Source organism: Lampetra planeri, chromosome 36 (assembly GCF_965212315.1).
Source record: "Lampetra planeri chromosome 36, kcLamPlan1.2.h2, whole genome shotgun sequence".
NCBI lineage: Eukaryota > Metazoa > Chordata > Hyperoartia > Petromyzontiformes > Petromyzontidae > Lampetra > Lampetra planeri.
Genome location: NC_136142.1, coordinates 10467590 through 10538645, shown reverse-complemented (window position 1 = coordinate 10538645; position 71056 = coordinate 10467590). Strand labels below are relative to the sequence as shown.

General features: G+C 53.7%; 3 protein-coding genes across 9 annotated transcripts; 2 read left to right on the top strand and 1 right to left on the bottom strand.

The window, feature by feature from the left end:
* Positions 1-2777: 2777 nt before the first annotated feature.
* LOC144730628 (uncharacterized) lies at positions 2778-12548 on the top strand. The gene is made up of 3 exons (XM_078611276.1): positions 2778-3415; positions 6579-6887; positions 12523-12548. The coding sequence occupies exons 1-3, from the start codon at positions 3319-3321 to the stop codon at positions 12546-12548; spliced, it is 432 nt and encodes a 143-aa protein (XP_078467402.1). The 5' UTR covers positions 2778-3318.
* A 5865-nt stretch (positions 12549-18413) lies between these two features.
* Positions 18414-32980, bottom strand: LOC144730800 (uncharacterized). Its single transcript, XM_078611561.1, has 2 exons — positions 32114-32980; positions 18414-28018 (listed from the first exon to the last, which is right to left on the bottom strand). The coding sequence occupies exon 2, from the start codon at positions 23672-23674 to the stop codon at positions 21968-21970; it is 1707 nt and encodes a 568-aa protein (XP_078467687.1). The 5' UTR covers positions 23675-28018; positions 32114-32980; the 3' UTR covers positions 18414-21967.
* LOC144730799 (uncharacterized) lies at positions 31935-63036 on the top strand. Of its 7 annotated transcripts, none has more exons than XM_078611555.1 (12): positions 31935-32187; positions 33183-34592; positions 35687-35872; positions 37761-38518; positions 51554-51599; positions 52457-52782; positions 54739-54834; positions 56795-56949; positions 57449-57585; positions 58304-58468; positions 59425-59513; positions 60044-63036. In XM_078611555.1, the coding sequence occupies exons 2-12, from the start codon at positions 33590-33592 to the stop codon at positions 60572-60574; spliced, it is 3492 nt and encodes a 1163-aa protein (XP_078467681.1). In that variant the 5' UTR covers positions 31935-32187; positions 33183-33589; the 3' UTR covers positions 60575-63036. The 7 variants fall into 7 exon arrangements, with proteins under 7 accessions (XP_078467681.1, XP_078467683.1, XP_078467682.1 ...); XM_078611557.1 differs by having other exon boundaries at positions 31935-32336; positions 37761-38377; XM_078611556.1 differs by having other exon boundaries at positions 31935-32336; positions 54742-54834.
* Positions 63037-71056: the final 8020 nt, after the last annotated feature.

Here is a 71056-nt window from a genome sequence, read left to right as displayed (position 1 = left end):
TGAAGGACTGAAATCCTGCAGCGCCCGCAAGGTCCCCCTGCTCAAGAAAGCACGTATACATGCCCGTCTAAAGTTTGCTAATGAACATCTGAATGATTCAGAGGAAAACTGGGTGAAAGTGTTATGGTCAGATGAGACCAAAATGGAGCTCTTTGGCATCAACTCAACTCGCCGTGTTTGGAGGAGGAGGAATGCTGCCTATGACCCCAAGAACACCATCTCCACCGTCAAACATGGAGGTGGAAACATTATGCTTTGGGGGTGTTTTTTCTGCCAAGGGGACAGGACAACTTCACCGCATCAAAGGGACGATGGACGGGGCCATGTACCGTCAAATCTTGGGTGAGAACCTCCTTCCCTCAGCCAGGGCATTGAAAATGGGTCGTGGATGGGTATTCCAGCATGACAATGACCCAAAACACACGGCCAAGGCAACAAAGGAGTGGCTCAAGAAGAAGCACATTAAGGTCCTGGAGTGGCCTAGCCAGTCTCCAGACCTTAATCCCATAGAAAATATGTGAAGGGAGCTGAAGGTTCGAGTTGCCAAACGTCAGCCTCGAAACCTTAATAACTTGGAGAAGATCTGCAAAGAGGAGTGGGACAAAATCCCTCCTGAGATGTGTGTAACTCTGGTGGCCAACTACAAGAAACGTCTGACCTCTGTGATTGCCAACAAGGGTTTTGCCACCAAGTACTAAGTCATGATTTGCAGAGGGGTCAAATACTTATTTCCCTCATTAAAATGCAAATCAATTTATAACATTTTTGTCATGCGTTTTCTAGATTTTGTTGTTGTTATTCTGTCTCTCACTGTTAAAATAAACCTCCCATTAAAATTATAGACTGATCATTTATTTGTCAGTGGGCAAACGTACAAAATCAGCAGGGGATCAAATACTTTTTCCCCTCACTGTATACGTCTCTGTATGTACGTGTGCGTGTGTATGTTTATGACGCGTGTGTGTGTTTGTATACGTGTCTGTATGTACGTGTGCGTGTGTTTTTATGCGTGTCTGTATGTACGTGTGTGTGTGTATGTTTATGATGCGCGTGTGTGTGTCGAGACGGCGTGGAGTGGTGCGTGGTTTGTATATCAAATGGCGATGTTTGATTATGTAAAGTGGCGGCTCAAGTTTGAGTTCTTACTAGGAGCGCTCCCTCCTCCTCCTCCTGTCTCTTGCTTTGGCAGAGAAGAGCAAACAACACTTAGGATGCCTAATTAATTGGCCCGGATCAATTTAATTGATTAAAACTCAGACTCGCCCACTCACTCATTCACTAATGCACTCACGAACATTCCATTCAACCACGAACTCATTCACCACACTAATTCATTCATACACTCACTCATCCATACACTCTCTCGCTCACACTCACCAAACTCATTCATACACTCACACATATTCACCAAACTCATTCGTACACTCACTCGTGCATTCATTCACTCATTCACTCACGAGGGGGTGGATGGCCAGCACCACGGCCGACCGCCTTTGTCTCCCCATTTTAAGACACACCACACACACACCACACACACCCCACACACACATACCCACCACACACCACACCCCATACACACACCACACACCACACACACACACACCACACCCCACACACACACACCCAACACACACACACCCCACACACACACACACCCCACACACACACCCACCACACACACCCACCACACACACCCACCACACACACCCACCACACACACCCACCACACACACCACACACACACACCACACACACACACCACACACTACACAGACCCACCACACAGACACACCACACACACACCACATACACACACCACACAGACACACCACAGACACACCACACACACCACACCACACACACCACACACACACACCACACAGACACACCACACAGACACACCACACCCCACACACCACACACACACCACACACACACCCCACACACACCCCACCACACACATACTCACTACACACCCACTACACACACACACACCACACACACCACACACACACACCACACACACACACACCACACACACTACACACACCACACACACCACACACACACACTACACAGACCCACCAATACAGACACACCACACACAGCACACACAGCACATACACACACGAACATTGCCTGTTGATGATGATGATGACGAGGTGGGTGATGTTGATGTGAGTGATGCGGTGAGTAGTGATTTGGAGATATGGGTTGGCTGGCTGATCGTGTTACGGGCTGGGTTTATTATTATTATTATGATGATGGAGTTGTTCCTGGGTAGATGATGTTGATGATGATGATGTGGCTATTAACGTTCGTGATGGCGATGAGGTAGGTAGGTGATTGTTTTTGATAGGGTGGTGTTGTTGATGATGAGAGGATGACGAGGTGGGTGAAGATATTTATTATGCTGTTGGGTAGATGATGATGATATTGATGATGGGGTTGGTGATGGTGGTGACTATGATGTTATTGGGTGGATGTTGATATTGTCCATGGGGTAGATGAGAGTGGTGATGGGGTCGGTATATATTGTTGTGATGTGGGTGACGATACTGGTGATGGGGGTGCATGCTATTAGTGATCGTGTGGATGATGCTGATGGCTATGGAAAGGGTGGCAATGATGGGCTCGGTATGGGATGCTGGCCATTGGGGATGGTGGCTGTGGGGGGAGGGGGATGATGGGGGTGGTTAGTCCTCTGTGTGATGTCATCGCACACCCCTCCCTCTCCCTCGATATAAACCCGAACTCGCCTCCCGGACGCCACTCAACTGCGGGTTGGTGTAACAGGAGACGGTTCAGAACAGTCGAGAACGAGTTCGGAACGAAGTGCAGGGGGTGGGTGAGTGCGGAACAGATACAGCGTTGCTGCAAACACAAAAACGGTCAGGATTGCAGAGCGAGTTCAGAACAAATCACATTTTTGTTCACAACGAATGCGGGTTTTAATCGGTTCGAAACAGAGGCTTTGTTCTGAACAAATTTTCGTCATTTTGCTAAGTTGATAAGGTTTCCTGTGAGCAGCCAGAGACGCGTTCGCAACGGGTAGATACATTTTTTTGTAACGGATAAGATTAGTTCATAAGAGACGGTTCCCGAGGTTCGGAACAGGGAATTGGGGTGGTTCGGAACAGTTTTGTTCGCAACGGATCGCGACGGGAGGAGAGAGCAGATAGAGCGAGAGGAGATAAGATACGGGAGAGATAAAGAGATAATAGAGAGAGAGAGTTGAGAAGAACTGAAGAAGACTCCAGTGATCTCTTTGGAAGCATTTGGGCCCGGCACACGGCCGTCGCTGTCCACTCGTCCACAATGCGCCTGCCAGTCCTGGCCCTGGCTCTGACCCTGACCCTCTGCCCTGCGGCCGCGTATCCCCTGCTTCTTCCGCGACAGCGACTGCTGGAGCGAGGTAAGCGATCCTCACCCCAACCCTGACCCTCAATCTCACCCTGACCCTCATTCTCACCCTGACCCTCACCCTGGCCCTCAATCTCACCCTCACTCTCACCCTGACCCTCACCCCAACCCTGACTCTCACTCTCACCCTGACCCTCACCTTGACCCTCACTCTCACCCTGACCCTCAATCTCACCCTGACCCTCAATCTCACCCTGACCCTCACCCTGACCCTCACTCTCTCTATCCATAGCTCTCTTAGCGAGAGCTATGGATACGGTTATGGGTTGTAGTTATGTATATGGTTATGGGTTAGAGTCAGGGATAGGGTTGTGCGCTAGAGTCAGGGTTATGGTTATGGGTTAGAGTCAGGGATCGGGTTATGGGTTAGAGTCAGGGTTATGGTTATGGGTTAGAGTCAGCGACATGGTTATGGGTTAGAGTTATGGATAGGGTTGTGGGTTAGAGTTATGGATAGGGTTATGGGTCAGGGATACGATTGAGTTCGTGTTATGGATAGGGTTATGGGTTCGATTTGGGGATATCATTATGGGTTAGAGTTACGGATATGGTTATTGGTTAGTGTTGTGTATCTGTTGATTCGGGGCTTGATTTTACTCTCTCGATATTTTCCGGGACGTTGCCAAGGGCTGGCTCAGAGTAGTCGTTGATTGTCACTGGAGTACAAGGCGTGTCTACCCCACGACATGGTGCACCGATAGGATTGTCCCCTATCATCCTAAGACGCTACGAAGAGCTTTAGAAGCAAGTAAAGGCGACGTGGATGTGGCCTGGGCCAACATCATTCCGCTCTTCTCTGGCTGAAATTCGACTCTGTGCCGTGGCTCTCCACTGTGTTTTCGGGTCGTGCTCCACGATGTCCGACGTTTCGCTCCACGCCCTTCTTCAGGAACTGAATACAGGATTCCTCTTCTTAGTATGTTGTCATCACGACAGATGCTAGGGCTGTAAAGGAACTCACTGGTTCAGTGTCCTGAAGAGGCTCCCCGGCACGTGCCGCGAAACGTCGGAAATTGTGCCGAACAACACGTGGCACGACCCTCAAAAACCACATCGGAGGTCAGCAATAGATGCCTGTACAGATGCGTGGTTATACCGGTACTGGGCCTCCCCTAGGTCGACTTAGCCCCAAATGAGTACTGTACTTTACGCGATGTGTAAACAATGCCACCAGGGAGACAAAGGTGGCCGGGCGTGGTGCTGTCCACCCACCCCCTCGTGTGCCGTGCCGGCCTTCACAGGTGCTCGCTAACAGCACTTGCTACAAAAGTATGTTAAGCCTATACGGGGGATCCTTTTCTGTGTACGCGCATGTCCCTACCTATGTGGCCTTTATATTATTGCCCGAAACGTCGTCTATGATATACTTTTCCTTTTTGAGGCCACACTGTTATTGATGAGTGTGTCTTTTGAACGCGTGTGGAGTGGTGGTGCGTGTGGTTAGCACACTGCGCTAAGAATCCGAGTTATGTTTAGGGGTTTGGGCTATTGATAGGGTTGGGGGATAGACTTATTAGTGCTGGGGTTAGAGTTGGCGCTAGGGTTAGGTTTAGAGTGTAGACTCGGGTTAACTCTCGGGATATGGTGAGAATGACGATTCAGGGTTATAGCTTGTAGTACTGATGTATATGTGTTACTATGCACGTGTTGTATTTACAGTGTATGTATGTACAATGTGTGATTGGATGTATGTATATGCGTAACTGTGTATGTATGCTGCTGCTACTCGCTAACAGCACTTTCCCCAACAGTCTGTTAAAGGCTATACGGGGAGGTTTTGTCTTTGTTGTATACGTCTAACATTGGGGAGCGGTGGCGCAGTGGTTAATGCACTGCGCCACAAACCCGGCTACCCAAGTTCGACTCCCACTCACGACCATCAGTGACGCGTCTCTCGAACTCACTACGAGGCCTCTCCTATCTAGGTCGACTCAGCCTTAAACGAGTACCTGGTGCGGTGTGTAAAAATCAACACTGGGGAGACAAGGCGGCCGGGTGTGGTCCTGACCACCCACCCCCTCGTGTGCCGTGCCGGCCTTTATAGGTGCTACTCGCTAACAGCACTTGCCCCAACATTCTGTTGAGGCTATACTTGGGGGATCTTTGTCTCTGGCTGACACAACTGTTATCACATCCAGCGACCTGCGTTCGATTCCCTGCCACGGTCAACCATCAGTGGCGACTGATATCAAATCCCGTTCTAAGCATCCGTCCCCCTAGGTCGACTCAGCCTTTAGAATGAGTACCTGTTGGGTTGTGTTTATTTGTTGATGAAGAAGCCACGACTGTTGGGGTCTCATTTGCCTCGGACACCAACGTGGCCATGACGAAAATTCCAAGGAAACCAACGAAGCAAAGTGACATCACACAGCAAGAAAAACAAATAGAAATTCTAGCAAATACCGCTGCATTACAGAATAAATTAACTCTAAATTCGCTATTTTAGTGTTCGTAGAATTTGATTGCAAATGTAACAAAAAAAACAACGGTTATAGTTAGCAGCATTGCATTAAATTACGAACATCATGAGCCGCGATCTATCCACAGCTCGATGAAGGCCTCGCCAAGCCGTAGCCAAACTCTCGCCATTTCCTGACGAAACAACCCCATCACTTGGGGTTAACCTATAAAGCGGTAAAGTATCTTGCCCCAGCCTCCATCATTGCCATGCTGCACCCCCACGTGCCCCCCTCAAGGCCCCTGAGACGTGGTGGTGCTGATGTTGTCTCTGCGTCTCCAGGACGAGGCGTCTTCGCTCTGTGGGTGACCGAGGCGTTGTCCCCGTGTAGCCCCCAGGCCACGGATCGCTCTCCCACGAGACATCAGAGTGATCCCTCTGAGCCTGTGGGCATTTTTTATTTATATACCCTTCCGTTTACTACACGCTTAGTTCATTAGAGTAAATGGGATTCTTAAAATGTTTGATTATAATTATGTTCATGCTGAGTGTCTGCTGCTGCCACGTCATGTATACAGCGCTTTGAGATCCTTGATGAAAAGTGCCGTATGAATGTTAGTAGTATTATTATCTCCCGAACACGATTCTCGCGGCTCCATCTCCACGAAAGGGGGCGGAGGGTTGGACACTTGTACCACGGCTGCATCTCAGAGCCTGCTGTATACGCGTGTCCACGTGTGTCCCTGTCTCCCTGTAGAGAGACAGGCCGTCGTAGACTCCGAGCCCGGCCTCTCGTCCGAGTCCGACGCCTTCCCTGATGAAGCTTTTCTGGCCGCCGCGACTGCTGAGCAGCCCGGCCGACGCCTCGGGGAGGTTTTGGGGCCTCGCTCGAGCCTAGCAGAGGTCCTGGGACCTCGCCGGGGTCTAAGCCAGATCATCGCGTCTCAGGGAGGCCTTGAGGAGGCCCTGGGAGGCCGCCTGGGCCTAGGCAAGGACTCGGTGCCCGTGGAGCTGTGGAGGAGCCTGCTGCTGGCGGAGCCGTGGCGAGGGGGAGCCGTGGGGAACGGTGAGTGAGCCCCCCCCACGACCCCCTTCACAGTCAGGTCGTTGTTCAGGCCTCAAACAAAACACGTGGGCCGCTCGACCGGGGGACGTTACAATCTGCACTGGGGAATCGGGAGGAGATTCGTGAGTGCGGGACCTTCCTGCAAATAGCCTTGCTTGAGTGATACTCGGTGACGTAGGCCGTATCGCAGGTGTGGGGGGGGGGGGGTCACAGGAGGGTCGACGTATCCCGAAAGCTACCAAACGTCTGGGGTGGAAGGGGCTCAACCGGGACAGGTGGCGAGCGGGCAGCCCCTCCCTCCCACGGCCTCAGACGGCCACAGCCACTCAACCTCGAGTACGCACCCACGTGAGTGGCGTTGCGCTTTGTGACGACTCCTCCAAGCCCACCCACCCCTCCCTTATCAGCGCTGTCGCTTTCCCCCATTGAATGAGTCGAGCACGAGGCCGTGTGTCAGTGACGAGGCTATGGGTCAGTGGTGAATGGATCTAAGAGGTATCTCTGTGATAACTGCTTCATGGACCAGTGTCACTTGAAGTAAAAATGATCTCTGAGATAGCTCTGTGATTTCCATTTCCGTGGGCTATCCTCTGATAACACAGAGGGCATACATACATATACACAACAAAGAAAAAGATCCCCCGTATAGTCTGGACACACAGTTGGGGCAAGTGCTGTTAGCAAGCACTTATGAAGGCCGACACGGCACACGAGGGGGTGTGTGGCCAGCACCACGGCCGGCCGCCTTTATTTCCCGAGTGGCGATGTTTACACATCACACTAGGTACTAATTTGCGGCTGAATCGACCTAGGGGAGGCCCAGTTCAGATAACCCTCACTGGTGTTGGCCGTGAGCGGGAATCGAATTCGGCACACCGGGTTTGTAGCACAGCGCGCAAACCTCTTCATATACAAAGTCACATATATCCATACACCCAATTGGACACATACCGTACATACATATACTGTAAACACGACACGTGCATGCTCTACGAGATTTCAGACAGCAATTGGGGACGAACCTGACAAAAAAGACTAAAAACGGGAGTGTTCAGTTTCTCTTCAGCGCTCATCCGTGATCATATTCTGCACGGGCCAATCGCAACAACTAAGCGTGATTTTAGATCATGAATGACATTACGACACCGACAATAGGGGTCTGCAAGGTTATTCCACTGCAGATGAAAACCCGGACTGCATTCAACAAGGGATCAGAGATTGCATGTCACCGCGTGAAGCCCACTGGGCCGTGGATCTCGCTCGGTGTTTAAAGGGGCGACGTCTTCCTGCCACCCGAACACTAATGCCAGGTCCCGGGACAGGTGGCGACCCTCAGGAGATAGTGAGCGAGTGAGTGAGTGGGCGAGTGAGTGAGTGGGCGAGTGTGTGAGAGTGAATGAGTCAGTGGGTGAGTGCGTGGGTGAGTGGATGGGTGGGCGAGCGAGTGAGTGGATGAGTGTGCGAGAGAGTGAATGACTGAGTGTGCAAGTGAGTGAGTGTGCGTGTGGGTGAGTGAGTGAATGCGTGGGCGAGTGAGTGAATGCGTGGGCGAGAGAGTGAATGAATGAGTGGACAGGATTGTCACCTTTCTCACTGCAGACCAAACCCGCACACGACATTTCTCAGCAGAGGAGCCGGTCGCGCTACGAACCCGACGACCAATACCGGTGACGATTATAATCGTCACCGGTATTATCTGAACTGGTCCTGCGGCTCCCCTAGGTCGACTCAGCCTTCCAAAATGCGTGCCTGATGCGGTGTGTAAACATCGCCACGAGGGAGACATAGGCGGCCTGGCGTGGTGCTGGCCACCCACCCCCTCGTGAGTGAATAGATGCACGAGTGAGTGTCTATGTGTGTAGCGCATGTGTGTATGTAGTGTGTGTATGTAGGGTGTGTATGCAGTGTGTGTATGTAGTGTGTGTGTGTAGTGTGTGTATGTAGTGTGTGTAGTGTGTGTATGTAGTGTGTTATGTAGTGTGTGTATGTAGTGTGTATGTAGTGTGTGTATGTAGTGTGTGTGATTGATAAAGTAAGATCGTGTGTGTGTGTATGTGACCCCCTCGCGTGCCGTGCCAGCCTTCATAGGTGCTCGTTAACAGCACTTGCCCCAGTAATCTGTTGAAGGCTACACGGGGGACTATTGTCTTTGTCTTAGAGAGCGAATGAATGAGTGAGTGATAGGAGCGTCACCTTTCCAACTGGAGACCAAACCCGCATACATGTCTCAGCAAAAACACTACCAAGGTCTATGATCATCAGGACTGTGCAGCATCTTGCGATAACGGTCAACATGGGAACACCGGTAGTGGATCTCGGTTCCGAATCAACTGCTGCTGCCACCCGAACACAGAGAAGCCAATTCCTGGGAAATGTGCAACCCGAGTGGGTGAGTGAATGGGTGGGTGGGTCAGTGGGTAAGTGGCTGAGTGAGTTGGTGGGTGGGTGAGTGAATGGGTGGGTGGGTCAGTGGGTGAATGGCTGAGTGAGTTGGTGGGTGGGTGAGTGAATGGGTGGGTGGGTCAGTGGGTGAGGTGAGTGGGTGGATGAGTGGGTGAGTGAGTGAGTCGTAGGATTTCCACCGGTTCTGCACAGGACGATGAAGTTAAACAAAAATACCAGTACCAGATCTCGGTACGAATCGATTCCTGCGCCCACCACCCCCGCCCAGACACAGACACCAATGCCTCGGAATGTCCGGGTCAAAACAGGGACAGGTGGCAACAGTAAAACCAATAGCACAATCGGGAAGATTTTTGTTAATCGGGAAAAGGATTTTAAAAGTTTAAATTAATAAATATCATCATCGTCGTCGTCGTCACTGGAGCAGGTAACCTTTGCGTTGTGACACGTGCCAAGGTAATCCGCCTCGCTCCCCCTCGCCACTCTCAAGGTAAGCGACGTGAGCCCGAGCGGGAGCCCGAGCGTGGCGGGGCGGGGACTCGCGGTTGGCACGACGAACCCGGCCACCACCAGTGACGAATATCTGAACCCGTGCTGGGCCACCCATAGGTCGACTCAACCTCAAATGGGTACCTGATGTGATCGCCACTCGGGAAACAAAGGCGGTCGGGCGTGGTGCTGGTCACCCACCCACTCGTGTGCCGTGCTGCCCTTCATTGCTGCTCGTTAACAGCACTTGCCCCAACAGTCTGTTGAAAACTATACGGGGAATCTTTGTCTTTGTTGCGTCATACAGACGCATGGGCTGCTGATATTCCTCCTGTGGCATTCAACCCAGACGTGGCGCCATCACATCGGGTAAGCTCATCATCAGCAGCATCATCATCAGCAGCAGCATCATCATCATCAGCAGCAGCATCATCAGCAGTAGCATCATCATCAGCAGCAGCAGCATCACCATCATCATCACCTTCTCTACAATGGGCATTCAGGCTAGAGACTGATCTCTGCCATGAGAATGTGGAATTTTTTCCGCATACAGAGACACTGGGTCACACAGATTCAATAAGACAGAGAGAGACACAGAGACACTGGGACACACAGATATTCAATAAGACAGAGAGAGACACAGATACACTGGGACACACACAGATTCAATAAGACAGAGAGAGACACACACAGAGACACTGGGACACACAGATATTCAATAAGACAGAGAGATATACACACAGAGACACTGGATCACACAGATTCAATAAGACAGAGAGAGAGAGACACACACAGATACACTGGGACACACAGAGATTTCATAAGACAGAGAGAGACACACACAGACACACTGGATCACACAGATTCAATAAGACAGAGAGAGACACAGACAGAGACACTGGGATACACAGATTCAATAAGACAGAGAGACACACACAGAGACACTGGGACACACAGATTCAATAAGACAGAGAGAGACACACACAGATACACTGGGACACACATATTCAATGAGACAGAGAGTGACACGCAGAGACACTGGGACACACAGATTCAATAAGACAGAGAGAGACACACACAGAGACACTGGGACACACAGATTCAATAAGACAGAGAGAGACACACACAGAGACACTAGGACACACAGAGATTCAAAAAGACAGAGAGAGACACACACAGAGACACTGGATCACACATATTCAATAAGACAGAGAGAGACACAGTGAGACACAGAGACACTCGAGAACAGAGGGACACAGAGATGCACGGTATATTGTGGAGAGGCCTGTGTTTCTCTCGCTGTGTCTCCGTGTCTCTCTCTCCCCGCGTCTCTCCACCCCGTGTCTCTCTCCCCGTGTCTCTCTCCCCGTGTCTCTCTCTCCCCGTGTCTCTCTCCCCCCGTGTCTCTCTCCCCGTGTCTCTCTCTCTCCCCGTGTCTCTCTCTCCCCGTGTCTCTCTCCCCGTGTCTCTCTTCCCGAGTCTCCGTCTCCCCGTGTCTCCGTCTCCCCGTGTCTCCGTCTCCCCGTGTCTCTGTCTACCGTCCCCGTGTCTCCGTCTCCCCGTGTCTCTCTCTCCCCGTGTCTCTCTCTCCCCGTGTCTCTCTCTCCCCGTGTCTCCCTCTCCCCGTGTCTCTGTCTACCGTCCCCGTGTCTCCATCTCCCCGTGTCTCTCTGTCTCCCCGTGTCCCTGTCTCCCCGTGTTTCGCTGTGTCTCTCTCTCCCCGTGTCTCTCTCTCCCGTGTCTCTCTCCCCGTGTCTCTGTCTCCCCGTGTCTCTGTCTCCCCGTGTCTCCGTGTCTCCGTCTCCCCGTGTCTCCGTCTCCCCGTGTCTCTCTCTCCCCGTGTCTCTCTCTCCCCGTGTCTCCCTCTCTCCGTGTCTCTCTCTCCCCGTGTCTCCATCTCCCCGTGTCTCTCTGTCTCCCCGTGTCTCTCTGTCTCCCCGTGTCCCTGTCTCCCCATGTTTTGCTGTGTCTCTCTCTCCCCGTGTCTCTCTCTCCCCTGTCTCTCTCCCCGTGTCTCCGTCTCCCCGTGTCTCTGTCTCCCCGTGTCTCTGTCTCCCCGTGTCTCTGTCTCCCCGTGTCTCTGTCTCCCCGTGTCTCCCTCTCCCCGTGTCTCTGTCTACCGTCCCCGTGTCTCCGTCTCCCCGTGTCTCCCTCTCCCCGTGTCTCTCTCTCCCCGTGTCTCCCTCTCCCCGTGTCTCTGTCTACCGTCCCCGTGTCTCCGTCTCCCCGTGTCTCGGCCGTGGGATTGCTGCCGCTAACTCCGTTACTCGGCCTCCCCACGTTGGTAGCCGAGATGGACGAGTGGGAGTGGAGTGTGTCGAGGTGGGTGAGTGATGAGTGCGAGTGGTGAGTAGTGAATGGTGAGTAGTGAGTTTGCGTGGTCTCTTTCAGGTTGGTGGTTCTGGACGGACTGGTGTCAGATTAATACATGGACCCCCTCTCAAAAGAGGTGACGGCCACAAAAACCACCACAACTACAACATCCAGAATCACCACTACAACCACAAAACCCATCACACCTATAACAATCAACCACAAAACCTCCACTTAAACCACCACAGCCACCACTTAAACTACGACTTACATCCCCACAGCCACCACTTAACCACCAAAACCACGACTTACACTACCACAATCACCACCACTTAAACCACCACTTACACGCTCTGATCTACAGCAGCACTAAACTCCACCGTGACGGGCCTCCTGTTTGCGACCCCCCCCCCCCCCCCGTTATTCGCAGCCTGCTTCTGGAAGTACTGCGTGTGACGCCGCAGAGGCGACACGCATTCACCGGGACGACGCACGGACCGCATCACATGACCACGCCTGCCGCCCCTGAGAAAGAAGCGACCCTCCCTCCCCCTCCCCTCCTGTGCAGTGCCGCTCCTTTTATCCGCAAACCGCCCTTGACACGTGGCACTCCTCTCATCCGTACACGCGCGCGCACGTGCACGAGTGGAATCGCCGATTTCGACGAAGTTCAGTCCCGCTGTCCGTGATGAATATTGGTTGCGCGAGCGCGCAATTGTGCGGATTTGTGAGTTTAGCACCGCGGCTCCCGTTATCCGCAAATTGGAATTTGCGCCGTTCTACTTTTTCTGGGGGGTGGGGGGCAATGCTCATGGTGAAGGCGCTGCTGTCGCACACTGGCAGGTATGATCTGCCAGTCGGGGAGCGATGTTGCCGCGTCACTGGGTGGGTTTTTACACCAACCCAGTAACTTGCGAGTGAAATGTGATCAATTTGGTATCGGGCAAATGTTTTTGGACTTTCACGCCCACGCGCGCAACGGCCTCCACCTTTTCAGGATAACGTCACACAGGGACCAGCTGGACATCTGTGAACAAGAGCTTTATAGCTCATCTGATTCCTCGCGTTTAAATATTCTTAACAACATAATTGCCGACGCATATTTAACTAAACAAAAACTTTTAAAAAAGTTTACCAAGTAAGGCGCCACTGAGCTGTGTAGCTCTTTTGTCAGAAGGGATCTGGCAATCACAAATTACAACTCGACGAAGTGGCTTATCAATGTGGAAAGGTACAGTAGTGAAATACTCTAAAACGCGTGATGTTGATTCCAAATGTGGAGTGCAAAATCGAGGACCCTAAGAAAAATCGACGCGACCACGTGGAGAGAGATAGAGACGCGCAGACTCCAAATATAAAGCAGCAGGTGTCAGTCGGGATCGAAGCCACGACCTCCTGCATACCAGGCGAGGGAGTTAACATCTCGCCATCACAGCGCCCATTCTTCTGGCAATCGCCAGGGTTGCGGCCTGGGCCTCCGGAATATAAAACAACGGCGCACCAGGCACCGGATAGCGGGGAGCCACACACGCGAAAGGGGCCTTTGCGGTTAAAAGGGGAGGGAGTTCCACTGCGCGGTGTGACCGTTGTTGTCTGTATGAAATGTATAGTTTTTAACCAGTTGTTATTTATTCATTTAGCCGGTATACATTACGCATTTAAAAATCAATGGGGCATGGGGGAGGGGGGTGCAGGGCTCGGGTGACACTTGTGGGTACTTGCGTGAGGGTTTTCGTTTGGGGGTGGCACGAGATTGGGGGGGGGGGGGGGCAGGGGCTTTATATTGCAGGGGTGGTCGGCTGACCCTGACTATGACCACGGTAAAAATTATAAAATCTAAAACGAACGTGAATTATATTTTATTCGATGTTTTTGCCCGAGCGTGAGACGTGAACACACGCACCCAGTATTTGTGCCGCGCGGCGTTGTGGGATTCCGTCTAAACCGTGGTATTTTGAAAAAGCCCGGTTGGGGTTGGTGGAACAATCGGAGATTGCATTGAACGGGGGGGGTGGGGGGGGGTGCGTAGTTTAGAAGGGAATGCTTTTTCCAATAACATCTGGATAACCCAGCAGCAATTATTCCGCAGATGTGATTTGACCATACTTCACCCACGCCGGTCATTGCAGGCTGATAAAGCCGGGGTGGGGGGGGGGCATTGATGCGAGAACACAGAAGTATGGTATAACAGGGACTTTTGCTTCACTACCCTCTGCTTACCACCACGTAGCCCAGTCAAGCAAGCTGTTTGTGCATCCAAACGCTATCCAGGCTCAACAAAAAATGTCACCTGCTTAGCTTGCGAAATATCATATAAGATGGGTGCATTCTGGGTGATTCGCTCGAAGGCAAACGCGGATTCACACGGGGCGTCTCAGTGGCCTCCACATCTCTGCGCAGACGCATCGGGCGCGTACGCTTGTTATTTTACAGAGCGAGCCAGGCAGGCAGTCGGTCACAGGCAGAGGAGAAAGGAAGGTGTTCGGCCTGGGCTTGAACAGAGGCGGGACGGGCAGTCGACAGCACGATCCAATTGGCCGGGGGGGGGGGAGTTCCAGGCGATGCGGGGCAGCAGATGCGAATGAGTGACCGCTGGGTAATATTGCTTCTCAAAGCCAATCAGGTTGACCAACTCAAAACAACACGGCTTACTTATATGGGGAGGCAGAAGTCTTCTGCTCGTGTACGCGATTACTCCACTGGCTGATGGGTTGCATTGGGTGGCTTGTCAGCGTCAATGTGATGTTTTAATTGCCAATCGAAGGCTCTGTGTATTGTGGCATCTGTGTGGTTGGTTACTCCCACAATGCCGCGCGGCTTAAATATATTGATCTGGGTTCACACCTGTCCTACGTACTTTATTGAACCAATCGGCGCATGGCTTGTTGGAGTTCCACCGGCGGTGCCAACTGTTGATCCAACGAGCCCTGTGTGATTGTGGTGACGCCGATTCGATTATAACAAATTATGGTGGCCGTCTAGCATATAAAGTTCATAATGGCCGTGTCAAGCGCACTGAGCCACCACCGTTGAGAGCTTTGTTTGCTTGTCCAGGTTTGAGCCACCAGTTATTAAACTGGCTTCCCAAGTGCAGTAGTAAGTCGTATGTATACATGTATGTTGAACTTCTTTCGCACCGTACGTAGCCAGCCACGCTAATCGGAGGTGCGGGGGAAGGACAACAAACTAAACACAAAGCAGTTCCAAAGAAATGAATTTGTCAATTTCAATTATTTAAAAGTGCAGAGATCCAGTAGTTTCCTAATATCGGAAGGAAGAGCATTCCAGACGGCCGCAGAAGGGCATCTGAAAGCGCCGTGTGATGCGGTGACCGCCGTCTTTGTCCGACGGCTAACCAAAAGCCGCTGCTGTTGCTGCGCGGATGACCGGAGTTTGCGTGATGAGTTGATCGTCTCCACCAGGTCACCAGCGACTGGACAAAATAATTTGACGTTTTGCAGCACGCTTGAAAATAGTCAGACCTGAGGGAGTGAAATTCTCTATCGGATGACGATCACTTCGAGAAGCGCCGATCCAGTGAGCGTGACAGCGCCGTCTCGTGGTGACAGGAGACACTGAATGAAGAAGAGGCCCCGAATTGATGTGGACCCTGCGGTGTCGTCATCCTGGGCCAGTCCCTGCCACGAGATGTTTGCCAGACTGGGGTTGGCAACACGACGCACTTACCACCCAATTATAAGAAGCTCTTCAATGTAAGATGCACGTCAAACATGTGCTCCGTTATATAAATCTGGCCACCTACAAAAGACAAAGGCTACTCGTGTCGCCTCTCTAACAGGCTGTTGGGGCAAGTGCTGTTAACGAGAATCGCCTATGAAGGCCGGCACGGCACACGAGGAGGGTGGGTGGCCAACACCACGCCCGTCCGCCTTTGTCTCCCCCAGTGCTGATTTTCAGACACCGTCGCACACACACTATCATACACGCGAACACACACGCACTCACAATCACACTTATACAAACTTAACTCACTCGCACGCACTCACACACAATGATACAACACTCACGCACACCAACCTATCGGATTATAAGACGCAGAGGGAGTGGAGAAAGTGCGTCTTATCATCCGGAGAATACGATAGTAGATATATGTTTTAATTGGCGGACAATAGCAGTGTGTAATTAACAAAATATATCGTTAATCGCTCAGTAAACGTACGTAGGCTGGTGTGAAACCAGTTTCCGTGTCGCGTGTTACTCCTCATCGGCAAGACCCACCATATTTATGAAAGACGAGTTAAACCCATTAAAACAGTTATTTAATAAATGTGACAATGCGCTTACAAATGCACGCGCATCTCCGTCTTTAATGGCTCCGGTTGAATGGGACGGGTTGACGCGTGTGGGGCGATGGGGTGAACTGGGGGGGGGGGGGGGCGTTTGTAACGGAGAGTGGGGGGGAGAGTGGCAGTCCACTCTTCGCGACGATCGCCAGAAGTTTGCCATGCGGTGGGACCCGTGGATTGGGATGGAGGCGCTCTGTAGGCTCAGACCGACCAAGATCGTTGCTGGAGAGTGTTGCGCTCGCGTGAGATGTGTGCACGGGGCGGAGGGGGAGGAGGGCATTTCAGAGGCGCTCAGAAGGGCATCATCACCCGCCTAAAGGGAAGAAGTCGAAAGAACTTTATAGATCATCGGATTTCTCCGGTATAAGTAAATATTCTCATTCGGAAAAAAAATTCAGAAGATTATGATGGTGATGAGACTTTAAGAGCGGTCCTTGGTGCATTTCAACTAAAACACAATCAACAAAAACACTTTTATTTTACCAGGTAAGGCCCGCTGAGCTACGTAGCTGTTCTTCAGAAGTGACCTATCACAAGTGATAGCTCAACCGAGTGGCTTATCAATGTGGAGATTTATAGCAGCAGACAAATACTCTAAAAGCGTGATTTTTATTCTAAATGTGGAGGGAAAAAACGGAGGACCTTGAGAAACATCCACGCGACCACGGGAAGAGAGATGCCGAAAATTCAAAATATACAGCAGCAGGCGTCTCGGTCGGGATCGGACCTACGACCTCCTGCAAACCAGGCGAGCGAGTTAACATCTCCTAGCTTTGGCACCCCATGTGATAACTGCGCAAGAGCCGTAGAATCAGGGAGATTTAAATACACGGATGTTTGTTTACCGATTTCAAGCCTCAACGTCCACTTGGTTCAACCGTGTGTTTGTTTAACTGGACGAGAACTCAGGGTGACCTTTATAGGGTCTTGTGGGGGCCGTTGGCCCCCGGGGTCTCCCCCGCCTGCATCCCCTATTCCGTTTACGTTACCCCACCACCCTAATACCCGCTAGGGTTTCGCCGGCCTTCGAACGCGACGCCCCTACCCATACGGCCTCACGCAGCGCTCCCACGCTGCAAGCATACGTGCGCACAGCATCATCAATCAAACGCCATACTCCCCCTCTTTACACCGCTACGTACAGCTCTCGCACACTGCGAGCGTGTGCCCGTCTACAGCCCTGTGCGGCACTCGCCTCCACGTCGAATAACCACGTTACCAATGCGCACCCGTATCCGACACGTAGCGAACATACGCGCACTCACGCACACAGCTCCCCGCGGCACTCACTTACCACTGAACACTCACGTTGTGATCGCGCACCTGTATCATACACGTGTAGGGGTGTTACGGAGGGGCTGTATACATAGGATCACACGGGAAACAAACACAGTGGGCGGGGCTTCGTGAGTGCACGGGGAGGTGCTCTCAACGACGTCCGCACAGGGCAGCCTGGGGGGCTGGCCCCACCCCTCAGCGGGGGGTTTTGGTATAAAAGGGGATGAGCCGGAGAGCTCGGGGAACAATGTTAAAGCTAAACCAGTGAAGACCGAAGATCGTCTAGCTAGAGCCCTGGACTCCCCTGGGTCGCCGCCCTTGTCAGGGCCGCGCAGGACCGAGCCAGCGGCGTGGTCCCGAGAACCAGAGCTAGTGCTCTGGGACTCCGGGTACCGTAGCCCGACTTACCAGTGTCGGGCCAGACAGCCTCCCCTAGCCGTTAGTGGAGGACTAGGAGGTAGGTCAGAGATAGCTAGCAGTGTATTCCCAGCTAGCCGGGTGAGGAGGCCGATACCCCCTCCAGTGTTGTATGTCCGCGGTTGTGACAACTGTTGCGGAATAAATACGTGTGCCTCAACCCCGGCGTCCAAGAGTCCTCAACGATATTACACACGTAGTGAACACACGCGCACCCACACGCACAGCTCCGCGCAGCACTCACTCACGTGGCGAACCACTGTGTACACAGCACCCCACACGTTCACACCTCTCAACGAGATCACACGAGGCCACGGTCAGCTATTAATGATTTATTGTCTGCTACCTGGGAATTGATGTTAAATCAGTATGAATCGACGAGGCTGGCCTATTCTACTACCCCTGGACCTATTCCCTATTTATCGGCTATGATCCTACTTCACCTTCTTACTCACTGTTAGGTGCTCACGGCGGTCTGTTGATCCCGTGCTCGCAGCGTACCTCGATGCGTCTCACGGACGTCCGGGCCGCTGGGCTGGAGAGCGGCTTGTCGCCTGGTGCTGGAGTAAAAAGAGCCAGATCTCTCGTTTTCGCCCCCTTTTTATCGTCCCTACATCAAAGGGATGTTGCTCCGCCTGTAGTCGCTCCCCTTCCAGTTTTTCTTTCACAATGGGCGCTCGCCCATCAGCACGCGTACGGCGGTTCTGGGCGCCTTTGATATGCTAATCGGATGCGCTGCGTGTTGCGGCGTTTCTTCTAATTAATCCCTTTCTCATGCATGGCGCCGTGCTCTTGCGCATTATGCAGCGGCGTCCATCACCACGGCCTGCTGTGGAAGTTAAGCGCGGAGCCACCGCATGTCCCCACCACCTGCCCCATCAATTGCGCACCCTAAACTATGCCGCCCCGTCCCTCCTCTGCCTGTCTCGTCGACCCGTGGGGGTGTGTGTGGGGGGATGCATTTCAACCGCGGTGGCCGAATGCCCTTCACCGCGACCATACCATCTTAAGGCCGGTCGCAGCGCCGCGGTGTAAAGTAGCGTCGGGGGAGGTCGTCCAAGTCCCTGGTCGCCGGAAACCGTGAAAGTTAATCCCGATAAGGGTTTCTCGGATAAAAACCGGTCGGTCAGGTGACCTTCCCTCGGAGCTCTATGGGTGGGGGGAAAATGCGTGCGGGTGTGTTCATGTGAGGTGAGGTGAGGGGGACGCGGGGTCGGCTCCGTCGCTTGGTGGTGGCGAGGTCATAGATGGGGCGCCTGCTGAACGGCTTCGTGGCGGCGGCATCACATAGCCCCCCGAGGTGCCAGTCCCTGTCCCGGGTTGACTGGAGCACCTTGCTTGGGCCGCGCCCACGAGGAAACGCTGCGGGGTCCGGGGGATCCGTCCGGACCTTGTGGCTGGTCTCGGGGCGGGTGGCTCCGTCCTCTGTAGCTCCTGCGGCGGCCTCCTCCTCCACTCCTGCGGGCTGGGGCACAAACTCAGCAGCAGAAGGGTTTAGGAGCCGTCGTCCGCGTCGTCTCCTGACTGGATCGGGGTGTCTTGGGGGCCCGGCGGGGCCCATGTAGTGTGCGAGGCCCCCCAACACAAGGGGTGCGGGTACCCCGGGATTTCGGGGTCTTCGGGCGACGGGGTTCTCTCTCGCCGGGGCCGCTTTCCATGGTTTTAAGCGGCGGACGTTGACCACCGTCTCTCGACCCCTCTCCCCGCCATAGATTAGTACCGTCCAGGGGGAGATCTGCCGCACCACGGTCCAGGGTCCTCGCCAGTAGGTCGTCAGTTTCCCCACCTGCCCGGCCCCGACGCGAGGGGTGTGTAGCCACACCTTAGCGCCGGTCAGGAATAAGGGGGGTTCCATGCGGGGTCGGGCGCCCTGTTCTTGCCGCCGATGCGCGGCTTCCCCTTGCGGGTATGCTCGGCCTCGGGCTTCTCGTAGGGTTTCCATCAGGTGTTCCACGGGGCGGCTTCCCTCCTCCGGCTGGGGGGAAGGAACGCCGAACAGCAGATCTGCGGGTAAACGAGTCTCACGGCCGAACATCATCAAAAACGGGGTTTGTCTTGTCGACGTGTGTACGGTGGTGGCATAGGTGAAAAGTGCGTAGGGGAGGTGTTCGTCCCAATCCCGTTGATTTGCGGCCGCCATACGTTTGAGTTTCCCCGCTAAGGTCTGATTCATGCGCTCCACCATACCGTTCGCCTGGGGGTGGTACGCTGTGGTTCGGTCCTTCTGGATTCCGAATTCTCGGCACAGTGCCTGGAACAGCTCGGCCTTGAACTCGCTACCCTGGTCGGTGAGGACTCGTTCTGGGATCCCGTGCTTAAGTACGTAATGCTCCACGAATGCCCGGGCCACCACCAGGGCCGTTTTATCAAGGATGGCCACTGCCACGGGGTAGCGGGTGAAATACTCTACTGCGACTAGGATATACCGGTTACCGTGGGAATGGCCCTTGTAGGTCGATCCCGACCAGCTGGTTCGTGCGGCTGACGCGGAACGGCCTTAGGGGTACCTGATATTGTGCCGGTTTCGGCCCGCACTGCTGACAGGCGTGGCAGCCCTGTACCCAGGCGGCCACGTCTTGTGCCAATTTGGGCCAGAGATACTGGCGACGCAGGGTCTCTCGAGTGCGTTGTTCCCCATCGTGGCCCCGAGTGGGTGGTCATGCACCAGCCGTAGCAGCTGGGGTCGTACCTGGGCAGGAACACAGATGCACCCCGGCTGGCCGGCCTCGGTTAACTCCCGTACCACTCCGTTCTGCACACACAACCGGGCATACAAACCGCTCTAGGGTCCTGGTAGGGCGCTCTTTTCCTCCCGCAGTGCCGCCTCCACTGCTGCCAGATCCGGATCCCGCTGCTGGGTCTGTCTCAGCTGCTCGTCGTTCAGGTCCGGGAAGGCGCAGCCGACGTCCTCCTGGATCCGTCCGATCGGGGCGGGGTGATCCGCCGGGTCCCGAGCCGTGGGTCCCGCGCTTGCCGGGCGGTTGACGGGATCCTCAGTGCCACCTGTGAGGGTCTCTGTGGCGCACACTGCACTCTCTCTCGCTGGGGGGGGGGGTCAGTGGCTGCGGCCCCTCGGGGGTCCGTTGCCTGCCGGCAACATCCCCCCGTGAAACACGGGCAGGCCTCCTCTGCCCTTGTCTCGGCGTACACCGTGGGCCGCCTCGACAGGGCGTCCGCGTTTGCATGCGTCCGGCCAGCCCGATATTCGATTTGCAGGTTGTACTCCTGCAACTGCGCCAACCACCGGGCCATCTGCCCCCGCGGCTCCTTGAATGTAAGAAGAAACTGCAGAGCATAATGGTCAGTGCGTACGCGACATTTCCTGCCGTATAAATACGGCCGGAACTGCTTACATGCAAAAATCACGGCGTACAACTCTTGGCAGGTCACGCAATAGTTCAGCTCGGCCCCACTCAAGGTCCGGCTGGCGTACGCAATGACTCGTTCCGTCCCATCCTGCACCTGTGACAACACCGCGCCCAGCCCACTGCTGCAGGCGTCAGTGTCCAAAATAAAATCGGTGGTAAAATCGGGGAAAGCGAGGGTGGGGGCATGGGTGAGGTGGTCTTTGAGAGTGGTGAAGGCCGTCTGGCAGGCCCCCGTCCACTGATAGGGGTGCTTAGGGGAAGTGAGTTGGATGAGGGGGCGCGCAATCTCGCTGAATCCCTTTACAAATCGACGATAATAGGTGGCGAGCCCCAAAAATGATCTGATCTCCGTCAGATTCCTTGGCCGTGGCCACTCCACTACGGCGCGTACCTTCTCCAGATCGGTGCGCATGCCTGCCTCGCTGACGCGATGCCCGAGGTACCCCACCTCGCGTTGTGCGATGTAACACTTACGTGGCTTGAGCTTGAGATGAGCCGCTCGCAGTCACTGGAACTCCTCTCGTAACCTGGACCAATGCTCAGACAAAGATATACTGAACACTATCACATCATCCAGGTAAATCAAGCACTGTTGCCATTGCAAGCCCCGCATCACCAACTCCATCAGCCGCTGGAACGTCACAGGCGCGTTGGTGAGTCCGAACGGGAGTACTCGAAACTCGAATAGTCCCATCGGGGTGGTGAATGCGGTTTTCGGCCGATCCTCCTCCGCCATCTCCACCTGCCAGTACCCGGACGCGAGATCGAGGGTGGAAAAATATCGCGCTCCGGCGAGGCTGTCAAAAGTGTCGTCGATGCGGGGTATGGGGAAGGCGTCGCCGAGCGTGACTGCGTTCAGTTTACGGTAATCGACGCAGAACCGGGTTGACCCATCCTTTTTCGTTACTAGTACCACCGGGGCTGACCAGGGGCTCGCCGAGGGCTGAATTATGTTATCGCGAAGCATGTCCCCAACCGCCTCTTTGATCTGGGTGCGTTCGGGTGCGCCCACTCGGTACGCAGGGAGTTTGATGGGTCGGGCTGCACCGGTGTCAATTTGGTGCTTAACAAGGTCGGTCCGACCCACATCCGAGTCGTGTTCACTGAACACGTCGGCATACTCCTGCAGCAACTCGCGCAGCCGATCGGCCTCTCCCTTAGGTAAATCTGCCAATGGTACATGTAACGCGTCGAGCAGGGGGACGACCTCGGCTCGGGGAGTCGGGCCGACTCGCCAGGCCAGGTCCTGGTCCCCCTCAGGACGACCGTGGTCCTCAGCCCAGAGTGCGAACACCGAGTCATCAGAGTGGCGTGTGTGCAGGGGGTGTACGGTGGCTATCGGGGTGCGCCGTCGCAGTATCGCTGGGGTGCCGTGAGGGTTAAACATCCACATAAACAATCGGTCCCCATCTGCGTTTACCAACGTGGCGGATCCCACGACCCCATACCGTTTTGCCAACTCCGGGTGAGGAGTTAGCATTACTTCCCCTGATGGTCGGAGCGCGGGGTCGGTGGGGGGTGTTGCCACCGGCACCAGCATCTCGGTGAGCGGCCCAATGGTGACTGCCGTCGCCAGGATAGCGGCCACAGGTGCGAAGCGGGGGCGCGTCGGTTCTCGTCCCAGGAACGGAATCCGCTCGCCTTTGCTCTCCATGGTGGCGCATCGCTGGCGGGGTTGCACGTTGAGTCCCAGCTGTTCTAGGAGGTCGGTACCTGCGATACACTCGTGACACAACGCACTCGACACGTAGAACTCCTGGGTGCACACCTGGCTGCCTATGCGGACCTCTAGGGTGGCTCTCCCCAGCAACCCCATTCCGGCTCCGCTCGCCGTGTGCAGCGCGCGGTCCGGGGCCTGCAGGTGACGCACGTCGACCCCGATCGTGCTGCAGTGCGCTGCGCTCACGAGCGAGGCCACCGCCCCCATGTCCAGCAGGATTCGGGTACGCATTCCGTTTACCTCCCCTTCCACCAGCGACGTGGCCCCCGTGGTCCCCGCCACCAATTCCCGTAGCCAGTCGCCCGGAGTCACCGTTTCCGCGGGCGTTGTTGCTGGAACCTGTGTGGAGATCACTCGCTCGCCATTATCACTACAGATTGTTTGTGTCGGGGCTACGTCGATTTCACCCCCCGGTGGTCCCCTCTCTAGGGGGCCCTTAGTGTTTGACCTATGCATCTGCCTCGCACGGGCGAGCTGAGGGCAGTCCCTCATGAGATGCCCTCCACGGTCGCACACATATCACGTCCGGGGAGGGGTGGCGGCTCCGTAGTGGGCCCCCTGCCCGCTCCCTCTCCCTGTACGCAGTTGTTCTAACTCGGACTCTAATTGGGATACCTTCCCGGCCAGCCCCCCTACTGTGGAGTGTAGTTCACCCATCTCAGGCTGGATGGTCTTCACATTTTTATTCGCTTCCTCGCGTACTTGGGTTATATTACCGTTAATATCTCCCATGCCGGTCTGTAACCCGGCTACCCACCCCGGGGTTGTCTCGCTGGGTCTCTGGGGCTCCCTTGCCCGTCCCCTTACTGCGATGACGAGCTCTTCCTCCTCGTCGGAGAATAGGCTCGCTACGGCGCACTCTCGTCCCCTCCCTCGAGGCTGCGCGCGCTCATCCGAGAGTTTCTCGCATTTGCGCGCGCGCTCGACGAGGGTGTTAAAGGAGAGGCGTGCACCGTCTACATTTGGCTGCCACCACGGGGTGCGTGCCAAATATCGCTGGATTTTACCGGCGGCGAGGCCCTCAATTATTTTTGCCTCGTACTCCGGGTACGCGAGCTGGGTCAGCGTGCGTACGTCCTCGGCGTAATCTCGCAGATCCTCGCCGGGTTGGCGGTGGCGTGCCTCTAAGGCCGCCTGCGCCTCCTCTTTGTCATAGGTGCCGAAGCGCTGTTCGAGTTGGCATATTAATTCTTCCCACTGAGTTTGTGCGCTTGCGGGCAAAGCTTCCACAAAGTCAGCTGCCCGCCCATCTAAATGTAGCTCTAACTGCTGCAACGCCTCCTCATCTGACCACCCATTAACCTTTTTAGCCCCCCTGATGCTGCGGGCAAAAGATTTCCATGATGGAATTCCTTTGCCCGTAAATGTGCATTTGATTTTAACTTGGGTTGGGGGGCCTCTCTCCCTTGGGGGCGCAGGGAATCGTCCCGTTTCTGACACCAATATGTGGGGGCCGTTGGCCCCCGGGGTCTCCCCCGCCTGCATTCCCTATTCCGTTTACGTTACCCCACCACTCTAATACCCGCTAGGGTTTCGCCGGCCTTCGAACGCGACGCCCCTACCCATATGGCCTCACGCAGCGCTCCCACGCTGCAAGCATACGTGCGCACAGCATCATCAATCAAACGCCATACTCCCCCTCTTTACACCGCTACGTACAGCTCTCGCACGCTGCGAGCGTGTGCCCGTCTACAGCCCTGTGCGGCACTCACCTCCACGTCGAATAACCACGTTACCAATGCGCACCCGTATCCGACACGTAGCGAACGTACGCGCACTCACGCACACAGCTCCCCGCGGCACTCACTCACCACTGAACACTCACGTTGTGATCGCGCACCTGTATCATACACGTAGTGAACACACGCGCACCCACATGCGCAGCTCCGCGCAGCACTCACACACGTGGGGAACCACTGTGTACACAGCACCACACACGTTCACACCTCTCAACGAGATCACACGAGGCCACGGTCAGCTATTAATGATGTATTGTCTGCTACCTGGGAATTGATGTTAAATCAGTATGAATCGATGAGGCTGGCCTATTCTACTACCCCTGGACCTATTCCCTATTTATCGGCTATGATCCTACTTCACCTTCTTACTCACTGTTAGGTGCTCACGGCGGTCCGTTGATCCCGTGCTCGCAGCGTACCTCGATGCGTCTCACGGACGTCCGGGTCGCTGGGCTGGAGAGCGGCTTGTCGCCTGGTGCTGGAGTAAAAAGAGCCAGATCTCTCGTTTTCGCCCCCTTTTTATCGTCCCTACATCAAAGGGATGTTGCTCCGCCTGTCGTCGCTCCCCTTCCAGTTTTTCTTTAACAATGGGCGCTCGCCCATCAGCACACGTACGGCGGTTCCGGGCACCTTTGATATGCTAATCGGATGCGCTGCGTGTTGCGGCGTTTCTTCTAATTAATCTCTTTCTGATGCATGGCGCCATGCTCTTGCGCATTATGCAGCGGCCTCCATCACCACGGCCTGCTGTGGAAGTTAAGCGCGGAGCCTCCGCATGTCCCCACCACCTGCCCCATCAATTGCGCACCCTAAACTATGCCGCCCCGTCCCTCCTCTGCCTGTCTCGTTGACCCGTGGGGGTGTGTGTGGGGGGATGCGTTTCAACCGCGGTGGTCGAGTGCCCTTCGCCGCGACCATACCATCTTAAGGCCAGTCGCAGCGCCGCGGTTTAAAGTAGCGTCGGGGGAGGTCGTCCAATTCCCTGGTCGCCGGAATCCGTGAAAGTTAATCCCGATAAGGGTTTCTCGGATAAAAACCGGTCGGTCAGGTGACCTCCCCTCGGAGCTCTATGGGTGGGGGGAAAATGCGTGCGGGTGTGTTCATGTGAGGTGAGGGGGACGCGGGGTCGGCTCTGTCGCTTGGTGGTGGTGAGGTCGTAGATGGGGCGCCTGCTGAACGGCTTCGTGGCGGCGGCATCACAGTCTCATTCGCAAGACTCTGTGGATTGGGTGAATAAGCGAGTGAGTGAATGAGTGGGTGAGTGAGTGATTGAATGAATGGGCGAGTGAGTGAGTGAATGAGTGAGTGAATGAGTGGGTGAGTGAGTGAATGAGTGGGTGAGTGAGTGAATGAGATTGCGGGTAAGTGTGCAGTTTGATTGAGTTGATGAGTGAGCGAGCAAGCGAGCGATTGAGTGTGATTTTCTTTCAGTAGGAGAGAATCCAAGAGACCAGGATGAGTCTCTTTGGCATGAGTGACCTTGGGTGGCATCAGCCCTGCCAGTCGGGGCGCGATGATGGCTGCGATACGCACCTGAGCTTGCGTGGAGGCTCGTGAAGGACCGAATGGGGGAGCGGTGGTGCAGCGGTTAGCGATATGAACCCGACGACCTGAGTTCGATTCCCGCTCACGGCCACCAACACCGGTGACGATTACACTATGTAACACAATTTTTGTTCCTGGGTAGTAAGTGTTATTTCCTAATTGCTTATTCCTAAAAAGTATAGAAAATGTATATTATTCCCCACAAATTTTGCTTTTGTGACCACGACAGTGATATTTTAAATTTTACCTATTTTCAATGAGAAAACGGGCGAATTTTTGTCTTTTCGTTCACAAAGTCAGAAAACAACAACATATTAATGAAAATTAACTTTTATTTATACTAAAGTAATGCAAAAATGACTACAAAAGATTTAGAAGTGAATCTTTTTTCGAGATTTACGATTATACTGTCGATCACTTTCACGAATCAGCCCCCAAATGTAGTTTCCCATCATGTTCTCGTTATACTGTCCTTGGTAGCGGCGTTCAAAGTCCAGTATATCCTGGTGGAAGCGCTCGCCTTGCTCCTCCGAGTATGCTCCCATGTTCTCCTTGAATCTATCAAGATGAGCATCAAGGATATGGACTTTGAGGGACATCCTACAGCCCATTGTGCCGTAGTTCTTCACCAGAGTCTCAACCAGGAAGCCACGAACCACTGCAACAAAGCTGTTCCAAGCCGCTTTCTCCTTCCTAGTGAGCTTCTTGGGAAATGTATTGCACTCCAGGATCTTCTTTATCTGTGGTCCGACGAAGACATCGGCTTTGACCTTTGCCTCAGACAGCTTAGGGAATAAGCAGAGGTGGGACAAAGTCATTGTTATGCAAGTCCAAGTCGAGTCGCAAGTCATCAAATTCATGACTCGAGTCTGACTCGAGTCCAAGTCACATGACTCGAGTCCACATCTCATAGGTGGGACAAAGTCATTGTTATGCAAGTCCAAGTCGAGTCGCAAGTCATCAAATTCATGACTCGAGTCTGACTCGAGTCCAAGTCACATGACTCGAGTCCACACCTCTGGGAATAAGTATTGAAGGTACTTGAAGGCTGCCGACTCGTTATCTACAGCTCGGACAAATTGTTTCATAAGGCCCAATTTGATGTGCAGTGGTGGCATCAGCACCTTCCGGGGGTTCACCAGTGGCTCCCACTTGACGTTCTTCCCCACAGAGAACTCTGTCCGCTGTGGCCAGTCCTACCTGTGGTAGTGTGCCTTGGTGTCCCTGCTGTCCCAAAGGCAGAGATAGCAGGGAAACTTGGTAAAACCGCCTTGGAGACCCATCAGGAATGCCACCATTTTGAAGTCTCCGATGACCTCCCAGCCATACGCATCATACTTCAAGGCGTCCAGCAAGGTCTTGATGCTGTTGTAATCTTCTTTGACGTGCACCGAGTGAGCCAGGGGAAGAGACGGGTACTTGTTACCATTATGGAGCAGCACGGCTTTGAGGCTCCTGGATGAGCTGTCAATGTAGAGGCGCCACTGTGGAGGGAGCTGAAGGTTTGAGTTGCCAAACATCAGCCTCGAAACCTTAATGACTTGGAGAAGATCTGCAAAGAGGAGTGGGACAAAATCCGTCCTGAGATGTGTGCAAACCTGGTGGCCAACTACAAGAAACGTCTGACCTCTGTGATTGCCAACAAGGATTTTGCCACCAAGTACTAAGTCATGTTTTGCAGAGGGGTCAAATACTTATTTCCCTCATTAAAATGCAAATCAATTTATAACATTTTTGACATGCGTTTTTCTGGATTTTGTTGTTGTTATTTTGTCTCTCACTGTTCAAATAAACATACCATTAAAATTAAAGACTGATCATTTCTTTGTCAATGGGCAAACGTACAAAATCAGCAGGGGATCAAATACTTTTTTCCCTCACTGTAGATACACAGCGACACGTAGAGATACTCATAGATACACAGCGACACGTAGAGATACATACTCATAGATACACGAATAGATACATACTCGTAGATACAAAGCTACACGTAGAGATACTACGAGATATACAGTGGCATGTAGAGATACATACTCATAGATACACAGCGACATGTAGAGATACATACTCATAGATACACGAATAGATACATACTCGTAGATACAAATCTACGCGTAGTGATACTCATAGATGCACACAGTGGCACGTAGAGATACATGCTCAAAGAGATGCATGACAAACAATCGACAGGAATGCGACTGTGGCCATGCAACCCAAACTGTAGGACCATCAACACCACCTGTCAACCCCTTATCAGTGCCCTACATTATTACAGACCAATTCAGACCTTATTGGTCACCCCGTGCCCTTATAAATCTAAACGTTCATCCTACAAAGTCCCATCACAAGAGAGAAACACAAACAAATCGACAAAAAAATAAGTTTTTGCCTGTATTTAAACGGCTGTACGCCGTATGGATCTGAAAAATAAATTTTCCTGTACAAGAATACGGGGTAAATAGCATGGGTTGAAAGCTATGGTATAGTAGTGTACTATATACTACACTATACACAACACTACTATAGTGTAGTGTATACCATATCCGTGCCTACCCTATTACAGACGAATTCAAACCTTATTTGGTTTAACACGTAGGATTTGGCGAACAATATTATTCATAATAAAGGTTATTGTGTGTTCGATCGCGCTAGTATAAATGTGTCGTAACCCTCCACCACCAATTAGTAAGGGATTTGTCACGTAAATAAAACGCCAATTAGTTACAACTTCAACCCACCGGTCACAACAATTACAATTTGAGTAGTACGACGTTTCGCTGGTAATTACATCCAGCATCATCGGGCGATTTGCCAGAATAGTGAAGCCATCCACCTGCTTCCGGTCTTAAATAGAGCAGCATCAGGACGACGTCATCACTGAACCTATCAGGTGCAGAGATCAGAAGTAGAGGAGGGGGGTATTGTAATTTTTAGATTAGTAATCAGTTAATTAGTATGTGTTTTCTCTAGAAGGAATTGTAATTGTAAGATTATTTAAAAATACGCTTCCAGGCCGCACTAAGCCTGTAGCTGTCAGAGCGGTTAAAATTATTTGTATTTCACTCAATTTCAATGGATTCTCGAATTAGTCCTGGCCAGTAATAATTCGTTTTACACAACACTTCAACGTTATCAAAATCAATTGAGTGTCCTTGTTGGCAAGCATGTTCTGCAACTGCTGACAGTTGTGTTTGAGAGTATTTAATGTTTCTTTGGTGTTCTTTTAGTCTTATGCTCATGTTACGTCCCGTCTGTCCAATATAGCATTTGCCACATAAGCATTTAATCCGATATGCCACCTTCTGTTGATAACTTAGACAATTCATCTTTAGTACAAGATACTAGTTTTGGAATTTTGTGCACCGTGCCAAATCTTACTTAGATGTTTAGCTTTTGCAAAACTCTTGCAAATTTGTCAGTGATATATATGGTATTTTAATCGTTTTAATAACCTGATTGCTTTCAGCAGTATTGCTGTTCGATCTTGGTTTGGCATTCAATGCTCTGTTAATTTGAGCATTGGTGTAGCCAATCATTTGTAGCGCTTCTTTAACATGTTTAATCTCTCTCCTCAGACTTTCACCATCTGACACTGTTTTAGCCCGATGTATGAGCATCTTGATGAGAGAGGATTTCAGTGCGAGGTGATGATGTGAATCTGCATTCATATAGGCATCAGTGTGGGTTCCCTTTCGGTAAACGGTGTTATTTTTTTGCACGCTTTTATTTAACTCACTCTGTCTGTTGTTGTTGTCGTATCCTCAAATCTTGTAACTCAATTTTAACCTACTTCCCAATGTGGTATCGACTGCAAACTTGGTATACTTATGTCTTACTGATGACAATACTATATTATATCATTAAAAATAATAATAAATATTGTTAAACCATCTTTTTTATATGTTATGTTTCGCCTTGGGTCTCATTGTCCACGCTCAACTCACGTTGGTTGTAAATCACCACGGCCACTTCCTGGAGTCGTGGAGTTATGCCATTATGTGTACGGTACATTTCATTAAAACGTGTTTACATTTTTAAAATATATATTACTTATTTTACCATTTAGGCCGCATCCGAGCAAAATATCTAGGAAAGGGAGCGTGTTATTCAAATCCATTTCCATGGTGAACTGGATGGCCGGATTTTGTGAATTGAGATGATTTATAAATTCATTAAGTGTATCTTTACCATGTGGCCAGACAACCAAAGTGTCAAATACATATCTAAACCAAAAAGATGGTTTTAATGTACTTGCAAGTGCTCTTGCTTCAAAGATTCAGACCGTATTGGTCACCCCTTGCCTTTAAAAATCTCAACGTTCATCCTAAAAAGTCCCATCACAAGGGAAAACACGAAAAAAGAGACAATATTTGTTTTGTTGCCCATATTGAAACGGCTGTACGCCGTATGGACCTGAAAGTCCAATTTCCCAATGAAACAATACTGGGTAAACCGCGTGGGTTGACAGGTATGGTGAACACCGCCGGTGAACCCAATGCGGTCTGCGCTCCCCCAACGGAGGAGGAAGAGCCACAACGACGCAACTCTCTCTCTGTCGAAGCCCTCCCGTCGTGCCCAGCAGCAGGTCTCGACTTTGGCCTGTAGCTCCTGAATATATTGTTGCCTAAGGCAATAATAGAATACTGTAGTCCATGGACAACTACACTATAAACTAAACTGTGTTTTTATTTTTATCAGGTAAGGCCCGCTGAGCTGTAGAGCTATTTTTTTCAGAATCGACCTGGCTATCACAAATGATAGCTCAACGAAGTGGCTTATCATGTCAGAATCAGAATATTTATTTATCCTGGAGAAATCCGATGAGCTATAAAGCTCTTTTTTCCACATATTGTCCAGTAGGGGTTGGTCAGAAAGTTCCAATAACAGTACAAAAACACGATAGGTGTGCACAATATAGCAAAGATAAACACATCACTTTAAAAAATACAAACAAAATATTATTTTTAATCTTACCAGCTAAAGCCCACAGAACGATTAACTCAGTGTTCAGAAGCGACATGGCTATCACAAATGATAGCTCAACGAAATGGCATATTATGTTAGAATCTGAATCTGTATTAATACAGGAGGAATCCAATGGGCTATATATATTTTTTCACAGATTATCCTGTAGGGATTGGTCAGAAAGTTACCACAACAAACAATACAATAACACGATAGGAGTGCAAAGTATAGGAGAGGTAAACAAATAACCTTGAAAAACAAATTCTTTCTTACTAGCTGAAGCCCACTGAACTATTAACTTATTTTTAAGAAGCAACTTGGCCACAGATAATAGCTCAACCAAGTGGCTTGTCACGTGGAAATGTATTGCAGCTAAATCATCGAAGCGCGTGTTTATCCCTCCCGTTGGACTCCGCTCGCTGGCAATTATGTGGGTTTTGTTTTTTTCTGGAGCTCAGCCACAGCTCCACCCACCACCGGAACTAAAAAAACCGGGCTGCGTTTCCTCCTGGCAGCCCGGACGATTTTCTGTTGGGACATGCGGCCTAGTCTTCCTCCGCGGCCTCGCGGCTCCTCGCGCCACAGGCTCCCGCCTCCTAGTAGAGCGCCTCCGGTGTAAAACAGATTAACAAAAACTCTCTTAACCCTCCGCTCCGTCTTCACGTCCAAGTTGAATTCTCACCTCGAGCGTCTTAAACTCTGAGCGCTGAGCGAGGGAACGGCACCCGAGGCGGCCGGGAGGCTCCAGGGACCGCGGTGAACTTAACCCCCACCACCCCCCTCCCTCCCCCGTTGTAAATGATAAACTTAACGTTTTATAAGTGTTGTAGTTTAGACGGCGAGGTGAGATGTTGCGCCGCGAAGTGATTGAGTGAAGGGAAAGCGTCGCCCGATTCGTGGCCGAGGTGAGAACGCGCGCCGCCCTAACGCGAGTCTAGCACCCACATTGGTGGTGGTGTTGGAGGCGGCGGCTCGCGCGACCAATATCATCGATAATAGGTGTATTTATGGGGTTTGATCGCGTAAATATATAAATGTGTCGTGAAACCCGCCACCACCCGACGCCATGGGGCAATTAGCAAGGTTTGTCACGTAAATAGAACGTGTCAATTCGTGACTGGTACAGCAACACCGGTTGTGTGTTGGAGAGCCAAGCCGCAACATTTACAATCTGAGCCCGACGTTTCGCCAGTAATTACAAGCGCCACCATCAGGGGGACAGCAGCCAGACTTGTCCTCCTGTTGCGCAATGCATCACGTTGACGTGACATACACAATGCGGATGGACGCGCACTCGTCACGCGAACGTGGAAGTGTCAATAGCCAGTTCGTCGTGGCACGAGCGTTCTGTGACCGGCACCGACTCTGTGACAAACGCGACGCGAATGGCGTTGACGCGTCTGTCACGGAGTCACTGAGACTGTGACACCAGCGTCACTGTGACACTGGTCACTGTGACACTGGCACTGAGGCACTGTGTCACTGTGGCAATGCGGTGGTTAAGCACTGGATGTGGTCGCCGCGAGCTGTCACCCCCCCCCCCACAACGCGCGGTGTCTGACGCTCACGGCGCGCCTTCTCGTTCCGCGATACCAGCACTCGACACTGGGACAACGTTGCACGAACAGTGTGTGCGTGCCCGTGCTGTGATGATGTTACACCGGCACTGTGATGATGTTACACCGGCACTGTGACATCGACATTGTGACACCAGCACTGTGAGATTGACACTGTGACAATTGATTTTGCAGGTAATTGGAGTCCACTCGTCTTCCAGTCGAATGGCGTGACTCTGCCCGTTCTGCTAACGTCATCATCACCTCTCCTCGTCCACCTCGTTCGCAGTCACCTCACCCCCCCCGCCTCCACCCTCCCAATCTCCTCCACGCTCCCCATCTCCTCTCGACCTTCACCACATCTCTCCTTTCTGCCCTCCTTGCCCTCGCTTATCCTCCATCTCTAAGCCCCCTCTGCTTTCTACTCCACCTCAATCTTTCATCCAATTATCCTGCATCTCCACTAACTCGCGGTTTACTCTCCTTCCTCTTCTGCTGACCTCTTCCTCCAGCTCCTCTATATCCTCCTCTTACCCCCACCATTCTCACCTCCTCCCTACCACTACCATTTTCACCACCTCCTCCTCCCCTCCACCGACACCATGACGGTTCGCCCGTGCCCCGACCACTGCGTCTCCATCATGACGACGCTGAGCGCCCAACGCCTCTCGGGCTCCTCGCTCTGCGACCTGGCGCTCATCGTCCACGTCCCTCCTCCTGCTCCTCCTCCTGCTGCTGCTACCGCAGCATCATCGGGATGCGGCACAACCAGGCGGAGGAGGGGCGTGGGGAGGGAGCTCGGCCGAGGGAGAGCTGGGGGAGCGGAGGGAGCTGGTGGGAGAGCTAGTGGGGGAGCTGGTGGGGGAGCGGAGGGAACGGGAGGTGGTGCCGGGGAGCTCGTGGTTCTGATGCCGTGCCATCGCGCCGTGCTGGCCGCGTGCAGCCCTCTCTTTCGAGACGCCGTCATCGAGACGTGTGGGGACGTGCAGGATGGCGGCGGCGGTGGCGCCGGCGGCGATGCTAACGACGGGGGGGCAGACCGGTGGGAACGCGCGTGGGAGGACGGGGAGATGGTCGGGAACGAGGGGACCTCGGCCGGGAGCAATGGCCACGCGGTGAGCGAAGGAAGTGGCGTTGATATGGCCGTGAGGACAGAGGAGGAGGAGGAGGCGGCAGATGCGGCCGATGCGAGAGACCAGACGTCGGCTGAGAAGGACAGCCTTGGCGCAGCCATCGGAAACGACGGTGGGGGCGCAGCCGCGACGGAAGGGGCGACAGCTCTGGAAGAAGGGGAGACGATGACGAGGGATGAGCAAACGAATGTGAAGGAAGGAGAGGAGGTTCTGTGGAAAGAGGGAGATGCCGCTCTCAAGGAAGAGCAGGCGGTCCTGAAGATTGTGGAGATAGTGATTGGAGAGACAGTTTTAAGTTGCTATCAGACGGCTGAGGAGCACAGCAGCAGTGCATTAACTGAGAGAAGTGACCCGGAGACAGCTGTGGCAGAAGAGGAGGAACCTGTAAGGGATGCGGAGATGGCCACGAGGAATGAGACGCCAACGATTCATCCCAGCTCACTGGGACAGTGGATTCCTCGCCTCCGACCAGGTTTCCCTCGCCATGTCACAACGCATTGGTCTGCCCCTAGCAATACACAAGTAAACACGACCGTCAAGTTAAGTCAATCTTTTTGCGATGTGGCTCGGTGGCTCGGAGGTCAATCAAAGCGCTGAGCTGGGTTCAAATGCGGAAAACTTTCAAATAGCTCGCAGCTCTTGTCATGTGCAGAAAAAGAAATATGGTGAAATAATTGCACGTGAATACTGGGCAGACTTGTTCAATTTTAAATACAGTTAATGCAGCATCGTTAGCTGAAAACTACAATTACATTACAATCACCGTTTTAATTTGGCCCCTTTACACTGCAATTGATCAAATCGCACTGAAAAAAAGTGCTTACAGAATATAATTAATTTTAATTGCAAAAATGTTTCTCAAGATTATGGCCATGCGTCATGAACATGAGCTTGTAATGGTTGAGGCATGCCTTGTGTTAATCTGTGTTCCTTGCACGTTTGTGTTCACCCCACGTGTTGTATTTGTGCCTGTCCATGTGTTTTTCACTTTGCCTCCCTGTGCATGCATGCCTGTATGTGTGTCCACGGCTGGAGGAGTGGTGGCACAACGGTTAGACATTACGCTACGAACCCAGTGACCCAAGTGCCACCAACTCGAGTGACGAATATTTGAATCGGTGCTGGGCCACCCCTAGGACGACTCTTCCTCAAATGAGTACCTGGTGCGGTATGTAAACAACATCGCCACTGGGCGTGGTGCTGGCCACCCACCTCCTCGTGTGCTGTAACCGGCCTTCACAGGTGCTCGCTAACAGTACTTGCCCTAACAGTCTGTTAAGGCTATACGGAGGATCTTTAATGTCTTTTTCATACCTTCGAATGTGCCTGTGCGTGCGTCCGTGGGAAGCGGGAGTGTAGCGGTTTGCATGCTGCGTTACAAACCCGGCGACCCGCGTGTGTGCATGTGTTGTGTGTGCGGCCACCCGGGTTCGATTCCCGTTCACAACCAACACCAGTGACGATTAGCTCAACCGGTCCTGGGCCTCCCCTAGGTCGGCTCGGCCTCCAACAATCTGATAAGCCTATACGGGGGGTGGGATCTTTGCCTCTGTCTTTTGTGCGCAGCTGTGCCCGGGCACTGGCTGTGCGAGCTGCCCCCCACGCTGGGCCCTCTGGCCGTGTCCCGGCTCCTGGACTTTGCCTACCGGGGTCGGCTCGACGCGCACGCTGCCCGCGACCGCTTGACTTTGCACGCCGCGCAGGTGCTCCGCATGACCGGAGCCATCGCCGCCTTCATGGAGCCCGTGAACGGTGCCGCCCTCCTCGCACTCCATATGCCCACAGTCCCTCCCCTGCCCGCACTTCCTCGACCCACAGTGCTCCTCCTCTTTGGCATTCTTATGTCCTTGCCACTGGAAACAACCGAGCTGTACCAGGGCCGTGACACGGTGCCCCACCCACACATCCTCTACCCACAGTGCCCCACCCACACATCCTACACCCACAGTGCCCCACCCACACTCCCACACCCACAGTGCCCCACCCACACTCCCTACACCCACAGTGCCCCACCCACACTCCCTACACCCACAGTGCCCCACCCACACTCCTACACCCACAGTGCCCCACCCACACTCCCACACCCACAGTGCCCCACCCACACTCCCACACCCACAGTGCCCCACCCACACTCCCTACACCCACAGTGCCCCACCCACACTCCCACACCCACAGTGCCCCACCCACACTCCCACACCCACAGTGCCCCACCCACACTCCCTACACCCACAGTGCCCCAGCCACACTCCCACACCCACAGTGCCCCACCCACACATCCCACACCCACAGTGCCCCACCCACAGTGCCCCACCAACACTCCTACACCCACAGTGCCCCACCCACACTCCCACACCCACAGTGCCCCACCCACACTCCCACACCCACAGTGCCCCACCCACACTCCCACACCCACAGTGCCCCACCCACACTCCCTACACCCACAGTGCCCCACCCACACTCCCTACACCCACAGTGCCCCACCCACACTCCTACACCCACAGTGCCCCACCCACACTCCTACATCCACAGTGCCCCACCCACACTCCCACACCCACAGTGCCCCACCCACACATCCCACACCCACAGTGCCCCACCCACAGTGCCCCACCCACACTCCTACACCCACAGTGCCCCACCCACACTCCCACACCCACAGTGCCCCTCCCACACCCACAGTGCCCCACCCACACATCCTACACCCACAGTGCCCCACCCACACTCCCTCTACCCACAGTGCCCCACCCACACTCCCACACCCACAGTGCCCCACCCACACTCCTACACCCACAGTGCCCCACCCACACTCCTACACCCACAGTGCCCCACCCACACTCCCACACCCACAGTGCCCCACCCACACTCCCACACCCACAGTGCCCCACCCACACATCCTACACCCACAGTGCCCCACCCACACTCCCTCTACCCACAGTGCCCCACCCACACTCCCACACCCACAGTGCCCCACCCACACTCCTACACCCACAGTGCCCCACCCACACTCCTACACCCACAGTGCCCCACCCACACTCCCACACCCACAGTGCCCCACCCACACATCCCACACCCACAGTGCCCCACCCACAGTGCCCCACCCACACTTCTACACCCACAGTGCCCCACCCACACTCCCACACCCACAGTGCCCCACCCACACTCCCACACCCACAGTGCCCCACCCACACATCCTACACCCACAGTGCCCCACCCACACTCCCTCTACCCACAGTGCCCCACCCACACTCCCACACCCACAGTGCCCCACCCACACTCCCACACCCACAGTGCCCCACCCACACTCCCTGTGCCCACGGTGCCCTGCCTGCACTTCCTATACCCACAATGCTCCTCTTTAGTACTCGTACACGTTTTCCACTGGAAGCAACTGAGACGTGCCAGGGCCGTGCCGAGTCAGCCTGACACGGCTCGGCAGGCGCCAGGTTGCTTTTCCACTGCAGAAGCCGAGCCGCTGACGTCGGACGCAATGAAGCGGCGGAGCCGCGTCCTTACGGCATGCTGACCGATGTCACGCACGACGAACGAGTCGAGACGTGCGTATACAACGCGGTAACTCTGTTGGCGCGGTTTAATTTGTCACGAGCGCCAATTCGTTCGGAATTCTGCTCTTATGACTCCACAGTTGGGTCCGACAGAGGTGGGGCTACCCCTAGCGAATTCAACGACACCACCGACGACGACGACGGTAACGGCACGAGGAGTAGCTTGGCTCCGCCTCGAGCGCGCGGAGTTCCGGCACCTCGGCACGGGCGTCCCCAGAAACGTCCGAGGACTATCCCGGCGCCCTACAAGGACTCCTCGGCTGCTGAGGACCCATGGCCGGCCAATAACGTGCCCGCGCCGGCAGAATCGAAGGGGGACCCCCCACCGGCTAGGACCCTACAGGCGTCCAAGAAAATGCCCGTGCTGGCAGAGCCGAAAGAGGACCGATCGAAGCTCCAAAGGTTGTCCAGGAAAGTTCCAGCGACGGCAAAGTCCACGGACGACTCGCCCGAGACCCCACAGGTGGCCAGAAAAGTGCCGATGCCGGTGGAGTCGGCAGAAGACCTACGGAAGACCCCAAGGGCGTCCAGGAAAGTGTCCGTGTTGGCGGAACCAAAGGAGGCCTGCCCGGCCAAGGTGGCACCACCTGCAGTCAAGCAAGTGCCAGAATCCGAGGACCCAAGGGAAGAATCACCGCTGCCTGCCGAGACCCCGCGGCCAGCCAGGAAAGCGCCGGCGCCCGTGGATGAACTCGAGGTGCCCCCTGCTAAGACCACACGGATGGCCTGGAAAGTAGCGGTTTCCGGGGAATCACGGGAGGTCCCGCGGGCGTCCGAGGAAATTGCTGGCGAAGCCCAGTTGGTGAAGCGTGTGTGCCACGATGAGGTTTCGCTTGCCGTGAGTGTTTTTATTTTTTTAACACAACTTGCTATGCAAAACAATAGACTAGCTGGCCATAAGTAATAGTGGGCGGAGTCACTTGGACAGTGGGCGGAGCAACTTGGACAGTGGGCGGAGTTACTTGGACAGTGGGTGGAGCTGCTTGGACAGTGGGCGGAGTTACTTGGACAGTGGGTGGAGCTGCTTGGACAGTGGGCGGAGTCACTTGGACAGTGGGTGGAGTTACTTGGACAGTGGGTGGAGTCACTTGAACAGTGGGCGGAGTCACTTGGACAGTGGGCGGAGCTACTTGGACAGTGGGCGGAGTCACTTGAACAGTGGGCGGAGTCACTTGGACAGTGGGTGGAGTTACTTGGACAGTGGGCGGAGCTACTTGGACAGTGGGTGGAGTTACTTGGACAGTGGGCGGAGTCACTTGAACAGTGGGCGGAGTCACTTGAACAGTGGGCGGAGTCACTTGGACAGTGGGCGGAGCTACTTGGACAGTGGGCGGAGCTACTTGGACAGTGGGCGGAGTCACTTGGACAGTGGGTGGAGTTACTTGGACAGTGGGCGGAGTTACTTGAACAGTGGGCGGAGTCACTTGGACAGTGGGTGGAGTTACTTGGACAGTGGGCGGAGTTACTTCAACAGTGGGCGGAGGGACTTGGACAGTGGGTGGAGTTACTTGGACAGTGGGCGGAGTTACTTGGACAGTGGGCGGAGTTACTTGAACAGTGGGCGGAGTCACTTGGACAGTGGGTGGAGTTACTTGGACAGTGGGTGGAGCTACTTGAACAGTGGGTGGAGTTACTTGGACAGTGGGTGGAGTTACTTGGACAGTGGGTGGAGCTACTTGGACAGTGGGTGGAGTCACTTGGACAGTGGGCGGAGTCACTTGGACAGTGGGCGGAGCTACTTGGACAGTGGGCGGAGTCACTTGGACAGTGGGTGGGGTCACTTAGACAGTGGGCGAAGTTACTTGGACAGTGGGCGGAGTTACTTGGACAGTGGGTGGAGTTACTTGGACAGTGGGCGAAGTTACTTGGACAGTGGGCGGAGTTACTTGGACAGTGGGCGGAGTCACTTGGACAGTGGGTGGGGTCACTTAGACAGTGGGCGAAGTTACTTGGACAGTGGGCGGAGTTACTTGGACAGTGGGCGGAGTTACTTGGACAGTGGGCGGAGCTACTTGGACAGTGGGCGGAGTCACTTGGACAGTGGGTGGAGTTACTTGGACAGTGGGTGGAGTTACTTGGACAGTGGGCGGAGTTACTTGGACAGTGGGCGGAGCTACTTGGACAGTGGGTGGAGTTACTTGGACAGTGGGCGGAGTTACTTGGACAGTGGGCGGAGCTACTTGGACAGTGGGTGGAGTTACTTGGACAGTGGGTGGAGTTACTTGGACAGTGGGCGGAGCTACTTGGACAGTGGGCGGAGTTACATGAACAGTGGGTGGAGTTACTTGGACAGTGGGCGGAGTCACTTGAACAGTGGGCGGAGTCACTTGAACAGTGGGCGGAGTCACTTGGACAGTGGGCGGAGTTACTTGAACAGTGGGCGGAGTCACTTGGACAGTGGGCGGAGTCACTTGGACAGTGGGTGGAGTTACTTGGACAGTGGGCGGAGTCACTTGGACAGTGGGCGGAGTCACTTGGACAGTGGGCGGAGTTACATGAACAGTGGGTGGAGCTACTTGAACAGTGGGTGGAGTCACTTGAACAGTGGGTGGAGCTACTTGAACAGTGGGTGGAGCTACTTGAACAGTGGGCGGAGTTACTTGAACAGTGGGTGGAGCTACTTGAACAGTGGGCGGAGTTACTTGGACAGTGGGCGGAGTTACTTGGACAGTGGGCGGAGTCACTTGAACAGTGGGTGGAGCTACTTGAACAGTGGGCGGAGTTACTTGGACATTGGGCGGAGTCACTTGGACAGTGGGTGGAGCTACTTGAACAGTGGGCGGAGTTACTTGAACAGTGGGTGGAGCTACTTGAACAGTGGGTGGAGCTACTTGAACAGTGGGTGGAGTTACTTGGACAGTGGGCGGAGTTACTTGAACAGTGGGTGGAGCTACATGAACAGTGGGCGGAGTTACTTGGACAGTGGGCGGAGTCACTTGAACAGTGGGTGGAGCTACTTGAACAGTGGGTGGAGTTACTTGAACAGTGGGTGGAGTCACTTGAACAGTGGGTGGAGCTACTTGAACAGTGGGTGGAGTTACTTGGACAGTGGGTGGAGTCACTTGAACAGTGGGTGGAGTTACTTGGACAGTGGGTGGAGTTACTTGAACAGTGGGTGGAGCTACTTGAACAGTGGGCGGAGTTACTTGGACAGTGGGTGGAGTTACTTGGACAGTGGGCGGAGTCACTTGAACAGTGGGTGGAGCTACTTGAACAGTGGGTGGAGTTACTTGGACAGTGGGTGGAGTCACTTGAACAGTGGGTGGAGTTACTTGAACAGTGGGCGGAGTCACTTGAACAGTGGGTGGAGCTACTTGAACAGTGGGTGGAGTTACTTGGACAGTGGGTGGAGTCACTTGAACAGTGGGTGGAGTTACTTGGACAGTGGGTGGAGTTACTTGGACAGTGGGTGGAGCTACTTGAACAGTGGGCGGAGTTACTTGGACAGTGGGTGGAGTTTCTTGGACAGTGGGTGGAGCTACTTGGACAGTGGGCGGAGTCACTTGAACAGTGGGTGGAGTTACTTGAACAGTGGGCGGAGTTACTTGGACAGTGGGTGGAGTCACTTGAACAGTGGGTGGAGTTACTTGAACAGTGGGCGGAGTTACTTGAACAGTGGGCGGAGTTACTTGGACAGTGGGTGGAGTCACTTGAACAGTGGGTGGAGTTACTTGGACAGTGGGTGGAGTTACTTGGACAGTGGGTGGAGCTACTTGAACAGTGGGCGGAGTTACTTGGACAGTGGGTGGAGTTACTTGGACAGTGGGTGGAGTTACTTGAACAGTGGGCGGAGTTACTTGGACAGTGGGTGGAGTCACTTGAACAGTGGGTGGAGTTACTTGGACAGTGGGTGGAGTTACTTGGACAGTGGGTGGAGCTACTTGAACAGTGGGCGGAGTTACTTGGACAGTGGGTGGAGTTACTTGAACAGTGGGTGGAGCTACTTGGACAGTGGGCGGAGTCACTTGAACAGTGGGTGGAGTTACTTGGACAGTGGGTGGAGTTACTTGAACAGTGGGTGGAGCTACTTGGACAGTGGGTGGAGTTACTTGGACAGTGGGTGGAGCTACTTGAACAGTGGGCGGAGTTACTTGGACAGTGGGTGGAGTTACTTGGACAGTGGGTGGAGCTACTTGGACAGTGGGCGGAGTCACTTGAACAGTGGGTGGAGTTACTTGGACAGTGGGTGGAGTTACTTGGACAGTGGGTGGAGCTACTTGAACAGTGGGCCGAGTTACTTGGACAGTGGGCGGAGTCACTTGAACAGTGGGTGGAGCTACTTGAACAGTGGGTGGAGCTACTTGAACAGTGGGTGGAGTTACTTGGACAGTGGGTGGAGTCACTTGAACAGTGGGCGGAGCTACTTGAACAGTGGGCGGAGTCACTTGGACAGTGGGTGGAGTTACTTGGACAGTGGGCGAAGTTACTTGAACAGTGGGTGGAGTTACTTGAACAGTGGGCGGAGGGACTTGGACAGTGGGTGGAGTTACTTGAACAGTGGGCGGAGTTACTTGGACAGTGGGCGGAGTTACTTGGACAGTGGGTGGAGTTACTTGGACAGTGGGTGGAGTTACTTGGACAGTGGGTGGAGTTACTTGGACAGGGGGTGGAGTTACTTGGACAGGGGGTGGAGTTACTTGGACAGTGGGTGGAGTCACTTGAACAGTGGGTGGAGTTACTTGAACAGTGGGCGGAGTTACTTGGACAGTGGGTGGAGTTACTTGGACAGTGGGTGGAGTTACTTGGACAGTGGGTGGAGTTACTTGGACAGGGGGTGGAGTTACTTGGACAGGGGGTGGAGTTACTTGGACAGTGGGTGGAGTCACTTGAACAGTGGGTGGAGTTACTTGAACAGTGGGTGGAGTTACTTGGACAGTGGGCGGAGCTACTTGAACAGTGGGTGGAGTTACTTGGACAGTGGGTGGAGTTACTTGGACAGGGGGTGGAGTTACTTGGACAGTGGGCGGAGTTACTTGGACAGGGGGTGGAGTTACTTGAACAGTGGGCGGAGTTACTTGGACAGGGGGTGGAGTTACTTGAACAGTGGGTGGAGTTACTTGAACAGTGGGTGGAGTTACTTGGACAGGGGGTGGAGTTACTTGGACAGGGGGTGGAGTTACTTGGACAGGGGGTGGAGTTACTTGGACAGGGGGTGGAGTTACTTGGACAGGGGGTGGAGTTACTTGGACAGTGGGTGGAGTCACTTGAACAGTGGGTGGAGTTACTTGAACAGTGGGCGGAGTTACTTGGACAGTGGGTGGAGTTACTTGGACAGTGGGTGGAGTTACTTGGACAGGGGGTGGAGTTACTTGGACAGGGGGTGGAGTTACTTGGACAGGGGGTGGAGTTACTTGGACAGGGGGTGGAGTTACTTGGACAGTGGGTGGAGTCACTTGAACAGTGGGTGGAGTTACTTGAACAGTGGGCGGAGTTACTTGGACAGTGGGTGGAGTTACTTGGACAGTGGGTGGAGTTACTTGGACAGGGGGTGGAGTTACTTGGACAGTGGGCGGAGCTACTTGAACAGTGGGTGGAGTTACTTGGACAGTGGGTGGAGTTACTTGGACAGTGGGCGGAGCTACTTGAACAGTGGGCGGAGTTACTTGGACAGTGGGTGGAGTTACTTGGACAGTGGGCGGAGCTACTTGAACAGTGGGTGGAGTTACTTGGACAGTGGGTGGAGTTACTTGGACAGTGGGCGGAGCTACTTGAAGAGTGGGCGGAGTTACTTGGACAGTGGGTGGAGTTACTTGGACAGTGGGCGGAGCTACTTGGACAGTGGGTGGAGTTACTTGGACAGTGGGTGGAGTTACTTGGACAGGGGGTGGAGTTACTTGGACAGTGGGTGGAGTTACTTGAACAGTGGGTGGAGTTACTTGGACAGTGGGTGGAGTTACTTGAACAGTGGGCGGAGCTACTTGAACAGTGGGTGGAGTTACTTGGACAGTGGGTGGAGTTACTTGGACAGGGGGTGGAGTTACTTGGACAGTGGGTGGAGCTACTTGGACAGTGGGCGGAGTCACTTGGACAGTGGGCGGAGTCACTTGGACAGTGGGCGGAGCTACTTGAACAGTGGGTGGAGTTACTTGGACAGTGGGTGGAGTTACTTGGACAGGGGGTGGAGTTACTTAGACAGTGGGCGGAGCTACTTGGACAGTGGGCGGAGTCACTTGGACAGTGGGTGGAGTTACTTGGACAGTGGGCGGAGTCACTTGGACAGTGGGTGGGGTCACTTAGTGGGCGGAGTTACTTGGACAGTGGGCGGAGTCACTTGGACAGTGGTTGGGGTCACTTAGACAGTGGGCGGAGCTACTTGGACAGTGGGCGGAGTCACTTGGACAGTGGGCGGAGTCACTTGGACAGTGGGTGGAGTTACTTGGACAGTGGGCGGAGTCACTTGGACAGTGGGTGGAGTTACTTGGACAGTGGGCGGAGTCACTTGGACAGTGGGCGGAGCTACTTGGACAGTGGGTGGAGTTACTTGGACAGTGGGCGGAGTACTTGAACAGTGGGCGGAGTCACTTGGACAGTGGGCGGAGCTACTTGGACAGTGGGCGGAGTCACTTGGACAGTGCGCGGAGTCACTTGAACAGTGGGTGGAGTTACTTGGACAGTGGGCGGAGTTTCTTGGACAGTGGGTGGAGTTACTTGAACAGTGGGCTGAGTCACTTGAACAGTGGGTGGAGCTACTTGAACAGTGGGCGGAGTTACTTGAACAGTGGGCGGAGTCACTTGGACAGTGGGTGGAGCTACTTGAACAGTGGGCGGAGTTACTTGAACAGTGGGTGGAGTTACTTGGACAGTGGGCGGAGTCACTTGGACAGTGGGCGGAGTTACTTGGACAGTGGGCGGAGTTACTTGGACAGTGGGCGGAGTTACTTGGACAGTGGGCGGAGCTACTTGGACAGTGGGCGGAGTCACTTGGACAGTGGGTGGAGATACTTGGACAGTGGGCGGAGTTACTTGAACAGTGGGCGGAGTCACTTGGACAGTGGGTGGAGCTACTTGAACAGTGGGCGGAGTCACTTGGACAGTGGGTGGAGCTACTTGAACAGTGGGCGGAGTCACTTGGACAGTGGGCGGAGTTACTTGAACAGTGGGCGGAGTCACTTGGACAGTGGGTGGAGTCACTTGAACAGTGGGCGGAGTCACTTGGACAGTGGGCGGAGGTACTTGGACAGTGGGCGGAGTCACTTGGACAGTGGGCGGAGTCACTTGGACAGTGGGTGGAGTTACTTGGACAGTGGGTGGAGTCACTTGGACAGTGGGCGGAGTCACTTGGACAGTGGGCGGAGTCACTTGGACAGTGGGCGGAGTTACTTGAACAGTGGGCGGAGTTACTTGAACAGTGGGCGGAGTCACTTGGACAGTGGGTGGAGTTACTTGGACAATGGGCGGAGCTACTTGGACAGTGGGCGGAGTCACTTGGACAGTGGGCGGAGTCACTTGGACAGTGGGCGGAGTCACTTGGACAGTGGGCGGAGTCACTTGGACAGTGGGTGGAGTCACTTGGACAGTGGGCGGAGCTACTTGGACAGTGGGTGGAGTTACTTGAACAGTGGGTGGAGTTACTTGAACAGTGGGTGGAGTCACTTGAACAGTGGGTGGAGCTACTTGAACAGTGGGTGGAGTTACTTGGACAGTGGGTGGAGTCACTTGAACAGTGGGTGGAGTTACTTGGACAGTGGGTGGAGTTACTTGGACAGTGGGTGGAGCTACTTGAACAGTGGGCGGAGTTACTTGGACAGTGGGTGGAGTTACTTGGACAGTGGGCGGAGTCACTTGAACAGTGGGTGGAGCTACTTGAACAGTGGGTGGAGTTACTTGGACAGTGGGTGGAGTCACTTGAACAGTGGGTGGAGTTACTTGAACAGTGGGCGGAGTCACTTGAACAGTGGGTGGAGCTACTTGAACAGTGGGTGGAGTTACTTGGACAGTGGGTGGAGTCACTTGAACAGTGGGTGGAGTTACTTGGACAGTGGGTGGAGTTACTTGGACAGTGGGTGGAGCTACTTGAACAGTGGGCGGAGTTACTTGGACAGTGGGTGGAGTTTCTTGGACAGTGGGTGGAGCTACTTGGACAGTGGGCGGAGTCACTTGAACAGTGGGTGGAGTTACTTGAACAGTGGGCGGAGTTACTTGGACAGTGGGTGGAGTCACTTGAACAGTGGGTGGAGTTACTTGAACAGTGGGCGGAGTTACTTGAACAGTGGGCGGAGTTACTTGGACAGTGGGTGGAGTCACTTGAACAGTGGGTGGAGTTACTTGGACAGTGGGTGGAGTTACTTGGACAGTGGGTGGAGCTACTTGAACAGTGGGCGGAGTTACTTGGACAGTGGGTGGAGTTACTTGAACAGTGGGTGGAGTTACTTGAACAGTGGGCGGAGTTACTTGGACAGTGGGTGGAGTCACTTGAACAGTGGGTGGAGTTACTTGGACAGTGGGTGGAGTTACTTGGACAGTGGGTGGAGCTACTTGAACAGTGGGCGGAGTTACTTGGACAGTGGGTGGAGTTACTTGAACAGTGGGTGGAGTTACTTGAACAGTGGGTGGAGCTACTTGGACAGTGGGCGGAGTCACTTGAACAGTGGGTGGAGTTACTTGGACAGTGGGTGGAGTTACTTGAACAGTGGGTGGAGCTACTTGGACAGTGGGTGGAGTTACTTGGACAGTGGGTGGAGCTACTTGAACAGTGGGTGGAGTTACTTGGACAGTGGGTGGAGTTACTTGGACAGTGGGTGGAGCTACTTGGACAGTGGGCGGAGTCACTTGAACAGTGGGTGGAGTTACTTGGACAGTGGGTGGAGTTACTTGGACAGTGGGTGGAGCTACTTGAACAGTGGGCGGAGTTACTTGGACAGTGGGCGGAGTCACTTGAACAGTGGGTGGAGCTACTTGAACAGTGGGTGGAGCTACTTGAACAGTGGGTGGAGTTACTTGGACAGTGGGTGGAGTCACTTGAACAGTGGGCGGAGTCACTTGAACAGTGGGCGGAGTCACTTGGACAGTGGGTGGAGTTACTTGGACAGTGGGCGAAGTTACTTGAACAGTGGGTGGAGTTACTTGAACAGTGGGCGGAGGGACTTGGACAGTGGGTGGAGTTACTTGAACAGTGGGCGGAGTTACTTGGACAGTGGGCGGAGTTACTTGGACAGTGGGTGGAGTTACTTGGACAGTGGGTGGAGTTACTTGGACAGTGGGTGGAGTTACTTGGACAGGGGGTGGAGTTACTTGGACAGGGGGTGGAGTTACTTGGACAGTGGGTGGAGTCACTTGAACAGTGGGTGGAGTTACTTGAACAGTGGGCGGAGTTACTTGGACAGTGGGTGGAGTTACTTGGACAGTGGGTGGAGTTACTTGGACAGTGGGCGGAGCTACTTGAACAGTGGGTGGAGTTACTTGGACAGTGGGTGGAGTTACTTGGACAGGGGGTGGAGTTACTTGGACAGTGGGCGGAGTTACTTGGACAGGGGGTGGAGTTACTTGAACAGTGGGCGGAGTTACTTGGACAGGGGGTGGAGTTACTTGAACAGTGGGTGGAGTTACTTGGACAGTGGGTGGAGTTACTTGGACAGTGGGTGGAGTTACTTGGACAGTGGGTGGAGTTACTTGAACAGTGGGCGGAGTTACTTGGACAGGGGGTGGAGTTACTTGAACAGTGGGTGGAGTTACTTGAACAGTGGGTGGAGTTACTTGGACAGGGGGTGGAGTTACTTGGACAGGGGGTGGAGTTACTTGGACAGGGGGTGGAGTTACTTGGACAGGGGGTGGAGTTACTTGGACAGGGGGTGGAGTTACTTGGACAGTGGGTGGAGTTACTTGGACAGTGGGTGGAGTTACTTGAACAGTGGGCGGAGTTACTTGGACAGTGGGTGGAGTTACTTGGACAGTGGGCGGAGTCACTTGGACAGTGGTTGGGGTCACTTAGACAGTGGGCGGAGCTACTTGGACAGTGGGCGGAGTCACTTGGACAGTGGGCGGAGTCACTTGGACAGTGGGTGGAGTTACTTGGACAGTGGGCGGAGTCACTTGGACAGTGGGTGGAGTTACTTGGACAGTGGGCGGAGTCACTTGGACAGTGGGCGGAGCTACTTGGACAGTGGGTGGAGTTACTTGGACAGTGGGCGGAGTACTTGAACAGTGGGCGGAGTCACTTGGACAGTGGGCGGAGCTACTTGGACAGTGGGCGGAGTCACTTGGACAGTGCGCGGAGTCACTTGAACAGTGGGTGGAGTTACTTGGACAGTGGGCAGAGTTTCTTGGACAGTGGGTGGAGTTACTTGAACAGTGGGCTGAGTCACTTGAACAGTGGGTGGAGTTACTTGAACAGTGGGCGGAGTCACTTGAACAGTGGGTGGAGTTACTTGAACAGTGGGTGGAGTTACTTGAACAGTGGGCTGAGTCACTTGAACAGTGGGTGGAGCTACTTGAACAGTGGGCGGAGTTACTTGAACAGTGGGCGGAGTCACTTGGACAGTGGGTGGAGCTACTTGGACAGTGGGCGGAGTCACTTGGACAGTGGGTGGGGTCACTTAGTGGGCGGAGTTACTTGGACAGTGGGCGGAGTCACTTGGACAGTGGTTGGGGTCACTTAGACAGTGGGCGGAGCTACTTGGACAGTGGGCGGAGTCACTTGGACAGTGGGCGGAGTCACTTGGACAGTGGGTGGAGTTACTTGGACAGTGGGCGGAGTCACTTGGACAGTGGGTGGAGTTACTTGGACAGTGGGCGGAGTCACTTGGACAGTGGGCGGAGCTACTTGGACAGTGGGTGGAGTTACTTGGACAGTGGGCGGAGTACTTGAACAGTGGGCGGAGTCACTTGGACAGTGGGCGGAGCTACTTGGACAGTGGGCGGAGTCACTTGGACAGTGCGCGGAGTCACTTGAACAGTGGGTGGAGTTACTTGGACAGTGGGCGGAGTTTCTTGGACAGTGGGTGGAGTTACTTGAACAGTGGGCTGAGTCACTTGAACAGTGGGTGGAGTTACTTGAACAGTGGGCGGAGTCACTTGAACAGTGGGCTGAGTCACTTGAACAGTGGGCGGAGTCACTTGGACAGTGGGTGGAGCTACTTGAACAGTGGGCGGAGTTACTTGAACAGTGGGTGGAGTTACTTGGACAGTGGGCGGAGTCACTTGGACAGTGGGCGGAGTTACTTGGACAGTGGGCGGAGTTACTTGGACAGTGGGCGGAGTTACTTGGACAGTGGGCGGAGCTACTTGGACAGTGGGCGGAGTCACTTGGACAGTGGGTGGAGTTACTTGGACAGTGGGCGGAGTTACTTGAACAGTGGGCGGAGTCACTTGGACAGTGGGTGGAGTTACTTGAACAGTGGGTGGAGTTACTTGAACAGTGGGCTGAGTCACTTGAACAGTGGGTGGAGCTACTTGAACAGTGGGCGGAGTTACTTGAACAGTGGGCGGAGTCACTTGGACAGTGGGTGGAGCTACTTGGACAGTGGGCGGAGTCACTTGGACAGTGGGTGGGGTCACTTAGTGGGCGGAGTTACTTGGACAGTGGGCGGAGTCACTTGGACAGTGGTTGGGGTCACTTAGACAGTGGGCGGAGCTACTTGGACAGTGGGCGGAGTCACTTGGACAGTGGGCGGAGTCACTTGCACAGTGGGTGGAGTTACTTGGACAGTGGGCGGAGTCACTTGGACAGTGGGTGGAGTTACTTGGACAGTGGGCGGAGTCACTTGGACAGTGGGCGGAGCTACTTGGACAGTGGGTGGAGTTACTTGGACAGTGGGCGGAGTACTTGAACAGTGGGCGGAGTCACTTGGACAGTGGGCGGAGCTACTTGGACAGTGGGCGGAGTCACTTGGACAGTGCGCGGAGTCACTTGAACAGTGGGTGGAGTTACTTGGACAGTGGGCGGAGTTTCTTGGACAGTGGGTGGAGTTACTTGAACAGTGGGCTGAGTCACTTGAACAGTGGGTGGAGTTACTTGAACAGTGGGCGGAGTCACTTGAACAGTGGGCTGAGTCACTTGAACAGTGGGTGGAGCTACTTGAACAGTGGGCGGAGTTACTTGAACAGTGGGCGGAGTCACTTGGACAGTGGGTGGAGCTACTTGAACAGTGGGCGGAGTTACTTGAACAGTGGGTGGAGTTACTTGGACAGTGGGCGGAGTCACTTGGACAGTGGGCGGAGTTACTTGGACAGTGGGCGGAGTTACTTGGACAGTGGGCGGAGTTACTTGGACAGTGGGCGGAGCTACTTGGACAGTGGGCGGAGTCACTTGGACAGTGGGTGGAGTTACTTGGACAGTGGGCGGAGTTACTTGAACAGTGGGCGGAGTCACTTGGACAGTGGGTGGAGCTACTTGAACAGTGGGCGGAGTCACTTGGACAGTGGGTGGAGCTACTTGAACAGTGGGCGGAGTCACTTGGACAGTGGGCGGAGTTACTTGAACAGTGGGCGGAGTCACTTGGACAGTGGGTGGAGTCACTTGAACAGTGGGCGGAGTCACTTGGACAGTGGGCGGAGCTACTTGGACAGTGGGCGGAGTCACTTGGACAGTGGGCGGAGTCACTTGGACAGTGGGTGGAGTTACTTGGACAGTGGGTGGAGTCACTTGGACAGTGGGCGGAGTCACTTGGACAGTGGGCGGAGTCACTTGGACAGTGGGCGGAGTCACTTGGACAGTGGGCGGAGTTACTTGAACAGTGGGCGGAGTTACTTGAACAGTGGGCGGAGTCACTTGGACAGTGGGTGGAGTTACTTGGACAGTGGGCGGAGTCACTTGGACAGTGGGCGGAGTCACTTGGACAGTGGGCGGAGTCACTTGGACAGTGGGCGGAGTCACTTGGACAGTGGGTGGAGTCACTTGGACAGTGGGCGGAGCTACTTGGACAGTGGGCGGAGCTACTTGGACAGTGGGCGGAGCTACTTGGACAGTGGGCGGAGCTACTTGGACAGTGGGCGGAGTCACTTGGACAGTGGGCAGAGTCACTTGGACAGTGGGTGGTGCTACTTGGACAGTGGGCGGAGCTACTTAGACAGTGGGCGGAGCCACTTGGACAGTGTGTGGTGCTACTTGGACAGTGGGTGGAGCTACTTGGACAGTGGGCGGAGCTACTTGGACAGTGGGCGGAGTCACTTGGACAGTGGGCGGAGCTACTTGGACAGTGGGTGGTGCTACTTGGACAGTGGGCGGAGTCACTTGACAGTGGGCGGAGCTACTTGGACAGTGGGTGGTGCTACTTGGACAGTGGGCGGAGCTACTTGGACAGTGGGCGGAGTCACTTGGACAGTGGGCGGAGCTACTTGGACAGTGGGCGGAGCTACTTGGACAGTGGGCGGAGCTACTTGGACAGTGGGCGGAGCCACTTGGACAGTGGGTGGTGCCACTTGGACAGTGGATGGTGCTACTTGAACAGTGGGTGGTGCTACTTGGACAGTGGGTGGTGCTACTTGGACAGTGGGTGGTGCTATTGGTTTAGTGGGCGTGGCTGTAAAAGTGGGCGGGGCTGATGAAGGGCAGTTGAGTTTAAGAAAAACGATGTGGCCTTTGCCAGAGAGAATAATGGTGAGAAAATTAAGTATTTAATTACGTGCAGAACTGCACACAATTCCAGTCACCGGGGTTTGATTCCCTGCTGTGGACAATATCGGTGGCAAGTGGGGGTGTGAACCTGTCCTGGACCTCTCCTAAGTTGACTGAGACATGAGTACCTGGTGCCGTTTATGAATGTCTAGTGAGACAAATGTGGCCAGACGTGATCCAAGGTCACGTTACCCATCATGTGCGTGTTTGCCTTAATGGATGCTCACTAACAGCACCTACCCCAACAGACTGTTAAAGGCGATATGGGGGATCTTTGTGTGTGTGCGCGTACATTGGTGTTGTTGTCTTGTTTTCCTGAAGCTGCCTGGACCCACAGCTCCAAATGTCTCCTTGCAGAATCCTCAAGGTACCAGCAACACAACCCTAGCTCTGAGCCTAACCTCACACTCGCACTGACACGAACTCTTCCTCTATCACTAGGACTGACACCAACACTAACTTGACACTGACCATAGTCCTGACATAAAACTAACACCAACAATCGTCTAACCTTTACACGCGCACTGACTCTAAAATACTGACACTCGTACGGATGATAACTCTGGCACTGATTATAACCCTCACCTTAAGCATAACCCCAACCCTAGCCATGCATGCCACTGACCTAACGCTAGCCTAAACCAAAGCTTGCAGCTAACATAACAACAAACTCTAGCTCTGAATCTACACCTCGACCAAACCCCTCCTGTTTGAATCCGATGCAAGTCACAGTTTGATGTCCATTCTTTCTGATAACTTCACTTGCAATCGTATTGGACACCTCTCCTTGTCTGTTTATATATCGGTGCGATGGTCATCATATATCTGTTTGATGTTTGCCATAACTTAATTTTGTAATTGTAGTTATGGTTAGTCTGCGGATAATCGACAGCAGGAGCCCACTTGCACTGCAGGGAATTTATTACTTTGACGTTTGTGCAATATTCTCGATGTTCTCACGTGACGCGGTTGTATTTGTGCCGGTTTCTATTTTGCTTCATTCCTGCACTTTATCTTTCTCATTCTGCTGTCGTCAATTTTGTTGACCCAGGTCACTAGCGCTCGCAAACGAGAAGCCACATTCTGCTCTCTCGAGATCCCCGTTTAAACAAAATAATCTTGAAACGTGAACCATCCCCCTAGCCTCACCCCTAGCCTATCCCTCACCCCCCCAACCGCCGCTGACCCCCGCCTCCTCTGCCTGCCCCGCGCGTCGCCTACTAGATCTGAGCGATGAAAACGATGGCGCCACGATGAACGTCGCTGCGGCTACGCCGGACGCGGACGGGGCAGCCGCCTTTGCGTTCGCCAACGGGTGCGGGGCCATGGTCGACACGGAGGCGGCCTTGGCGGCTTTTTCAGCGGCTTCGGCGGCGGTGGAAGCGCACGCGGCTGCGGCGGACGCGGGATGCAGGAAGAGGACGACTTCGCGGAAGAAGGCGGCGGAATCGGCAGCCGCCGCGGGAAGCAAACGGTCAAGCGGGCAGAGGCCCAGACGCCCCAGAGCGAGGACCCCTGGCGGCGAGGAGCCTGCCGTGGGGGAAGAAGAGGTGAGGCTTTCACGGGGGCCGGTCATCCACATGTCCTTGTGTGTGTCTCTCTGCGTGTTGGCCCATGTTTGTGTCTGCGTAGATGTCTCGGTGTAGTCTGTGTATTTCTCTGTGTGTCTATATCTCCGTGTGTGTGTATCTGTCTTTGTGTGTGTATCTCTCTGTGGTTGCTTGTTTATCTCTCTGTGTGTCTGTGTATCTGTGTGTTTGTGTGTATGACTGTGTCAGATGGAATGATGTGGTACGAGAGGATATGGAGCTCGGTTGACTTGCAAATAACTGGTACCACTGTGGAGGAGGTTACTGGGCAGGTAGAGGCAGATGCCCTCCAGAAAAAACGGAGGGCGGAGGAGCGACGCTCACAACAACGAGCGGAGCGCCAGGAGATTAAAACACAGCAAGCTGGCACAGTAGGGGGCACAGGTGGTGCATCGGCCAATGGTTTCAATCAGTCAACCCATGGCACCTGGGTCTGTCCCGTGCCCTCCTGGCAGCGGTCCTTGCACATAGTCTGGCACGAGGGCCATGGTGACGTCACCGCCACTTCGTGGCAAATGGCAGTTGGTGTTGTGTCTGTGTATCTCTCTGCCTCTGTGTGTCTGTGTATCTCTGTGTGCTTCCGTGTATTTATCTGTGTGTGTACCGTATTTTCCCGCATATAGCCCGCATACGCATGTAACCCGCAGACGCATATACCCCGCAAAAATTGCGTTTTGTGTAAAACAAATTTCAGATAGCCCGCACCTCCATATACCCTGCATGCATTCATATCTTTAATGTCGTTACCGCAGCTTAATTCCATCATTAATACAAAGTTTACATTTGTAATACATTCCACTATCAATTGTTAACATTAAAATCATAACGTGCACAAAGAAAACAAACTAACCGGAAAACAGTGAACTTAAAACAGTAAATAAGTAACAAAAGTAAATATCCAATAAATAAGTAACACATAACTGGTAGATAAGTACAGTTTTGTTTCAGACTGCTACCCCTGTACAGTTTCAGCACTGGTAGATTGCGCACTGCGCAGACAATAGCGGCACTCCGGCAACGCCATTGCCTCCTGGCAACAAAGCCATTGGAAGTTTGAAACAAAGCTCATGGTCGCGACTGTATAGTGCTCAGCCAATAGCAGCGGCCTAAGGGACTCCGCGACTGGTAGACGCTTGTTCAGGCCCTTCCCATTGTGCAATACATAGCCTCAGCTGAAACTTTCGCACCCCCCTACAGCCACTGAAAGTATTACGGTAAACAAAGTGCGCCCACTTCAAACATTGTCGTTTCATTGTACAAACAATTCGAAACATTTAAAACGTAATAACATGTGCAATTTTAGTGTGAGTGGTTTATGCAGCAGTGCTTTAGTAAAAGGTAAGTGTTGCATAGTGGATAGTCCTACCATGAAAAAACTTAACGAGTTATGACATGTCACACGTGTAAAATATTTTTGGGATAGCCCGCACCTCCATATACCCCGCAGGGTCTTGTTTTGTTTGTAAAAAGTGGTATACCCCGCGGGTTATATGCGGGAAAATACGGTATCTGTGTCTGTGTATCTCTGTGTGTGTCTGTGTATCTCTTTGTGCATCTGTGTATCTCTTTGTGTGTGTGTATCTCTTTGTGCGTCTGTGTATCTCTCTGTGTGTGTGTATCTCTCTGAGTGTCTGTGTATCTCTGTGTATCTGTCTGCCAGTTCAGTCTACCCCTCTTCCCCCTCCCTACCCCCCCCCCCCATCGCCTTCACCCACTCAGCCACGTAAATGGGTCCCCCACAGTGAGCCGATCATGAGCCGCGTACGGCACGTAACGATCTGTCGTTAAACTGCTTCGACTGTGAACGCGCCGGGGCTGGCCGCGTGGTGCTCGGCGGTGTGGGGGCGGCAGCGCTTGTCCCATGAGTGATCCCCCCCACCCCATCCCCACCCCCCTCCGCCCCCCCCTTTGCGACAGAAGTGGCCAAAGTCGGACCCCAGCGGCGCCGAAGAGACCGCGTGGCCTCCCGTGGCCTCCTCGCCCCCCGGCAAGGCCGAAGAGAAACGGCATCAGGTGATGAAAGGGGGGTGGGTGGGGAGGTATCGGAGGTTTTTTTTGCGTTGGGCTGTTGGAGGAAACCCGCTGGGGATCACCTGGAGGGGAAAGCCGTTGCTGAACAGGGGGAGAGCGTACCAACTCCACACGGAGAAACGCGGCCCTTGAGTCAGCAATCGAACCCAGGCCCTTTCAGCTGCGAGGCACGACTGAGTCGCAGACGTTGTATTGGGAGCAACACGTTTTATTAAACTCTTAGCACAACATACTCCAGGCTATTAACACAACACACTCCAGGCTATTAACACAACATACTCCAGGCTATTGACACAACGTATTCTCGTGGTGGTGACCACCCAACTCACCACGCTACGGCGGAACTAGACACGGTTCCACCATCCCAGTCCGGACCACAAGCTGGGTCCTGGACCACGTGGCTGGAGGCTTCTTCAAGCTTGACGTGGATCTCCTGCCTCTCCAACAGTAAGAACCCCGAGCCCCTCACAGGGCCCCCCCCCTTATATGGGATCGGGCGGGGGCTGGCTCCGCCTCTCGCCCCGCCCACCTTCTCAATCTCTCTCGCTCCCTTGCCCGAAGGCTCTCGAGAGTTCTTCTCGGACCATGTGACCACCCATTGACCCCCTCCACCGGTGGCCCCCCTCCAGTATCATCCGGTAACATGTCCCCAGGTCAGCCAAAGTATCGTGCCCCCAATGTAATCCCAGCTGGCTGACGCTCTCTCAACGGGCGCCCGCACCGCACGCTGTGCGTGGTGCCACCACGCTGAACCAGCGTTCACCCAAGCCCCAACTAGGGCTGGTACTACACCCCGTGTCCGAGGTGTACACACAGCAGTATACATCCCGCCGTGGCCTCGCAGGCCGGCACCACACAGTGACATTCCCAGTCACTACAGTTGCGCGAGGAGGGTCGAGGTATGGGAATTATATGAGGAGGAACGGAGGAACGGGGGAGCAGAGTGGTCTGGAGAGATGAGGATCGGGAGGGAGAGGCGACGTCGGGGCCTCGACGCTGCTGCGTGGAGGAGGGGGCGGCGTTTGTCTTCACAGTGGGCGGGGAGAGGCGGGAGGGATTCGGAGTGGTGGTGGGCGCACACAAGTAGCACGATTCATGGGAGGCCCGGGTCGATGTTGGTTGTATATTTGGCACCTCAGCGGGGGTTTATATGAACCATCGCCAAGCTATATGAGCGGGCGAGAGTGCGGTGGTGAGGGATGGGACTGCATGGTCAGGGAACGCCTTCTTGTGTGCTTTGAGCGAACGCTTTCTACACGAGGTCTTGTGCTGCCCCCCAGTGTCTTGCAGTCAGCATGTGCTGCACACGCTCATAAGCATGCGCGCGTACGTGAAGTATCCGTGTCGTGCGCTACTCGAACACTTAAATACACGCACACATGCATTAGCAAAGATCACCCATATAGCCTTAACAGACTCGGGAACAAGTGATGTTAGCGTGCACCGATGAAGGCCGGCACGGCACACGAGGGGGTGGGTGGCCAACACCACGCCAAGGCGATGCACGTAGCAGAGCATGTATAGCTCGTGGTGAGACTGGGCCTTAAAGAAGGCCCTATCTGGTGTCGGCCAATCAGTTTCAAAGACAATGCGTGTATAATTATCAGAGCATGTTTGTTTGCATGTTCACAAGTACTGTGTGGTTAATACAGACATGATTCCTTGCAAAAGGTTCCTATTTGGTGTTTGAATATCTTAACACCTATTGTATTATTTTTCAAACGTCTTATGAATTTTTGTGTTTAGTGTCCTTCCCCCGCACCTCCGATTACAGCACGGTTGGCTACGTACGGTGCGAAAGAAGTTCAACACACACACGTGCGCACACACACTCACCACCTCGCGTGCTCTTACCAGTCTTCGTAGGCGCCCGCGTAACAGCACTTGACCCAACGGTCTGTTCAAGGCTACACGGGGGATCCTTTCGTCTTGTGTGCGCCAGTGCACCGAGTGCAGCAAGAGCTACGCGAGCCAGAGGCAGCTGGAGATGCACAAGTCGTTGAAGCACCGGAACGAGGGGCTGTGCATGTGCGACATGTGCGGCGTGACGCTGGGCACCCGGCAGGGTCTCCACATGCACATCAAGACCCAGCACAAGTGAGCGGCGTGCTCTTGGTGGCGTGTGCGTCTGTCGGGTCATCTCGGGCAGGTAACCCACAACACCTGGACCTGTTCCCGTGACCTCGTGCCAGCAGCAAACGGGCACGGCTCGGGCTGGAGAACAGGTGGGCTGATGCGGTGCAGGGGGAGGAGGTGGAGCCGAGTGGACTGGACGACGACCGGTACCAGCAGTGTTGAGATCGGCCTTTGTGGAGGAGGCTGCTACTGGGCAGTTGGAGGCAGTCCCGTGACCTCCTATCGGCGAGCCTTCGACACTCGCCACAAAGTGCACATAGCCTGGCACACGTACTATGGTGATGTGTCCCCGTCATTTGGTGGCGAATGGCGGCCATTATTATTGTATGTACACCTATGAGTGTCTACCTGCGTGTGTGTATCTCTGTGTGTATCTGTGTGTGTGTGTATCTCTGTGTGTATCTCTGTGTGTGTGTGTATCTCTGTGTGTATTGTGTACGCGTGTGTTGTACCCCAACAGGGACGAGCGCACATTTGTGTGCGAGTTCTGCGGGCAGCGCTACGGGCAGCGCACGGGGCTCATGATTCACCGGCGCAAGCACACGGGGGAGCGCCCCTTCTCCTGCTCCATCTGTGGCAAGGACTTTATGTCACGTGGTACGTGCAGGTCTTTAAATAGACCAGTACCGGCCCTCTACCAGCCCAGTATCTGCCCACTTCCAGCACAGTATCGGCCGTCTTCCACTCGAGTACCGGCTTTCTACTGGCTCCGTACTAACCCAGGAGCAGTCATTACCCATGTCTTGATTGTTCAATGTAAATGTGCCTTATTATTGAGGGTCTACTGCGTTTTATCTTGGTGTGGTTTGGGATTATTTAGTTGTTTTTGCTGCCTTGCTCTACCTTGATAAATCTGACGTATTGAATGATTTTACCATTCATATTTAGTTAATTGCCCGCCATTTTCTCTGTTTCGTGCTCCTTTCGTCGTGTTTTTGTTGCCCTGTACGGGGACATTTGTGATAAAAGAGCTTCATAGCTCATCGGATTCCTCTTTAAGTCTAAAAATTATCAAAGATTCTGATACCGGCCCGGTATCAGCCAAGTGATGGCCCTGTCGTTGCCATGAACCGCACCACCGATTAGCCCTGCACCTCCGATGAGTACGGTTGGCTACGAAAGAAGTTCAATGTACAAAACGTACACACAAACCAGCGCACTACCAACCCTGTTCCGGTGATTTCCTGGCCCAATACAATACCAAACAATCACCGAGCTCCTATCCTCCTCCCAATCCCGCTCCTCTCCCTCCTCCCCCGCACTCCCCGTTCCCTCCACGACCCCCCCCCCCCCAACCCCCCGTTGCCGCGTGCAGGAACGATGGCGAAGCACGAGCGCACGCACACGGGCGAGCGCCCGGTCCCGTGTGAGCGCTGCGGCCGAGGCTTCGCTGACCGCGGCTCGCTTGTGCGTCACATGCAGAGCGTGCACTCGGACGGGCCGCTGCTCTCCTGCACACTCTGCTTCAAGCCCTTCAAGTGTACGCACCCCACCGCCCTCACCCACCAGCTCTGCACTCCCTCCCCACCCCCTCCTCACCCCCTCCCCACCCCCTCCTCACCTCCTCCTCACCCCCTCCTCACCCACCCGCCACGGCACACCACATCCAGTTGTAAATGTGCTTCCCCATTGTCGGATTAATCTGAACTCGTTCCTTACTCCTGTGTTAAGGAACGAGTTCCCCACCTCCGTACCAAATCTATGAATACTTCTCAGGACTTTGAGAGATAGCAGCGGCTTGGGGAGGCCTTCACCCAGCAGTGGATCATGGCTGATGACGTTGAGACTTGCCTGCTTAAAGGACAGTCCACCAGCCAGGTCGTGGTGATGGTGGTGGTAATGATACTGTGAGAAGCTATGAGTATGGTGCCACAAGTTTGGATGTCAACTTCACTTGTGTGTTTCTCTCTCTCCTCCGCTCTCCATTCTCTCCTTTGAGTTATCACTCTTCACACTCTCCCCTCTTTCTCTCCTGTCCTCTGAACTGTCCGCTCCCTCTGCACCCTCTCTCTCCATTCTCCTATATCTCCTATCCACCCCCCTCTCTCTCCACTCCACTCACCACTTTTCCCACTCTCTTTCCCATCTCTCTCCCTCATTTTTTATTTCTCTTCTCTCACCCTCCCCCCCCCCCTTCTCTCGTCCCTCTTGTATTTCCTCTCTCCCCGTTTACATTCTGTTTTGTCTCTTTCGTCTCTCTCTCAAGTCTCTCCACACTCTCTCTCCCATCTTCCCCCTCTCTTCAATCTCCTCTCGCATGTCTCTCCCCTATCTCCCCCCCACCTCCTTTTCCCCTTCTCTCCTCTCTCTGCCCTTTCCATCTTTCATCTCCCTTCTGTCTTTCACTCTCATCTCCCTCCACTCTCTCTCTCATCTCCCTCCACTCTCTTTCCCTGCCCCTTCTCTCCCCACCTGTTGCGTCTCTCCATGCGTCAGCGAGCGACCAGCTGCGTGCTCACCTCCGCCGGCACACGGGGCAGCGCAAGTTCAACTGCTCTCTGTGCGAATACAAGTTCACTCGTCAGGTGTGGGGGGGGGGCGGGGGTGGGTGTGTGCGAGGGGGGGGCGATGATGAGGGGGGTAACAATGTCACAGCCATCTTCATCGTCACTTCGCGATTGGCATCATCGTCATCACCATCGTCAGTAGTCTCGCCACTAACGTTGCCATCGGAAACATCGTTATCGGCAGTAGCATCATCATCATCAGCTTCGTCAGTGTAATCAATATTCTCGTCGGCTTCATTGGCATCACTGTTGTTGTCACCATCATCTTCGTTAGCATCATTATCTTCAGCTTCATCATCACCATTGTTGCTATTACCATTGCCATCATCGTTAGATTCAACATCAATCAGGAGCGCCACGGTGTTGTCCCGTCATCAATCCCTGCCCCGTCAACAATCCCTGTCAACATCAATCCCTGCCCCGTCAACAGTCCCTGTCAACAACAATTCTTACCCTGTCAACAATCCCTGTCCTGTCCACTCGCCGCGGTGTCAGCTGATGAACACATTTTCACAGCCCTGTCTTCCCCGTCTTCTCCCCCGCACCAGGCCCACCTGCGGCGGCACATGGAGGTCCACGGCCGTGTCACCGACTACTGCCCTCAGTTGCGGCGGCTGCGCACCACCGCTGCCGGTGACCAGGAGAACGCCGCCACCGCCGACTCCTTGCAGCAGCAGCAGTTGCAGCTCCAGCTGCAGCAGCATCTCCCGCCCGGCACGGCGCTCACCGTCCCCGTCGCCGGGCAGCCGTCGCTGCTGACCTACACCATCACTCCGTCTGCACTGAGTGCCAGCCAGAGCCTGGCGCTCGCCGTGGACCTGCTCAACGACGTGAGCGGCGAGGGTGGCGAGGTGGCCGTGGAGGAGGTGGAGGAGATGGGCCATGAGCAGCACGAGCACGAGCAGCAGCTGCTTCAGCTGCAGCAGCAGTTTCAGCAGCACCAGCAGCAGCAGGAGGAGGAGGAGCAGCAGGTGGCGGACGTGGCGACTGTGGCCGGTGGGGAAGACCCGGGAGTGGCGCTGCTGCTTAAGCTGGCCGAGCAGAACCCGGGGGACGTGTTCGTGCTGATGCAGTCGTGAGCCGCGATGACGGATGTGGGCGGGGTGGGTGACGACTGGGGGAGAGGTGTAGCCCTGCGTTATCGTCTGTATCGTCAGCATCGCCATCATCGTCGTCGCCTTCATCATCACCGCCATCATCATCACCGCCATCATCACCGCCACCATCATTGTCACCATCATCATCAACGTCGTCAATGCCACCAGCCACTTGATCGGTGGCAGCGAGTGACGTGTCGGCGTTGAGGGAGCGTGCTTTGGAAAAAAGCGCTCTCGCTAGAAACTGAAACACTGGTGGGGTTGGGGGCTGCTGTGGCTCATCACAGATTGACCCGGAGTAATTTCATCACTGGACTCCTACCCCGCCCCCCCCCTCCCCCCCGATATGACGATGTCCTCCTGATGAGTATGTTGGGGGTAATGAGGCGCAGCCCCGCAATCGCTTGATCTCGTCACCCTGCTGGGAGAAGGGGCTTCCCCACCAGAGGGCGTTCTAGGGACACGAGCGATATGTTAACAAATGAGAGGGGGGTGGGGGGAGCGAGGGGCCCCCCATTCGGTCCATCCGGCTGCTTTGTCGGTAGCAGATGTGTTTGGGGAACCTCACCCGGGCCAGTGCTTGAGGAGTTTCGGTGAATTCGCTTCCACGACGCGTTTATTGCAGGCCTGTCCCGGACTGCCCCACCACTATTACAGAGGAGGGTGTATTGGGCCTCCTCTTCCACACTCGCCAGACTCCTTGGAATAGGTAGAAGTACCCACATTTTACGCCACCGCCACACGGACCCATGCGTCGGCAAACTGCTGGGTGAGCAGAGGCAGTGGCGGTTGGGTGGGATTAAAAAAACTTGGCAATTGTTTCGACTGCCGCCCCGGGAGATCAAATGGAATCGGCGACCTCTGTATTGCGAGTCCAGCGTGCTCATCAACGTAACTAACCCCATGCTGTTGTCATCGTCTGGGTTGTCATTATCTTCATCACCATTATTTACATCATCATCATCACCACCATAAATTACTGTCACCAGCACCGCCACCGTCGTCAACAGTTTAATCATTGTCACTATCATTGCCGCCCATTAAAATGTTTTCACGATCGTCATTCTGATCATAATCATCGTCGTGTCAACATTATCACCGCCATTGTCCACATCATTGTCATCTTTGCGCATGGGGGGGTCTGACTTGCCCGGGTGTCAAATGCTGACTTCCTGGGTCCTGTCCGATGATACTGGACGTGGCTTCAATTGAAACGTCGTGTGTCTGATCGGTGAGTGAGCTGAGACAATCGTAATCGGTGTGGCGTTAAAAATTCTCCCACTATAGGGGACAACTTCATTTGTTTGGCCTTCGGGTGGTGGAGGGACTTGACGACACATTTGCCAGATCCTTTACGTGGTCTAACCCCAAAAATCAAATGTGAACAATTATTATTTTTTCGAGCATTTAAGGTTTTATTCGTTACCAGTTTGTACCGGCCCCTGTTCTATTAATATTTATTGCTATTTTCAATTGTACTTGGCAAAATCTTGTCACGAGATTGGAAGCAATATCTATTGGAGACTTTAATGGATCAAGTTTCGCAAGTAAACGTTTCTTTAACTGGGTGAGATCTCAGGGGGCCAGGATGAGCCTCATTCGCAAGGCTGACCCGGGACGTGGTAGCGACGATTGCTGATGTGCGTACAATTTGCGAGCCATTTTCGAATTTGGTAAATTTGGACTCTGCACAGGCACACAACAAACGTCATCCTCCTCTCGCGTCCACTGTGAAGCACGCGCCGCCGAGTATCTTTGTCCTTGTCGTCGTCGTGCTCTTCGACGGCGCGGGGTGTCCTTACGGTTAGTACACAACCGTAGTAGTAACCGGGGGCGACCGCTGGATTCGAGCCGTGGACCTCTGCAACAAGCGACAAATGCACAACCCCCGTGGCCACGCGTCTGTGCGCGAGCCGTCTCACCATCAGACAACTCAGCAAGGAAGCTGGACATCGACTGCTAGAGAATGGCCTGCCGAACGTGGGATGGTATTTATTTTGTTTTTGTTGTTCCGATGGCTTTCTACTTCAACGCCGTGCCATGATGATATGAACTCTGCGTTCAATCCCACCGGGCATCGCGATTTGCAATCCGTTGCGCGTCCCGCTCCGCCAGCCAATCGGCTGCCAGGACAACGACCCTGACCCAACGTGGATGCCGCCGTTGCACAACGCCGAGTCTCCTGCAGGGCTGAAGTTGGATATTTACGTTATTAATGCTGACGAATGTTTGATAAAGTGATGCGAGTGTGATCTTTGCACGCATTTATTTTTGCGAACGTGTTGAGAGTGCGTGTAGGTAATTGTTTGAGTGCGTTTGCCTTGCTTGGCGATGTTAATGTTTCTGAGAAAGTGTAATTTATTCGCGTGCGCATGTGAAGCGTGTGCCATGCCGGCCTTAATAATTGCTTGCTTAACAGTATTAAAAAAGGATTTCTGATTTCGTCTATTTGTGAACAGTGGGTTTCAGTGTGTGGGAGAGTATTTGTACGCGATTTGGGTACGCGTGTGTCTGCGTGTTGGGTATCGATGTAGGTATTTTTTTACGGCTCGAGAAATGCTTTTAATAAGTAATATTTAAAAATACGTTTTTAAAAACACGCTTTAATGAAATGTACCGTACTCTTAATGGCAGAACTCCACGACTCCAGGAAGTGGCCGCGAAGCTTTCCATAACGTAAGGGGTGTGGACAATTAGACCAAAGCTGAAGCATAACATATAAAAATGAATGTTTAAAAATATGTTTACATTTTTAACGATAGACTATAGTATTGTCATCAGTATGACAAGTATACCAAGTTTGCAGTCGATACCACATTTGGAAGTGGGTTTAAATTGAGTTCAAGATTTGAGGATATGACAACGACAACAACAGCAGACCGAGTGAGTTAATAGAAAGCGTGTAGTAGTAATAAGGGGCTGCTGTTTGGGGATAACCAAAGCGAGCCATTGCCCCTCTCTCCCTCGCGACGTTTCGCCTCCAGCGTGCGCGCGTGTGAGCGCACGTAGGGAGCGGTGGTGCATCGGTTGGCGCGCTGCGCTACGAACCCGGTGACCCGAGTTTGATTCCCGCTCGCGGCCAACTCTTGACGATTATCTAAACCGGTCATGGGCCCCTCCCCAAGATCGACTCGGCCTCGAATGAGTACTTGGTATGGTGTGTAGTAAACATCACCACTGGGGAGACAAAGGTGGCCGGGCATGGTGTTGGCCACCTACCCCCTCGTGAGCCCTCATAGGTGCTCGCTAACAGCACTTGCCCCAACAATCTGTTAAGGCTACACGGGGGATCTTTGTATGAGAGCACACACGGAGATAGTCGCCCTCCAGCACCAACGGAGGGCAGAGGAGCGACGCTCACAACAACGAGCGGAGCGCCGGGCGGCTAAAACGCAGACAGTTTGCATGTGTGGGAAGGACAGCTGGTGCATCTCTGCCGGTCATCAGTCAACCCATGGCACCTGGGTCTGTTCCGGCTTTTGGCGAGCCATCGAAGACGGTCACTGCATCGCATGGCGCTTTCAGTTGCGCTTCTGCGACCGTTTGGAACGCTCTTCCAATTTAAAATCGAGATTGACAAACTCATTTCTTTCGAACTGCTCTTTGTGTTTAGTTTGTGGTTCTTCCCCCGCACCTCCGATGCAGGCGGTTGTCTACTTACGGTGGCGATGAACTAAGTTCAACGGACGCACAGCGGACCTTGGCCGCTTCACGCGGACTCAAAGTGCACCGAGCATGGCATGGTCGCCGTGGTGGCGAGCGGCGGCAGCGGTTCTTGTTGTTGCGAGTGTCCACGTGTGCGCGTGTGGACGTTGATATGGCGGACTTGGGCAATGTTCGCATCGCCCAAACGTAAACTCCCGCAGGGCACCGGAAATTAGACAATTCACAAAATAAGTAGCGTTTTAAAAAACTTTAAAAAACACGCTTTTATGAAATGTACTAGTAATGGAAGTGGCCCCGAGGCTTGCCATAACGTAAGGGCAATTACAGGCAACGTCAGTTGAGTGTGGACAATTAGACCCAAGCCGAAACATAACATTAAATATAATGTTTAAAAATATTTTTTTTTATTTTCGAATATAGTATTGTCATCAGTATGACGTAAGTATACAGTTTGCAGTCGATACCACATTGGGAAGTGGGTTAAAATTGAGTTACAAGATTTGAGGATAAAACGACAACAATAGAGTGAGTTAAATGAAAGCGTGTTAAAATGTACGAAATCGTTCGGTACTTGGGGGGGGTGCGGAGTAGGGGGGTGCAGTGGGGGTGGAGTAGGGGGGTAGGGTGGTGGAATAGGGTGGGGGGTGTGGGGACGGGGTGGAGGAGGGGAGGAGTAGGGGGGCATCAGACCAGATATGACCCAAATGAAGATTATTCAGGAACTCGGCTCTTTTGTTCTCACCCTGGTTGAACAGAATGTACACGTGCTTGCAAAACGTGGTCCGTGGAAGTTGACAATACAGAGCTACTTCTCACATCCCTACGACTACCGCTCATCAACACCAGGTGGTGCTGCTGCTGCAACCATTTCAGAGTGGAAATTCGCGATCTACGACCGAATTGAATCAGAGTAGATTTCTTTTGTCGGGTTTGTCAACTTAATGAAGACGGTCAATTCTGTGTCGTAAGGCCCTCCACCACCCAACACCGTGAAACTAAAATTGAATTGATAATTGTTTTTTTTACCCTTCTATCTGGCAACAAAACTGACACTTTTTTTTACAAGGAGTCATGTTTGCATAGACCACAATACCTGCAGTCATAATGCAAACAAAAAACATAACTCTGATAATGTATGCACTGTCCTTGAAGTTGATTGGTCCACACCCGACACAGCTTTCCTTAGAGCCTAGTCTCACATGGGTTGGACCAGATGATGCCAAAAGGCGCACAACTCAAAGACAATGCACCATCAGAGTATGAGAGCTCGGGGTAAGCATTTACACCATTGGAACCTCATTTGCCAGTAAAAAATTATAAGTTTTTTTACCCTTCTATCTGGCAACAAAACTGACACCTTTTTACAATTATCATATTTTTTACTGGCAAATGAGTTTCCAATGGTGTAAAATTGAATTACCACGTGTACAAATGGTGAACGACGCCTCCAATTGAGTCTAGAGAGCAATTATCACGGAGAAACGTAGCAATTGGACACGTGGCTTATCGTTATTTTATTTTATGTTACAGAGAATGCCTCCCATATTTTGTTTTTACAATTGAGGTTGCATTTTTGAACATTTTAATTGTTTGGCAACGTCAACGGGTGTTGGAGGGTCTTGCGACAACACTTTTTTTTACCAGATCATTGTGGCGTGACCGAAAAATCTATTATTAATTATGTTGCCGTACTAAAACCCCGCCACATTTTTATGAGACCAGCAAACTCGCAACAATTGAGAAACCTTGTTTCATCGCAACTCATTTTGTGTGCGAGACTTTGGTTCTTCGGCTCTCGATGTTAGTTCGCTGGTCTCTGTGCCAGTCGATGTGGACTCTTGTGTGAGCCCTTGGCAACCCGGGGTCGGGATCCATCAAACTCGGCTCAGCGGTTGGTCGGGCGGCTGAATCCCGGACTCGAACCCACAATGTCAGCGGTGCCCGGCCTCCGTGGCTCCCGGCATGGCCACAATGACCCCCTCCCCCCTGGGAACATCCCCCACCTTTCCACGGTATTCGATGACTGACGGCTCCAGCTCGGCTCCAGCTCGGTGATTTGATTGGCTGCTGAGGGAGGTGGTCGCGTGCTTGTTGCTATGCCCAGGAATTGTCACTTGACTAGTTTTTCAACTAAATAAAATACAAAGCCCCGAGGTCAGTGGTTCTTCACCTTTACTGCAGCCTTGATTCTCAATCGTTAAAACATGTATAATGTTAATAACAAAAACAGAGTTTTTATGAAACAAAGTGGTTGTATTCCCGCCCCCAGAAAGGGCATCTCGCAACCCCAGGGGGTGCAGCGTGCGCCCAGGTGAAGAACCACTGACCTATAATAGAACACCGGTCGCCACCAATCTCACCACGCAAGCCACCAACATCGCAGCCCCCCAGATCCATGTGGGACGCCTTCTGGCGTGCTCTGGTTTACCACTGGTGGTGAGATGAGGCCATGAAGATGGCCGCTGTCCCTGGTGTAGGCCAATCAGTTTTAAAGACGATGCGGACATTATTGTTATCAGAGCATGGTTGCATGTTTTGTCACAAGTAGTGTGTGGCGAGTGCAGACTTTTGATGCCTTGCAAATGGTATCTGGTGTTTGAACATCTTAACACAACTCCTGTTTTTATTGCCAGAAATGTCAAAACCTATTCTTATTTTTGATATTCGCCTCACGCTTATCGAACATGTTTTTTTGTCTTGTATTTAATTTGCAGCGCAGAAGCCGATGGGGTAGCGTTCAGAGCACAACGCGTTTGCGATTTTGCAAGTACGCAGTCCTTTCTGATTTCGTCTTTTCCCCTTCCCAAGTTTTTGGACATCGCCTTGATAAAAAAAAATCTCCGAAGATGGGACCCCCCCCACTTCACAAGCCACACCTCAAACAATCCTGGCTGATGATGACAATGATGCCAATGACGTTACCAAGCCGCGTCCGTCATCTGCCGTCCAGCAGCACACGTGGGAAACGGAGATGAAGACTTGATATTTTCTTCCAGCTATTTTCGTTTGCTATCCGATTAACCGTGCCATCGAACCGCCGATAACCGGTGGAGGAATCGGTTAATTAATTGGATATTCTAGATTTGAAGCTTTTGTGACTGCAAGGATTCATATTCTTTGGCTTTTTCGGTAAAGTCACGTAGGTAAAAATGTAATAAAAGAAATGAAATATTGAATTTATTTTATTTTATTAAATAAAAAATTTATAAAATTAAAAATTAATAAAATAAATTACAATTTTAAATTAAAAATTTAATAAAATAAATTAAATATTTTATTTCATTTTTACCTACGTGACTTTACCGAAAAAAACAAAGAGTATGAATCCCTGCAGTCATAAAAGCATCAAATTTAGAATAGGTAACAATGTGTAGGGGTGTTACGGAGGGGCTGTATACAATGGGATCAGATGGGAAAGAAACACAGTGGGCGTGGCTATGTCGGTGCACGGGCAGGTGTTCCCAGCGACATCTGCATCGGGCAGCCTGGGGGGCTGACTCGGAGCTGGGATCCCCCGGGGCCCCACCCCTCAGCGGGGGGTTTGGTATAAAAGGGGATGAGCCGGAGGGCTCGGGGAGATATGTTAAGATAGTCCAGATAGAGCCCTGGACTCCCCTGGATCGCCGCCCTTATCAGGGCCGCACAGGACCGAGCCAGCGGCGTGGTCCCGAGAGCCAGAGCCGGTGCTCTTATCAGAGCTGGTCTGGGACTCCGGGTACCGTAAGCCCGACTTACCAGTGTCGGGCCATATAGCCTCCCCTAGCCCGTTAGTGGAGGACTAGGAGGTAGGTTAGGCATAGCTAGCAAGTGTATCCCCAGCTAGCCGGGTGAGGGGGCCGATACCCCCTCCAGTGTTGTATGTCCGTGATTGTGCCAACTGACGCGGAATAAATACGTGTGCCTCCAACCCCGGCGTCCAAGAGTCCTCAATGATATTACATCTGGTGACAGAAGTGAACAACCACGAACATGGACACGCGCCGGACAGCTCGAGCCAGGGTACCGGAGGCTGAGGACACCGATGCAGTTGTGGAGCACGAGACGGCTGAAGAAGGCATCGAGCAGCCGGGGCCGGATGCATCCACACCGCAGCATTGGGATGGGGGGGATCCGTCGACAGATGGACTGAGGCAGGCTCACGCAAAACTGGCGGAGCTGCTGTACGCTGCTGCCGCCACGCTGGAACAGATCACACGGCTGGGGGCTGGTGGACCGCCACGGGGCGACGACAGCCGACGACCAGTGCGCCTTCCCGCCATTTCGACGAAGCCCGACTTCGAATCTCCCGCCATCGCCGCAGCAGTTGCTGAGGGCATGGCCGGCCTGAGCCTCGCGTCCGACGTCGGACGTACAGTGGCTGCCGCGTCATCACCAATGGACAGAGCATCACCACTGGTGCGACCGGCGATGCCATCCGTCGTTCGCGCCGAAGCCGAGCAGAGTGACGGTGACAACGGAGAGCGACCTTCCACGGCGGCCGCTGCGTTGCACCAACGGCTACCTCCACTCAAGGAGTTTGTTGGCGAGGATGGCGACTGGGGCGGCTTCCAGCGGCGCTTCCTCGCGCACCAGGAAATGGCGCAGTGGACAGATGCCGAGGCTCTCCGCGCGCTGCCGGCGCTCCTCGACAGCGACGCCCTCGCCACTCTTACATCGGCATCGAAGGACAAACGCTCCACGCTGCAGATGGCACTGCAGCTGCTGGCTGCAGTCTACGGACCACCGTCGGACTGCAGGCAGCTCTTTTATGATCGCCAGCGAGGTGCAAAGGAGTCGCCCCTGGCGTATCGTACGAGTCTCCTGGCACTAGCAAAGACGGCCTTCCCACGAATGGACAACGAAGGCGTGGACGCTATGGTAACCGAGAAGATCCTCCTGCTGGCGGACGACTTAGACATCGTCGTCGTGGCACAGGACGACGCATAAATGTGTTCCCTCCAGGCTGCACGACTCCTCCACGCCAACCTACTCTCGCAGCGACGGAAGGCCAGCAAGGCAGCGACCGGGCATGCTGTGGCTGCAGCCACACTCCCGGCGGAGGAAATTTGCGCCGTCGATCGTCAACTGCAGCAGAGAGCGGGAGTACGGGCGGGCCGGGACGGGTCGAGCCGCCTCGACCATCCATCGTCGTCGCCAGCGCTCCCGCGCTGTTACAATTGCGGCATCCGGGGCCATGTCGCCTCGGGGTGCCGCTCTCCTCGGCAGCGCGGGACGACGCCTCGACAGGACGCCGGCCCTCCTCCCAAGCTCCATCAACATAACCCGGCGAGTCGCGGCACCCCTCATGTTTGGCCCACGCACACACCCGTCACACACTCGCACACCGCAGCGAACGGGGGGCCGACATTGCACACCGTCGCGCCAACACGCACCACTGTGGGGACTCATATCGAACCCAGCCAGTGGTCCGTGTTGGCCCATCGCGTTGTGGCCGCATCCTCGGGGTCGTCAGCCGTTGTGGGGCACATTGACGGGGTTGAGGTGCGCATCCTGGTCGATACGGGAGCATCGGCGACCATCATTTCAGGACTAATTTACAATATTCTTCCTGTCCAGAGCCGTCCTTTGCTGCCCGTTAACGTTCCATTCTATGCTGCTAACGGGGGCTCACTTGGCATCATTGGACAAATTCGAGCGCAAATTTGTATCGGTGATATCAAATTATCTGGCCCGATTTTTGTTTCCTCCTCGCTGGCGGTTCCGTGCCTGCTGGGGACGGACTTCCTGGGCAAAATGCCGATTCGTATTTTGATCGACCAGGGCTGCATTGAGCTCCCGTCTGGCCGACGCATGGCGTTTCTGCCGTCCCCCGCTGCGGGTCGGACGACGTTCGCGACGGTACCGGCGTTCGTCGATAGAACGGTACGCGTACCGCCGGGGGCACAAATGTTGGTGCCTCTTAAACTTCGTCGGCCCTTCGCTAAAGGCATTGGGGACCAGGGGGTTCTGCTGGGGCCGTCTAGGGCCGGGGTTAGCGGACCTCATTTAATTCCGGCCCAGACCATCGTTAAAGGGGACGGGGATCCTTTCATCGCGGTCCTCAATGTGGGGTCGCAGACGGTGGTGGTTCCACAGGGGACCGTGCTTGCTCACGCAACGCCGGTGCCCTGTGAGGAACCCGTCGCGAATCACGTAAGCACTGTCCCTCTGCCGTGACCACATTCGGACAGCGTTGAAGGGTGGCTCGAGGCGCTTTGTGCGGGATCGACGGACCTGTCGGATTTAGAGCGTCAAAAGCTTAAAACACTGCTGCGTGAATTTTCCGACGTTTTCAGTCGGAACAAATTCGATTTGGGCTGTACTCATCTGCTGCGTCACCATATTGATACAGGTGACAGCGCGCCAATACGCCAGAATCCTTTTCGGTTAAGTCCCGCCGAAAAGGACCATGTCAAATCGGATGTTGATGACATGTTAGCCGCCAACATCATTTCTCCCTCTACCAGCCCTTGGGGAGCGCCGATCGTCCTGGTTAAGAAACAGGACGGCTCGTTGCGTTTTTGCATCGATTTTCGTCGCCTCAACAAAATTTCTGTTGCCGACGCATACCCGCTCCCACGGATGGACGAATCGCTTGACGCCTTGGCGGGAGCGCGATTCTTCTCCACATTGGATTTGCTTTCGGGATTCTGGCAGCTTCCTCTGGACGATGATTCAAAGCCTAAAACTGCATTCCGTACACCGCACGGCCTGTTCCAATTCAACCGGTTGCCGATGGGACTCCACTCAGCGCCGGCAACTTTCCAGCGATTGATGGAATTGGTTTTGGCTGGATTGCAATGGGACTCGTGCTTGATT

Excerpts from the sequence above, each read along its gene's own strand:
- LOC144730799 (XM_078611555.1), top strand. The coding sequence starts at position 33,590 with ATGACGGTTCGCCCGTGCCCCGACCACTGCGTCTCCATCATGACGACG. Across the intron at positions 34,593-35,686 it reads GATTCCTCGCCTCCGACCAG|CTGTGCCCGGGCACTGGCTG; the intron begins GTTTCCCTCGCC and ends TTTTGTGCGCAG. Across the intron at positions 58,469-59,424 it reads CTGCTTCAAGCCCTTCAAGT|CGAGCGACCAGCTGCGTGCT; the intron begins GTACGCACCCCA and ends TCCATGCGTCAG.
- LOC144730800 (XM_078611561.1), bottom strand. The coding sequence starts at position 23,674 with ATGAGGGACTGCCCTCAGCTCGCCCGTGCGAGGCAGATGCATAGGTCA.
- LOC144730628 (XM_078611276.1), top strand. The coding sequence starts at position 3,319 with ATGCGCCTGCCAGTCCTGGCCCTGGCTCTGACCCTGACCCTCTGCCCT. Across the intron at positions 3,416-6,578 it reads ACAGCGACTGCTGGAGCGAG|AGAGACAGGCCGTCGTAGAC; the intron begins GTAAGCGATCCT and ends GTCTCCCTGTAG. Across the intron at positions 6,888-12,522 it reads AGGGGGAGCCGTGGGGAACG|CCTGCTTCTGGAAGTACTGC; the intron begins GTGAGTGAGCCC and ends CGTTATTCGCAG.